Source organism: Silurus aristotelis (genome assembly GCF_946808225.1).
Source record: "Silurus aristotelis genome assembly, chromosome: 29".
Classification (NCBI taxonomy): domain Eukaryota; kingdom Metazoa; phylum Chordata; class Actinopteri; order Siluriformes; family Siluridae; genus Silurus; species Silurus aristotelis.
The window spans coordinates 2,378,968-2,430,674 of record NC_139602.1 but is presented as its reverse complement, the minus strand read 5'-3'; the positions used below and the strand labels follow the sequence as shown (position 1 = coordinate 2,430,674).

At 41.1% G+C, this 51,707-nt stretch overlaps 2 protein-coding genes across 2 annotated transcripts; both read left to right on the top strand.

The window, feature by feature from the left end:
- The first annotated feature begins 1,658 nt into the window (after window positions 1–1,658).
- Window positions 1,659–28,517, top strand: ube2j1 (ubiquitin-conjugating enzyme E2, J1). Its single transcript, XM_083535165.1, has 8 exons — window positions 1,659–1,770; window positions 9,939–10,012; window positions 11,052–11,183; window positions 12,226–12,310; window positions 20,039–20,144; window positions 23,457–23,586; window positions 23,856–23,975; window positions 26,545–28,517. The coding sequence occupies exons 1-8, from the start codon at window positions 1,740–1,742 to the stop codon at window positions 26,818–26,820; spliced, it is 954 nt and encodes a 317-aa protein (XP_083391291.1). The 5' UTR covers window positions 1,659–1,739; the 3' UTR covers window positions 26,821–28,517.
- On the top strand, window positions 27,362–49,480 carry gabrr2b (gamma-aminobutyric acid type A receptor subunit rho2b). Its single transcript, XM_083535124.1, has 10 exons — window positions 27,362–29,211; window positions 30,811–31,722; window positions 32,912–33,018; window positions 42,659–42,726; window positions 43,810–44,033; window positions 44,807–44,889; window positions 45,043–45,183; window positions 46,361–46,513; window positions 47,386–47,594; window positions 47,713–49,480. The coding sequence occupies exons 2-10, from the start codon at window positions 31,601–31,603 to the stop codon at window positions 48,019–48,021; spliced, it is 1,416 nt and encodes a 471-aa protein (XP_083391250.1). The 5' UTR covers window positions 27,362–29,211; window positions 30,811–31,600; the 3' UTR covers window positions 48,022–49,480.
- Window positions 49,481–51,707: the final 2,227 nt, after the last annotated feature.

Below are 51,707 nucleotides of genomic sequence, written 5' to 3'. Positions count from 1 at the left end.
TTGTCTTTATTTTTCCTGCTCTTTTCCTCTCCTACGTTGGAACATCTGGCTTTCTGAGATTCTCACCTCCAAAGTAATTTGAATGAAGCAAAGTGCTACTTTTGTGGGGTCTTGGAAGCAGTGATTTCATGTCGTGATTACACTCTTTTCCACCTCAGGACATATAATGTGCAAAATGGAGAAGAAAAAAAAAGAAAAACCATGGATGCCCCCTGTAAAGCTCATATAAAACTACTTGAACCACATTTTACAGACCTGGATGACTATTGGAGCTCCACTGTACTGAACACTGTATTTCAACATGTTTTACATCAACACAATATTTTGGACTGAAATTGCAGGACAACTAGAATAGATAGATAGATAGATAGATAGATAGATAGATAGATAGATAGATAGATAGATAGATAGATAGATAGATAGATAGATAGATAGATAGATAGATAGATAGATAGATAGGCAGGCAGGCAGGCAGGCAGGCAGGCAGGCAGGCAGGCAGGCAGACAGACAGACAGACAGACAGACAGATAGATAGATAGATAGATAGATAGATAGATAGATAGAAATAGAAAAAGCAATACATTGATAGATATGCAGACAATTAGATAGATAGATAGATAGATAGATAGATAGATAGATAGATAGATAGATAGATAGATAGATAGATAGACAGACAGACAGACAGACAGACAGACAGACAGACAGACAGACAGACAGACAGATAGATAGATAGATAGATAGATAGAAATAGAAATAGAAAAAGCAATACATTGATAGATATGCAGACAATTAGCACCTGCCTCTTCATCATGGCACCTGTTAGTGGGGTGGGAAATATTTAGCAGCAAGTGAACATTTTGTGCTTAAAGTTGATGTTAGAAACAGGAAAAATGGGCGTAAGGATTTGAGCGAGTTTGACAAATTGTAGACGGCTAGACGACTGGGTCGGAGCGTCCCCAAAACTGCAGCTCTTGTGAGATCTTGTGAGCTCTTGTGAGGTCTGCAGTGTTCCAAGGAAGGAAAAGCAGTGAACAGCATGTGGAGCGAAAGTCCGATCCGGTCAGGACCGTTTAAGCAACAGAAGGGGGTCCAACCCAATATTCACCGATACCATGCTTCTACTATATAGCAAAGTCTAAGTGGGCGGGACATACGCATCCTAGAAAGCGTTTCATTGGCTAAAAACAGGACGAGTACAGTATGAGCCATTAAAAGGACCCCAAAGCTATTTTCGCTATTATTATGATATTCCTGTTCCTTCATTACTTTAAGACAAATTGTAAAAACTTCAGCGATCTTCCACAAGCCCGGGTGTTTAAATAAAGTTTTGGCATTCAAACAAATGAGCTAATTTACTTCCTGGTTTCGCTTTTGCTCAGCGAATGTTAGGAGGAAGCAGGAGCAGTATTTCGGATATACCTCTGCCACGTCAGATTGTACACACCACCGGGGCAAATAACAAAAAAAAAACACCACAGCTGCTCCGCTTCCAGGGGTTTTAACTGACAGCGTGCGTGTGTGTGTGGAGCTCACAAGCTCTTCTCTACCGAGCTGTAGGTCGCAGGCACGCTAATGCTAGCTGGCTAACAGGAAGAAACAAGCTGAAGCCTTTTAGTTTGGATTTATCCGTAAAAATATATATAAAAAAAAATATATATATATATATATATATATCCGTAAAAATAAAATAATATATATATTTAGTATTTCATTTTATTTGGTCCTTCGTGCGGGTCAGGATGGAAGGGAAATACAACCTGAAGAGCCCGGGTAAGAAGTTTATATACGGAATATAGGTAAACATCGGTCAAGGTTAGCATGCTAGCTAACGGGGCAACGTATTCAGTTTGTTTGTTTGTTTATGTTTTATATATAAGTAAATAACATGGGATTGTTTGGGTTTTTTAGTTGTTTTACACCTTTGTTATCGGGTCATATTGTTGTCTGTGCGATAAGGAGCTCAGACTTGTTTATATAAAGAGGAAAACAACAATAAGTTAATAAACATGCAAAAAATATATAAACAAACACTTTCACCTGCTTTTTTTTTTTTTTTTTTACACCCTCTTAAGTTATTATTTGTCAGGATTTTGTCACGGGATAGAATCTGGCTCGGATTTGTTTTTGGTTTTTTTGCTAATATACTTCCTTTATGTTATATAAACAAAAAAAACAAAAAGTCGTGTGTCCCAATACTTTTGATGTTGGAGTGGTGTGTGTGTGAGAGAGAGATATACATATACATACACACACACACACACACACACACACACACACACACACACACAACACTCCAACGTCAAAAGTATTGAGACACACACCTTTTTGATTGTTTGTTTGTTTTGTTTTGTTTTTTTCCTTTCACGTGAGCTACAAACTGGTGCCAGCATGACAATGCTCCCGTGATGATGGAGATATGATTTCCACAGGGTTGGAGTGAAAGATCTCCATCTATAGAGCTCCAACCCTATTGAACCCCTTTTGGGATGAATTAGAACACACCCCAGGCCTTCTGATCTCATCTACATCACTTTACTAATACTTTTGTGTCTGAATAAACAGAAATCTCGACAAAATCTAGTAGAACATCTTTAGAAGAGTGGAGCTCATTGTAACAGCAAATTGGAGCTAATTATAGTATGGGAAGGTGAAAAAAAAAGCACATACTTATAGTTGAGTGTGCATTTATGCCTTTGTAAATAAGTTCTATACTATGGTTTTATTATTTATAGTTAATCAGTGTACATCGGCAAATCTCTGACACTGGAAAATCCTACCGTAAATATCAACAAGACTTTTCGGTGAAAATGCGGCTGTTTTTTTTTTTTTTTCTCAAAACAATATTTTTATACTAAAATGTTGTACATTCACAGAATTCAGCATTACTGTAGTGTGTAGGTCAATTTATAGTGTGTAAGTTAAAGAATTGTCTTTTTAGTTTAGATTGATTAAGCGTTTATAGAGGAGAAAACAAGGTCATGCAAACTACTCCGAAGAGAACTGCGCAGCTGTTGTAACACCTGGGTCGCTTCTCAGGCTAGAAACCATGAAACCCATCATGCATGTCTCAGCTCAAAGACATTTTCATACAGAGAAAATCTAATCTTCTCATAACCACTAATATTCAACTTATAGTAAAGAAATACTCTAACAGCAAGGTCTTTTATTGCATATATTTATATATTAAGATTATAAATACATGTTGTAGAGTTTGCAGTTAACCGACATGTTTAACATAAACTGGATCCTGTTGTAAGTTTAATTTCTATAGCGCTGTTAAAAAAAGGAACAAATAAAGAGATAAAGATTAACATTTTAACATAATTTCTTCCCTATAAGCGAGTTTGTTCCTACAATATAATCCCCATATATTACAATTTGTTAATATAGTCCCCATTAGTAACGATTCCCCTGTTGGTTGTCTCAATAAGTATTGTCCATATTAATAAGTTTGCTTCTGTAAGATTGTCCACATATTTGGGTTTGTTTTTTTAAGTCCTTATAAGTAAATGTTCCCATAAGTAAGAGTGTCCCCATAACTCAATTTGTCCCTATCTGACCTGTATGTGAGTTTGTCTGCATAAGTTTGTTTAGGTTGTCCCTATAAGTGAGTTTGTCCCCATAAGTTTGTGTTTTGTTGTCCCTATAAGTGAGTTTGTCCCCATAAGTTAGTTTTTTGTTGAACCCATACGTTTATTTGTTGAACCCATACGTTTGTTTTTGTTGTCCCCATAAGTGAGTTTGTCCCCATAAGTGAGTTTGTCCCTATAAGTGGGTTTGTCCCCATAAGTTTTTGTTGTCCCCATTAATTAGTTGTCTGCTCTCCCCATAAGTTTGTTTTTTGCTGTCCTTATAAGTAAGTCTCCATGAATCTGTCCCTATAAGTTTGTCCCTGCGTGTTAAAAAAAAAAAAAAGTCTGTCTGATGTAACAGCCATCTATTAAAGACTCAGGACACTGACCTGGATTTACATGTTTTAAATATTATGTTTAGTTCAGCAACTGAAGGAAGTATTTGTATTATTGTAAAAGATAATTGCTCTTAAACGAGCTTTCATTTAGTCCGAAGACACTTAATATCCTCCACTGACTGGTTATGCAGGATGAACACAGCAGGAATGTTTGAGGTCGGCCAGCCGTGCAAACGCAGCTCTCAAACAGGAAGTTCGGTGGTTTTCCGGAGAGCTCATTCGCTTGGGCGTGTTGCTTTTAACTACCAAACTCTTGCTATGCCGGACTTCAGGATTGTAGAAGGTTACAGAATATTTGTATTCCTCGTGCAGTTTCATTACGGCCAAATGGTATAACGATAAAGATATTGCGTTTCTGTTCAATCAGACAAATGCATAAGGACTAAACATGGACAAAATGTGTATTAAAACATTTTATAACAGTTATAATAGGTTTATAAATGTCCTATCTAAATAACTCTTCAATGTTCAGGAAGAAAAGGTGGTTGATTTCAATCATTTCAGGTTTCAGAGCACGTAACAATGTTGCCATCGTGAAAACTCACATCATCGACGCAGTTCTTCTCGTTGTCGCCTCTTAATATTCACTGGTGTGACGTCTTTTCCGAATCCTCTGACTTTCTCAGTCTGGACTGATGTTTAGGGAAGGAGTCAGAGAATCTTGGAGGTGACTGGAGAGGCCAGAACCAGAACAACAAGGTTGTTCGTATTCCAACACATTTTTAAGACGATGAAGAACCACATATATACGGCTGGAAAAGTCACGTCCCAATACTTTTGGCATCAAATCAGACAAGAAAGAGAGGGACGGAGGGATGGAGGCAGGCGGTCAGGCTTTAATAACACGCCAGGATTTGCCTGGACAGCATCACGTCTCAGTGGAACGGGTCGAGAGTTCACACACTTCTCCGTAACTCGCAGCGACTGCAGTTGTCTCTTCTCGTCATCTCACACGCACACATGGGCCGAACGACTCCTCGCCCGCATCTTCTCCTCCACCGCACGTGTTTACGAGCGATTAGACGCCAAGACGAGCCGGAAAAAAAATTCTGAGTGTCGGATTCGACTCACCTGGTGGCGTCGGAGCCCCTCCCCGGTGGAAGCGCTGAGTGAGTCACAGTGTGTGAGACGTGTTCCGCCTGACCACTGGGCCATCAGGAGACTGCTCCAGCTGCCTGCAGACCCCCAAACAGCTGGACACGTGTCACGGGCTGCTCTGAGCCCCATTATCCTATTGTGTATATTAGCATTATTAGCTTCTAGTCTTTCTTTCTTTTTAGCATTTCGTTAATTCTTTTTCTATACAATCTCTCGCTCACCACTGTTTTCTCCTTTCTTTTCTTACAATTTAAAAAATCCTCTTCTCTTCTCTTCTCTTCTCTTCTCTTCATCATCATCAAGATCATTTGGTTCAAATGAGCAATATGAGAGAAGAGCCACCGAACTTCTCTTCTCTTCTCTCATATTGCTCATTTGAACCAAATGCACAATGCCAAAGCTCTTGATGATGATGATGATGATGATGAAGACGGCGATGCTGTAAGGTGTAGGGCGTGTGCTACACTTCCCTTCTCCTTGTTACACCTGGGTTTTGGGTGTGTCGTCTCAGGGAGGGGGGGGGGATTTCAAATCCGTGCTGATGCTCGGAGCTCTTTATGGACACACTCATGTCAGTCCGTCTCCACTCATCCGCAGCTACGCCGGCATTTCCTTACCACTCCATCTTCCTTGATCCGTTTCTTTTCTCTCTCTCTCTCTTTTTCTCTCGCTTTCTTTTTTTAAGTTTCCGTTCTCTTTCTGTCTCACTTGTTGCCTGCTGATCAAAGCCTGTCAAACTTGTCTCTAGGCGCTCATTACCCAGCATGCCTCGCACATGTAGCGGCATCGGTAATGGGCTCCTGCTGCGCGAGAACCCGAGCAGGTTCGGTTTGCTGTCTCTCTGCATCTTCTCGTCCTTTTTCATCAGCACTGTAGAGATTGTATAAGATGTGTAGCTGGAGGAGTTTTTGGTCGAGACCACAGCGCTAAGTGACCCACAGTGCTGGTGCAGGGAGCGTTCCCTCTGTAATGATGCACTGGTTATGTTACACACACACACACACACACACACTCGCTCTCTCACACTCTCTTGCTGCCCAAAAGGTGCCTGATTTTTGTTTTTTTGCCACTCACTTTCTTTTTCTTTTTTCAAAACTTGATTTATTCTTCACTTTTTCTGTCTTCCCTCATTGTTCAATTTTTTTTTCTTTTTTGCTTTCTATTTTATTTCTGTCTGTCTGTCTGTCTGTTTGTTTGTTGGTTTCTTCCTTTTTTCTTGTGCTTTTCTCTCTCTCTCTCTCTCTCTCTCTCTCTCTCTCTCTCTCTCTCTCTCTCTCTCTCTCTCTCTCTCTCTCACACTCTTTCTCTCTCGTTCTCTCTCTTTCTTCTCATTTGTTGGATGAATGGAACAGAGTGAGTGTGTATGTGTGTATGTATGTATGTATGTATGTATGTGTGTATATATATATATATATATATATATATATATAATGTGTATATATGTATATATGTGTATGTATGTTTGTGTGTGTGTTTGCTTGCTCTCCAGTGAGTTGTGTATTATTGCAGTGTGCACTTGTCACATGCAGTGTTCTGTATTTCACCCTGACTCAGTAATGAGTCTCACTTATTCCACGAGCTTGAAGGACATTTGCCTTTTAAAACGCGAAAAACCAGTCCGTCCCCGGTCCCATCAGACTAATCAGACACAGAGTGCCTGTGCGTATCCGGAGCAGACCCGAACTGCACCAAGATACAATTTGTTTTTCCTCCATCGTGCGGCTTTCATTCCTGCTCACGTGACCCCCTGATAACGTCCTTCAGCTGCCGTGACTAAAGCTGCATAAATATGTTGACGCTGGAGAAGGGCAGTTAAAGTCGATGAGTTCCCCCAAACCACACCAAGCATATACACCTCCATCTCTATTCTGCTTCTCTCTCACAGCAGACTGATCTGGAGGAAGAGGGTTTTTTTTTCTCCTTTCATAGAGACATGATTTACATCATCATGGCAGGAAAAAGACATCTTACTTAATTAGTTGTGACTGAAGTTAAGAAGCAGCAAAGCAGCAGACGTCCCTTCTCTAAACCCTTCCCCAGTGTTTATACAGCTTCAAACGCCGCTTTATGGATTGCAAGGCTTAAAATACTCTTACGCTCTATAGTTTATAAGGCTTTAAACACTGTGCCGCTCTATAGTTTATGAGGCTTTAAACACTGTGCCGCTCTATAGTTTATGAGGCTTTAAACACTGTGCCGCTCTATAGTTTATAAGGCTTTAAACACTGTGCCGCTCTATAGTTTATAAGGCTTTAAACACTGTGCCGCTCTATAGTTTATAAGGCTTCAAACACTGTGCCGCTCTATAGTTTATAAGGCTTTAAACACCGTGCCGCTCTATAGTTTATAAGGTTTAAACACCGTGCCGTTCTATAGTTTATAAGGCTTTAAACACCGTGCCGCTCTATAGTTTATAAGGCTTTAAACACCGTGCCGCTCTATAGTTTATAAGGCTTTAAACACTGTGCCGCTCTATAGTTTATAAGGCTTTAAACGCTGTGCCGCTCTATAGTTTATAAGGCTTTAAACACTGTGCCGCTCTATAGTTTATAAGGTTCTATAGTTTATAAGGCTTTAAACACTGTGCCGCTCTATAGTTTATAAGGCTTTAAACACTGTGCCGCTCTATAGTTTATAAGGCTTTAAACACTGTGCCGCTTTATAGTTTATAAGGCTTTAAACACTGTGCCGCTCTATAGTTTATAAGGCTTTAAACACTGTGCCGCTCTATAGTTTATAAGGCTTTAAACACTGTGCCGCTCTATAGTTTATAAGGCTTTAAACACTGTGCCGCTCTATAGTTTATAAGGCTTTAAACACTGTGCCGCTCTATAGTTTATAAGGCTTTAAACACTGTGCCGCTCTATAGTTTATAAGGCTTTAAACACTGTGCTGCTCTATAGTTTATAAGGCTTTAAACGCCGATCTATCGTTTGTAAGGCTTCATTTAACGCTTTATAGTTTATAAGGCTTCAAATGACGCTCGCTCTATAGTTTATAAGGCTTTAAACACTGAGCTGTTCTATAGTTTATAAGGCTTCAATTGCAGCTTTATAGTTCACAAGGCTTCCAACGCTGCGCTATAGTTTAGAAGTCTTGAAACGTCGCTCTGCAGTTCATGTGGCTTCAAACGACACCAGTAGGGCAAATATCAACTTCAATTTACAATAACACCTTCACAAAAACAGTACAATTCTACATTTCTCATCACATGGAGAAACTTACACAAATGATCTTGCATCTCGAATTGTAAAACATTTGGTCCAATTTGTCTATGATGCGCAAACAAATTTGGGGTCAAAAGCCAAACAGGAGGTGAGGGCATTAAGGAAAAGCTTTGCATGTGAGTAATTTAGCTTGTTTTAAGGGATTTCAGGAATCTATCATACATAAGACCAAACTGGGAGAAACAAACTTTGAAGCCTCCAAATAGGAACTCTGACATGTTGAGTGAAAACTTCTCATATATTTATTTCCATTGCCAAGAAATAAGACTAGACTTCTTTGGCACGGACACTGAAAGCAGGAAGTGAGGCAATATGTCAGCAACAGCCTCGAACTGAAGTGCATCTCATGGTACCAATGACTTCAGGTCATCTTGGTGGATCGAATAGGTGGAGCCAGGACGTGCTTGGCCCCCTTAATTGCGGCTTGGAGCCATATTACATTCTTTTTCTCCCTTTGACACTTTTCTTTTGCCCCCAGCCCCCCCCCCCCCCCCCCCCTTTTCTCTCTGAAACCACGACTTTGCAGGAGTTTGAACAGCTGGGTATCGCCTTCTATTTTGAGTCGCCGTTCTTCATTTCTGTTCCGCATGAGCGCAAATTAGGGCGCAGTTTTCCTCCCTCATTAACACGTGCGTGCCTCGACTCGACTTTGGCAGAACAGTCGATCACGCTTCGCAGTTCCGTGATTCACACGCAGGAGGCACTAACGTGTAGCGCGGTCCCCGAAGGCCGCAGAGGCGCACGCGATCTTCCCTGTAATTAGCGAGAAAAGCTCACACTGCGAGAGCGATGGGAACCGATTTCACACCGCGGACTGAGAAACACCCGAGCAGCTGCGATTCATCCGAGTGTTTCAGCCGGACTTCCCCAAATCCGATCTCACATCACTGCTCAAACACTGTGAACATCTTCAACATCAGTGTCTGATCCTTTTCTGTCTGCATCCTCATATGTGACCTCTTTCTTTCTTTCTTTCTTTCTTTCTTTCTTTCTTTCTTTCTTTCTTTCTTTCTTTCTTTCTTTCTTTCTTTCTTTCTTTTAAAAAAATAAAATCTTTCTCTTTACAGGTGTATCTCTGTCTCTTTGTATCATTTGTCTTTTAATTCTTTCTCTTCTTTCTTTCTCTCTCTCTCTCTCCTTTCTTTTTTTTCTTTTATACCAATTTTACTTTCATCACACTCTTTCTTTCTTTTACTCTTCCATTTGTCATTCTTTCTTTCTCTTGTTTTTTTTTATTCTTTCTCTTTACAGTCTAAGTATCTCTCTCTCTTTCTCTTTTTTTCTTTCTTTTGCTCTTTCTTTTTTTTTGCTCTTACTTAGTTCTATCTTTCCTTTTTTCCCCCTCCTTTTTTCTTTTTTCCTTGCTCTGTACTTTGCTGAGTCAGGTGTTACTCCTCCTCTGGGATGGATGCAGCAGTATAAACAGTGTTACAGAATGAATGAAATGAACAGACAGGAAGTGGAAGTAGTTATTAACCCTGTTTTGGTATGGACGTGTTTGGGTTTATGCTGGTCAGCAGTGTGCTCTCGCTCAGGCGTAACCCACACATGTTTAAGGGCAGGTTTAGGGCTCTGAGTGAGCGTTCGGGTTCTGTGATTGAGGAGATGCTGTGAGATAATGATGGTTATTGTTCTTTTGGCAGCGGTGAAGAGACTGATGAAGGAAGCAGCCGAACTGCGAGATCCCACAGAGCACTACCATGCCCAGCCTCTAGAGGTGAGTGAGTACACAGCACTACTCCACACCACCCCACACTACACTACTCCACCACACCACACCACACCACCCCACACTACTACACTACTTCACCACACCGCACTAATCCACCCCACCCCACACCAACCCACAGCACACCACTCTACCCCACACTACTTCACACCACACCACCCCACACTACTCCACACCACCCCACACTACTCCACACCAACCCACAGCACACTACTTCACCCCACACTACTTCACATCACCCCACACCACACTACACCACACCACCCCACACCAACCCATAGCACACTACACCACCCCACACTACACTACTCCACCACGCTACTCCACCCCACCCCACACTACACTACTCCACCACACCACGCTACTCCACCCCACCCCACACTACACTACTCCACCACACTACTCCACACTACTCCACCCCACACTACACTACTCCACCACCCCACGCTACTCCACCCCACACTACACTACTCCACCACATTACTCCACACTACTCCACACCACCCCACACTACACTACTCCACCACACTACTCCACCCCACCCCACACTACTCCACACCACACTACTCCACACAACCCCACACTACACTACTCCACCACACTACTCCACACCACCCCACACTACACTACTCCCCCACACTCCTCCACACCACCCCACATTACAAAACTCCACCACACTACTCCACACCACCCCATCCCACACTACTCCACCCCATCCCACACTACTCCACCACACTACTCCACCCAACCCCACACCACACTACTCCACACCACCCCACACTACACTACTCCACCACACTACTCCACCCCACCCCACACTACACTACTCCACCCCACACTTCCCCACCCCACACTACTCCACCCCACCCCACATCACACTTCCCCACCCCACACTAGTCCACACCACCTCACCCTGGCTGGCATGCCCCCTTAAGCTTTGCTCTTCACTTATTGAGCACACCTACAATGTGTGTGTGTGTGTGTGTGTGTGTGTGTGTGTGTGTGTGTGTGTTTTGGTTCCTCTCAGGATAATCTGTTCGAGTGGCATTTCTCAGTGCGTGGGCCTCCAGACTCTGACTTCGATGGAGGGATCTACCACGGCCGCATCGTTCTTCCTCCCGAGTACCCAATGAAGCCCCCGAGCATCATCCTCCTCACTGTAAGCCCTTTCACACAGAAACCTCAACCGAGCAAGCGATACAGCAGGCTCACACTCTATCTTTCTTTCTTTACAATTTAAAAAATGTCTTTCTTTCTTTACAATATTTATTTCATCTTTCTTTCTATCACTCTTTTTTATTTTATTTTTCCATCACTTTATTTTTTTGCTTTCTTTTTACGAATTTTTGAATTTCTTTTTGGCTTTCTTAAAATTTTTTTTTTCTTTTGATCCATTCCATTCTTTCTTTTTGCCTCTTTCTCTCTGTTTTTTTCCCTTTCTTTCAGTTTTTGCAATTTCCCTCTGTTCCTTTTTATTCCTTCTCTCTCTTTCTTGAGCAGACAGTAGCCTCCTGCCAGTAAATGAAAAATCGTGTTCTGTATTAAACACCTGCACCGCGACCGGAGGCCTGCGAACACTCGTGTCTTCTTTTTATACCAAACACACACACACACACACACACCTTCGTAAAATCAATACCGGTCCCATCCAGTTAGATCATATTCAGGAAACCGCCAGTGCTGTTAGATAACGGCTTTAAATAACTTAAGGCAACTTTCTAAACCCTGCTCACACTTTTCCCCCCCTTTCTCTTAAAGAGCAACTTTCTCTTTGAGCTTTCTCTCATTTCTCGCCATCTCAGTTTTTATTCCTCTCTCCGGAGCGATAGACGGAGTTCGTGGCAAAAAAAAAAAAAAAAGAAAGAAAGAAGAAGGGACGCGATCAAAGGCTCATGTTTGACAGCCCGATACAATGGCAGCTGTAAAGCTGCTCTTTTGCATCGCTACCCCGAGCCTGCTGAAATGTTCAGTGGTTTGTTTATGAGAGTGGGGGAAAAAAAATGTTGATTTATTATTCTCCTACGGGAAATGTCACCGGATGTGTTCGTCATCCTGTTTCTCTCCTACTCCGTTTCTCCTCTGCCTCTTGATCTTCGGAGATCAATACGTCTCATTTGTTCATCCCTCTGATTTTGTGTCAGTCGTGTTTTTCGTTCTTTCATTATTCGGAATAATTAGACTCGGAAATCCTCTTTCCGCAGCCTAACGGGAGGTTTGAAGTCGGGAAGAAGATCTGCCTAAGCATATCTGGCCACCATCCTGAGACCTGGCAACCTTCCTGGAGCAGTGGGTACCACACATCATGAACCACATACACCCCTAATAAAAATATATATTATTATTATTATTATACACACACACACACACACACACACACACAATTCACACTTCGCTTCGTACCTCGGGTTTTAAGCTCGGTTCGACACGTGCAAAATGAAGTGCAAAACAATGTACAACAAATCGTATTTCCAGTCATATATTTATATATACTGTATATTATACTAAAAATTAAAGGGCAAAAATGTATGGACACCTGGAGATTAGATGAGTATGTGCTTCTTTTTGAACATTTCACACAGAGTCTCCATTTGCTGTTATAACAACCTTCACTCTTCTGGGAAAGTCTTCCACTAGATTCTGTCTAGATTGGTGCTTATGTAGGCCTGGGAAGCTTCTCCAATTCATTCTAAATAAGGTTTCAGGAGCGCTCCAGCACTCTCCTAGTTCAAGCGGAGCAGTAATTTCATGCTACCACACAGTCCCACACAGTCATTCGTTTTCTAGCTTCGTGGTACCAGTTTGAGGAAGAACCACGTACGGCTGGAGAAGCCGCGCATCCTAATACTTTCGGCTACACATCACATGCACACTTCACTAAACATAGCACCGGTGCTCCGTGCCCACCGGGGATCGAGAGCAAATGAGGGAATAAAGGGTTCATTAGAATTGAAATGAAGTCGTTACGCTAATGTCCTCATGCCACCGGTGTCTGGTGTCTTCCAGATTGTTCTATCAGCATGCTTCCAGTTCACTCCTAATTGAATTTTTTCTTTTTTTTTTTTTTTTGCCGTGAAATGAAGAATCGGACCGATTTGTAAAAGCGATCCGAATGTAAAAAAATTATTTTGTGAACGGTTTTCCTGAAACAGACACCATAATCCGATAAAGCGTTTAAGTTTATCAGGAAGGTAAAATCCGGATGATGTCACAGGAGTCGTATCCGAGGAAGCGGAATCGGGTGCTGTCGGTGGACCAATGAAGGCATTCGGCAGTTCAGAGAAGATCCACATTTAGTCCCAGTTTGCTTCTTTTAGGAAGATCGAGGAGGTTTGGGGTGGCGTTCCGATTCATCCCAAAGGTTTTCAATAGGGTTCGAAGTCTGTAGCAGACCACTCAAGATCTTCCATTTCAATGTTCATAGAGCTGCACAGGACAGGGGTCTCCTAGTTTAAGTGAATGGAAAAATTCATCCTACCGCATACGAAGAAAAATTCATCCTACCGCATAGAGTCGTGTGCCTCCAATTTTTTGGAGCAGAAGCACATATCATTCGAAAAGGTGTCAAAATACTTTCTTCCATACAGTGTATCTGTTGTGAGGAACCTGTCCTTGAAATGGAGGAAAGAAAATGGAGAAATAAACTGCACAAGATGTGGAATTTCATATTTTACAAAAGCCATGGTGGATCAGTTCAGAGACACTGAAGCCTTAAAATGGGAAGTAGCTTTTAAGGTTTTTTTTTGCGTGTTTTTCTTGTATTCTTGGTAATAAAATCATTTACCTAAACCGATTTAAAAAAAAAAAATTCGATTGCGCTGAGCCTAAAGGACATTCAGAGAACATCAGATTCAGATTTTCATCCATATTGTTATTACAAACAACTTACAACTTGAAACCTCTACCATATAGTGTATCATATTGCAAAATACATGGAAATCTTTGCATCCCAGGGCACTTCCTAAATTAGAATCAGAAGTGTGGATTTCTACATGATTGCATCTGATAAAAAGCAGTACCCTCCCACCCCAACCACACTGAGATGATGTTAGTGTTCTCCCCCTTATCTAACAGCCATCAGCTCATTACCCAGCCTTTTATGGGTTCAATAATTTGCATTAACGCAGGGAAGAAGCTGTGCACTTGAGTTTCTAGCTTGGCTTAAGCAACCAGAGCAGCTCCACTTTCACCACTGAAAGGTGTTGCTTAGTGATACATAAAGATTTTATAGCCCTAAAACTGTAAAATAAATTCTGCAGACCTCAGAACAGATTTCTCTCACAAGTACCGTTCACATTTATATAATGGTCTGCCTGAACAGTGCATTCTGATTGGCTAGAATGAAGGCGTTGCCTTTTTTTTGTTTTATTTTTATTTATTTATTTTTTTACATAAAAGTAATGCAGTCAGTTTAGCCACCTTTCCCCCCCCCCCCCACCTTTTTGCATTATAAACAAAAGTAACCATGACAACATACAGTTACAGTCACACACTGATTAAGACAGCTATTTCCTAAGCTGAGCTAAATGGAGGATTTTGAGAAATGGTTCAACACGCAAGATGAATTTGATTAGATAAATAAATAAATAAATAAATAAATAAATAAATAAATAAATAAATAAATAAATAAATAAATAAATAAATAAAAGCAGAACGAAAAACGGCACCAAGTGTTAACCAAGACAGCTTCATTATCAGAGTGTAATCTTGTGGCACTACTTTAACTCAGTGTAACGAAACCGAAGCGTGATTTGTTTTGCACTGCAGACATCAATGCTGGAAAATGACCAGCAGGATATAGACATGGGATAGGTGGCACTGCATTTAAAACGGTCCTTAATTTGTAATGGAAATCACTGCATTGGCTCGTTAAAACCTCCAGAAATCATTGACAGTGAATACAGTTTGCCATGGCGTCCTCTACCATGCAAAGAAGTAGTCATGCGCTAACATGATCCAGAAACGCCGTCATCCTCTCTGGGCTTAAAGCTCATTTAAAATGTACCTTGTCCATTAACACCACGTCCTCCGGACTAAAGAGGAGAGGGATCATCTGGCTTCTTACCTGTGCTCAGTTCAAAAAGCCGCATCTCCGATGCCATGCGAGTGCATTAGTGCCTGTGGAATAGGCAGCCTGCACATTTGGAAAGGATTCATCAATACTGAATGGTATATACAGGTTTTAGAGGTTTTACAGGTTTTAACAAATGCTTCCATTCAGAAACTTTTTCAGCGCAAGACAATGCACATCTATTACAATAGCAAGACTTCGTAGTTGGGGAGTTCAGGTGCTAAACTGGCCTGACCGCAGTCTAGACCTTTCTTCTTCTTCTTCTTCTTCTTTCGGCTGCTCCCATTAGGGGTCGCCACAGCGGATCATCAGTCTCCATACCACCCTGTCCTCTACATCTGCCTCTTTCACACCAACTACCTGCATGTCTTCCCTCACCACATCCATGAACCTCCTCCTTGGCCTTCCTCTTTTCCTCCTACCTGGTGGCTCCATCTTCAGCATTTTTCTACCAATATAATTCGTGTCCCTTCTCTGCACATGTCCAAACCATCTCAATCTCGCCTCCCTCACCTTGTCACCAAAACATCCTACATGTGCTGTCCCTCTAATAAACTCATTTCTAATCTTGTCCATCCTCGTCACTCCCAACGAAAACCTTAACATCTTCAGCTCTGCTACCTCCAGCTCCATCTCCTGTCTTTTACTCAATGCCACTGTCTCTAATCCATACAACATCGCAGGTCTCACCACAGTCCTATAAACTTTCCCTTTCATTCTTGCAGATACCCTACTATCACAAATCACTCCTGTCACTCTTCTCCACCCACTCCACCCTGCCTGCACTCTTTTCTTTACTTCTCTAACACACTCTCCATTACTTTGCACTGTTGACCCCAGGTACCTGAACTCCTCCACCTTCTCCACCTCTTCTCCCTGCAACCGCATCACTCCACTGCCCTCCCTCTCATTCACACACATGTACTCTGTCTTACTCCTACTGACTTTCATTCCCCTTCTCTCAAGCGCATATCTCCACCTCTCCAGGCTCTTCTCAACCTGCTCTCTACTCTCACCACAAATCACAATATCATCTGCAAACATCATAGTCCAGGGAGACTCCTGTCTGACCTCGTCCGTCAACCTGTCCATCACCACTGCAAACAGGAAAGGGCTCAGGGCCGATCCTTGATGCAGTCCAACCTTCACCCTGAACCAGTCTGTCGTACCTACTGCACACTTCACTGCCGTCACACTGTCCTCATACATGTTCTGCACCACCCTCACATACTTCTCTGACACACCTGACTTCCTCATACAATACCACAACTCCTCTCTCGGCACCCTGTCGTACGCTTTCTCTAAATCCACAAATACACAATGCAGCTCCTTCTGTCCTTCTCTATACTTCTCCATCAACATCCTCAAAGCAAATAAGGCATCTGTGGTGCTCTTCCTCGGCATGAAACCATACTGTTGCTCACAGATGGTCACCTCTTCTCTCAGCCTGGCTTCCACTACTCTTTCCCATAACTTCATGGTGTGACTGATCAACTTAATTCCCCTGTAGTTACTGCAGGTCTGCACATCTCCCTTATGTTTAAAGATCGGTACCAGCACACTCCTTCTCCATTCCTCAGGCATTCTCTCCCCTTCCAGAATCCTGTTAAACAATCTGGTTAAAAACTCCACTGCCATCTCTCCTAAACATCTCCACGCTTCTACCGGTATGTCATCTGGTCCAACCGACTTTCCATTCTTCATCCTCTTAATTGCTGCTCCCACTTCCTCCTTACTAATCCTATCTACATCCTGCTTCACCAACTCCACATCCTCCAACCTTCTCTCTCTCTGATTTTCCTCATTCATCAGCTGCTCAAAATACTCCCTCCATCTTCTCAACACACTCTCCTCATTAGTCAACACATTTCCCTCTCCATCCTTTATTGCTCTAACTTGCAGTACATCCTTCCCAGCTCGGTCCCTCTGCCTGGCCAATCGGTACAAATCCTTTTCTCCTTCCTTAGTGTCCAACCTCTTATACAGCTCCTCATATGCCTTTTCCTTGGCTTTCGCCACATCCCTTTTTACCTGCTGCCGCATCTCCTTGTACTCCTGCCTACTTTTCTCATCACTCTGTCGATCCCACTTCTGTTTTGCCAACCTCTTTCCCCTAATGCTCTCCTGCACTTCCTCATTCCACCACCACGTCTCCTTGTCTTGCTTTCTATTTCCAGATGTCACACCAAGTACTTTTCTAGCTGCCTCCCTCATCGCTCCTGCAGTAGTTGCCCAATCATCCGGCACCTCTTCACCACCACCAAGCCCCTGTCTGACCTCTTCCCTGAACCTCACACTACACTCTTCCTCCTTCAGTTTCCACCATCTTATTCTTCTTTCAATCCTTACTTTCCTCCTCTTCTTCTTCGCCTCCAAAACCATCCTACAGACCACCATCCGATGCTGTCTAGCTACACTGTCCCCCGCCAACACCTTACAGTCTCCAATCTCCTTCAGGTGGCATCTCCTACACAGAACATAATCCACCTGTGTGCACCTTCCTCCACTCATATACGTCACCCTATGATCCTCCTTCTTCTTAAAATACGTGTTCACCACTGCCATTTCCATCCTTTTAGCAAAATCTACCACCATCTGCCCTTCCACATTCCTCTCCTTGAAACCATACCTACCCATCACCTCCTCATCACCTCTGTTCCCTTCACCTACATGCCCATTAAAGTCTGCCCCAATCACCAATCGTTCTTTCCTAGGTACACCATCTACCACTTCATCTAATTCACTCCAGAATCTTTCCTTCTCCTCCATCTCACAGCCAACTTGTGGAGCATAGGCACTGATGACATTTATCATCATCCCTTCAACCTCCACCTTCACGATCATCACCCTATCAGAAACTCTCTTCACCTCCACTACACTCTTACTGTACTCTTCCTTCAGAATCACCCCTACACCATTTCTCTTTCCATCCACACCATGATAAAACAGTTTAAACCCACCTCCAATGTTCCTGGCCTTACTCCCTTTCCACTTGGTCTCCTGAACACACAGCATATCTACCTTTCTCCTCTCCATCATATCAGCTACCTCTCTCCCTTTACCCGTCATAGTACCAACATTTAAAGTACCAACCCGAACCTCTACTCTCCTACACTGCTCCTTTTCCCGCCGTCTCTGTAGACATCTTGCTCCTCTCCTTCTCCTCCTTCGGCCAACAGTAGCCCAATTTCCACCGGTACCCTGTCGGCTAACGATACCTGTGGCGGTCGTTGTTAACCCGGGCCTCGACCGATCCGGTATGAAATTCTCATTTGTGATCCGCATATTTGATTTGGCACATGTTTTACGCTGGATGCCCTTCCTAACGCAACCCTCCCCATTTACCCGGGCTTGGGACCGGCACTAAGAGTGCACTGGCTTGTGCCCCCCTAATGGCTGGGTTCAGTCTAGACCTTTCAACATTCGAAAATATTTGGCGCATCATGAACCTAAAAACACAACATTGGACACCCAGAACTGTTGAGCAGCTAGAATCTTCTTATCAGATACACACGAGACAACTTTCCACTCCCAAAACTTCAGCAACTGGTCTCCTCAGTTCAGAAGATGTGATCCTAAATGTTTCATATCTATTCTATTGCGAATAATATATGGGTTTATGAGATTTGCAAGATTTACATTTTACTCAGCATTCCCAATTTTTTGGAATTGTGGTTGTAAATCTATTTGAGATATAAGGGTTTTTTTGTGACAGAACCCAGCGGCCCAGAGGTTTGAATGGAGCCCATTTACGAGTATTGCGAGGCCGTAGTCTGATTGACTCTTAGACTTTATGGGAACGTTTTTATGGGATCTTACTGCAGTGTCGAACCGTTCAGTCATTTCATGCAATCTGGGGTTCGGGGGACCACGGGTGAAATTGTCCGTAGAGGCGGCGGTGATAAAATTGCACAGACATACGCCTTTAGCACATCGAGTATATTTTGATTTCACAACAACAAAGATTACCAGTCTGTGCACGACTGGGGTATAATCAGGTTCCTACACATTTTGGAAAAATATGAAATTTGATTTGAGTGATTTTTAGGTCTGGATTAGGATGGAAAAAAAGAACACTGAATATTGAAAAATATTTTTGATTCCATACTTTTGTCCCATGCGTTTGTAATTTGTAAACAATATATTTTATTCTAAAACAAAAGCTACTTCTTCACCAATCCGAATGTGTTAGAAAATTAAGTTTTCGTCTGAAAAACCCGCCGCATCCACACTTTCGTTTTCGAATCGTTTCCTAAAAGTCGCTCATCCACACGTCTGTAAACGTTCACGTCCCTGTAAATGACGTAAGACGCACGACAGGCGTTTTATTGACTTTTTATTGTCTTTTAAACGTCGCGGCACTGGCTAAAAACCCGCCGTCATTTTCAATAGCCTCCGTTTTCACAGTCAAATGTATCCACTATGGAGAGTGTTTTCAAAAAGCCATAACAAGCTCCACTTTTCTGGGGAGACGTTCCCCTCGATTTTGTGGAGATTTGTACGATTCATTCAGCCACAAAAGTGTTGTGATGTAGGTGAGATGAGGTGTGGTTATAATTCATCCCTAAGGTCTTCAATAGGGTTGGCGCTCTTTAGCCGTAGATCTTCCCCTCCAACCCATGTACAGCATATCTTCATGGAGCTGTGCACATTGTGATGCTGGAGCAGGTTTGGATGTCAGATTTCCTTGACTGAGCCTCAGACCACTTTGAGAAGCCGTGTTCTAACTCCTCCAGACACGAGGCTGTCTTCAGAATCCTGTTTGAGACCGAAAGCGCAGCATTATGAGACGTTATGTAACACCACATGCAGCGCTGCGTGTTGTCCTCTGGGGAGCCCGTTCTGTCCTCGGCTAATACAGTGTGACACATTTTCAGTCTTTGTGTCAGGATGTGTCGTGACTTTTGCTTTGTGTGTGTGTGTGTGTGTGTGTGTGTGTGTTGCAGTCCGGACAGCTTTAATAGCGATTATTGGGTTCATGCCGACTAAAGGAGAGGGGGCCATAGGATCACTGGATTACACTCCAGAAGAAAGGAAAGCCCTGGCCAAAAAGTAAGAATTCATCTCTCTCTTTAACTCTAACTCTAACTCTCTCTCTCTCTCTCTCTCTCTCTCTCTCTCTCTCTCTCTCTCTCTCTCTCTCTCTCTCTCTCTCGCTCTCTCTCTCTTCTCTCTCTCTCTCTCTCTCTCTCTCTCTCTCTCTCTCTCTCTCTCTCTCTCTCTCTGGTTGTGTTTTCAGCATTGTCAAAGCATCAACTCACAAAAAGAACAAATACACTACATATAAATAAATGAACAAATAAACAACAGTCTTATAAATATAAACGGGAAGGGATTATGTGTTTATCCTCTCTTTCTATCTCTTTCTCTCTCTCTCTCTCTCTCTCTCTCACACACACTTATGGTTTTTCTGTATCTCTCTCTCGCTCTCGTTGCTTTATTGTTTCTCAGTGTCTCTCACTTTCTCGCACTTTCTGTCTCTGTCTATCTATCTCTCTGTGTCTTATTGTTTCTCAGTAAGTCTCTTTTTCTCTCTCCCTCTCATTGTTTCTTTGTATGTCTCTCTTTTATTCTCTCTCTCTCTCTCTCTCTCTCTCTCTCTCTCTCTCTCTCTCTCTCTCTCTCTCTCTGTGTGTGTGTGTGTGTGCCTGTCATTGTTTTCTGTCTCTCTTGCTCTCTTTGTCTGTCTTTTTCTCTCTGTTTTTTTTCTGTCCATCATTCTTTCTCTTTCTCTGTTTCTCTGCATTTCTCTTCTGTCTCTCACACTCTCTGCACTCTCTCTCTGTGTCTCTCTCACGACTGTGGTACAGTGTTGTCAAAACATATTTGTTCACATAAAGTGATCATGTAAATCAACAACAAACTCCTACATTTTGGGGAAAATATATTTATTTCTCTCTCTCTCTCTCTCTTTCTCTCTCTTTCTCTCTCTCTCTCTCTCTCTCTCTCTCTCTCTCTCTCTCTCTCTCAGTTGCCATTCTGCATACAGTTTTTAATAGTCATAACGCTCAGCACTGTTGGAAATCTAAGGCCTGTTTGTTTAACATAAGCAAAATAAAAAAGCCAGACGTTTTTATTTGAGTAGCTGTGAGCGAGTTGCAGTAGATGTGAGGTAGTGAATGAGGTGATGAGGGTTACACCAGATTACTGGAGGTTTAAAGGCATCTGATTGCAGGCTGGTAATGAGACGGTAATGAGGCGGATCATTATCGTGTTTCTGTTTCGGGTCTGAGACGGTACTGTCTCGTCCCTGCGTAAAGGTACAAATCTTGTATTAATTCGCACTCAGAATGAATCGTCCTGATATTCAGTTCTTCTTTTTTTTTATGCGTAAAAACATTCTCTTTATGTCAGTTTTAGGGCAAAGCAGATCAAAGTTTCTTTCAATCACAGCCACAAAGCATACGGGGGCATTGTACAAACATCTTCCATTATTAAAGCAATAGTTCATGTTGTGTGAAGCAGCTTCAACTGGAGGTCTTTGGAAGCTTTGTAGCTGACGTGCGAAACGAACTTTGGACCCCGATTTTGAAGAGCGAATGCTAGTCAAGTACGTCTGTGTTTTTTCTTTTAAGAATTAAGGAAATAGAGTGAAAGAAGCAAGAAGATCGAATGAAACACTGTAAGAATTGAATTAAAGAACAAACAAAAGAATGAGCAAATGAATGAATGAATAGACAAAAGAAAGAATAACTGGATGAAAGCGGATATAGACGCGAGAGCGAACAACGGAACAATGAACAGGCAAAAGGGTGAAACAACCAACAAAAGATATGAAGAAATAGACAAAAGAATGGATAAAAGAACGAACTAACAGACAAAAGAACCAATGAAAGGAAGAACGAACGTGCAAGCGAAGGGAGGAAGGAATGAGCGAAAAGAAACGAAGAACAATTGAGTGTAAGGAGGAAAGAATGAGCGAGCAAGAGAAAGGAAGATCGAACAAGCGAAAGGCAGGAAGACCGAACGTGTGAGCGGAAGGACGAAAGAACGTGCGAGCTAAAGAACAAAAGAACGTGCGCGGGAAAGGAAGAACGCGCGAGCGAAAGGAAGAACGCACGCACGCGCGAGCGAAAGAAAGAACGCACGTGCGAGCGAAAGGAAGAATTTTTGCATGAAGGTTCGTTGGTATTTAGTCTCAATGGCGCAACAAACGAGTGTGTCTATTCTTAAAGCCGTTTCAAGATTTTCCTTCCTTACCATATGTTAGGGATGTGTACCGAACGCCCCCGAGAGATTCAAAGTCATTATCAGAAAGCTTCGAAAATCTGGCATGTGTGGGCATGCAGCATTTATATAGGAGCTACAGTTCAATCCCAAGTCTGAACCGGAGAATGTAGACGAAGACCAATCAGCTATTAACACCGAGCGAACAAACAAAGCCGTCTAATTAACACCTGGAGATTGGCTGATGAGAAAACCCCTGACTGTTTGGGCAAACGTTTGTGGACACCTGACCATTAGATTTGTATTCTAACTTTAGTATTCACTTGTTCTTCTGGGAAGATTTTCCACTAGATTTTGTGGAGATTCGCTACAAGGATGTTAGTTAAGTCAGGTACTGATTGTGTTTCATCCCAAAGGTGTTCAATAGGGTTTGAAAAAGGCCTCTGAAAATTAGGGTTGGAAAAGGGGCGGAAAATCTCGGGAATTTATTGGAATTCGTTTGAAATTTGGTAAAATGTATATAAACCGTATCATATAAAAACACATCGAAACATTTGGGCTTTTGATTGAATTGTTAGTATGATTTTGTTTGTAGGAAGGTTTAAACGTATATCGGCAAGACGGGCATTTTTTTGACGCGCAGGATTCAAGAACTGATGTGCGTTACGTTATGGAGGAATGTGCATTGCATGTAGGGGGCGTGGCCTCAGCAACCAGGAAGAAATTCTGAAATAGCTACATTTTCATCAACTACTTTTTTCATCAACTACAATTTCCCCTGCTATAGGCTCAACTGTTATTTTGTAAATTCCCAGTTTATTCCCGTTAATTTTCATGGAAAGTTTCCATTTTGAAAAATTCCTGAAATCAAACCTGTGGAAAGCGTATCTTCGAGGAGCTCGCTTTGTGCACATGGACACAGCGATACAATTGTGCACCTCCAGGTTTGTGGTAACAGTTTGAGGAAGAACCACACATGGTTGGAAAAGTCTGGTGTCCCAATACTGTGGACAGTGCAGTCTCGGTATGAGCTTTATACCGAACCGAAGATCTACTTGTAGAAGACGTCATGATCTTGAGGACCAACATCCCTCATTGTTATTTTTTACATTTTATTGTAATCTTGTCATCCAAAGAATTTAAATGTATTTTGAATTCTCTCGTAGATCTTTCATGTTCATGTGATTGTGCTTTCAGGTCTCAGGACTTCTGCTGCGAGATGTGCGGTTGCTCCATGCGTACAGCTCTGCTGGCGCTGACTCCAGAGAGCGAACGCCAACCCGTGGACCCTCAGGCTCAGCAACTAGCACAGCAGATCAGTTTTAAGGTACGTTCACCTGTATGAAAAAGTTGGACGCTCACAATTGTGTGGGACGCGTGAAATGTTCCGTTCGGACTAAGAGACCAGAACCTGTGCACAAAGCAAGCTACATGAAGATGTAAATTATATGGAATGGATCGAAATATCTCCAGCTATAAAGCACTGAACCAGACCACCTCAACTACTGTACATCATTACCTGACTTTACTACAACGCTTATGGATGAGTGAGCAGAAATGTCTTCAATGTTTTTTTTTTTTGTTTTTTTTGCACAGGCCGAGTCCAGTAGGTCGTCCGCCACCAGCGAGAGTGAAGAGCCGGCGAGCGCTAACCAGCAGGACCCGGGCGCCACGTCAGAGATCCAGGACAGCGACGCTACAGCTCAGGCTGAACAGGTGGATGAAAACGTTTTGTTCCCACTCGCCCCCTGGAGGCCACACGCTTCAAAACAGGCTGTATTTATAAGTGAATAACACTGATATATTAGGGAGCAAATGAACATTTTGTCTGCAATGTTGACATGTTAGAAGCAGGAAAAATGGGCAAGCGTACAGATTTAAATTGTGACATCTAGACGACTTGGTCAGAGCATTTTCAAAACTGCAGGTCTTGTGGCTGTTCCTGGTCTGCAGTGGTCAGTATCTATCAAAAGTGACCTGAGTAAGGAACAGTGGTGAACCGGCGACAGGGTTATGGGCGTATCTGGGTATATCGGAGTTCAAACAAAAATCATACACTTATTCTGACTGGGTAATAAAACAGACCCGACCCCTACTTTCTTCATCCGCGCATGAAATTGCCTGAAAGCACTGCTCCGTATAGTTGCTCCCTGTTGCTACCGATTACAGCAGCCGTATTGTGCGTGATGTCTTTTCCCATGGCAGACGTTCAGAACTTTTCTGACATCCTCTCTTCACTCTATTTTCTTGTTTTGTTTATTTTTTTTCTTCTTCTCGTGAACCAGATCGGATCCCGTTAAAACCCGTCCTCCCTCCCAGTTCTCAGTCCCTAAACATGTTGAAGTCAATTAAAGGCATCTAAGCGGGAGGCCTCTGAAACGCTCAGCATGCCTTAAAAAGCATGACAGAGATCAATGCTAATTGCTTCGGAAAGCTGTTTACACTCCAGTTCACGATTAAACACGTAATCCAGCTACAGGCGTTTTATTAGGAACGTCTCAGTAGGGCACCCGATCAGCCTTTTGTGGCGATTATTAGTGTTCCGTATTAGAATGAACGTTTTAGAAGGTCTATTACGGTGGCTGGAAATCAACCTACCGGTTTGTAAGGGCTACTAGGGTTACTAATCAGAAGGTCCCATGTTTGAGTCCCAGCACCTCCAAGCTGACACGGTTGGGCCCTCGAGCAAGGCCCTTAAACCTATTTGCTTTAACTTCTTACAAATGCTTAGATGGAAAGAATTTCACTGTGCTGTAATGGATATATGCCAAATGAGCACTGTTTGTTTAATTGGTTACCATGGAAACACCAGTCTGTAGGTGGTAATGTCACTTCGAGGCATGGTTCCAAAAGTAGGCTTTAGACGTCCACGTTTGATTGTGTTACTACTCACATTATAGATTTCCGATTGGTCAGGTCTAAGCGGCATGCCGATGAGAGAGATCGGATTCCGCAAATTCGAATAGCCACTCTTTACACCCGTGATTAGCAGAAAAGCATGTCAAAAAGCGCAACACATCAAATCGTGAAGCAGATCAGGCTTCCAAGGCAGAAGAACCTATCGGGTTTGATTCCTGTTGGACAGCAACTGGTAACTGAGACTACAGGAACACAGATTAGATTAGATTAGATTCAACTTCAGCAGCGATCCGAGATTTATTAACACTCTTGTGGATGAATCTCCACAAAATCTAGTGGAACATCTGACCATAATTTAAGGTTCTTACAACAGCAAATGTGGACTAAACATGAATTTCCAAATTCTTATAGGTTCTCTCTGTGGAGCTGCTCGGTGATATGTGTTGTTAAATTAGATGATGGATTAGTCATCATCATCCCCTCTAAAGCTTTCGAGTTCTACCATTTTTCTCTTTCAAGAGAGAAAAATCTTTTCTATAGATCACATTCAGGTGTGCTGCACTCCAGACATTTTCCAAACCTTCTCCCAAATAGAAAACCATTCTCTATGAGCGAGTGGGTTTATTTATAGAGGGCAGCAATATGCTCCAGGCCTCGTTTCTATTTTTCTTTTCAAGCTCGAGCTAGCGTGACCCCCTTTTTTTTTTTCAGAGAAATCCATTCATCACCCCGAAGCGAGTTTTGTGCTTCACAGGTAAATGAAACCCGAAGGTGTCCGTGTTAACGGGGTGTTTATTACACTCCACTCGCTTGCCTACATGAGGTCAGCGAGACAAAGCGACGGTTTAAACAGAACCGCTTTGTGATTACATTTGCCATGAATTTATAAACGTACATATTTCCTGCGTATTTTACTTTTAATTTTTTTAAGTAAATAGCTGTCGATTATGTTAACACGTGACCCGCAATCATGTGCATGACACGTCCTGGATTATTCTGCAATGATAATATGGTCATTTTCTTTTGGTTTTTGGACGTCTCGTGTCCGTCTGCTTAATGAGAGAAGCGAAAGAGGACGTGTTTTCAAGTGATACTGCAAATTAGGAGCTCAAATCCTCCTAGACTGATTCCTAGAACGAGCCTTTATTACACTGTACATTACCATATGATAATACAATTGAAACGGAGGCATGAGTCTACATGATGGTTCTGATCATTTTTCTGGGACGCCTTTCAGCGTGACCACGTCCACACGAATTCGTTTGAAAAGACGTATTTGTCTCCCCGTTGGCGTTGCGTCTCAAGCTCGAGTCGAACACTTAATGAGATATTTAATGAGATTCAGTGAGACTTGTAGATCAGTGCCAAGGCACTTTGAATATTTTTTGTCGCTCCATAAGACATAACTGTGTTTCTTTCCCTTTAGGCCGAGCCGTCGTCCGAATCCGTCTCCGCTCCCGCTCCCGTTCCCGCTGCGCCCAGCTCCCGGCCCCTCAGCCCTCGACAGCGGCGCACTCAGAACCGGAACCAGAACCAGCCCCAGCGTCGGCCCGCGTTCCCAACATTCCCCGCAGCAGCCCAGCAAGACGCCAGCCACACAGGCTCGGCCGTCCTCATCGTCCTGCTCACGCTGGCTCTCGCCGCCCTCGTCTTCCGCAGGATCTACCTGGCCCAGGACTACAAGTTCGACTTCGAGCTCTGACCGGCATAAAACAAAAAACAACACTTGCGCTACGACTAAAACTGCCGCTAACCTCTACCACCTCCCAGCTGCCACTTATGTCCTCAGCAATGCCACTCATACCAAAGCAGAAGGGCAGCAAAAACTTTTAGAAAAGCGAAACGAGTATCTGCTATATTTAGACAAACGACTAAAACGTGTTGGAAATGCATGAAAGACTGGAACTTCCTGTTCAGGCGTTACGGTTTTCCCGGGGCACATTGCGCTACACCTAATCGGTCCAATCCAATTTTATTTCAAGTTCTATTTTTATTTATTAGATTTACTCAAAGAGAGACTCGACCCGAATCCCGATCAATTTTAACCGGCGTTAACGAAATGCTTCAATTTTTGAGGTCGGTTTGGCGAGAAACATTTACGCTGACTTAATTTATGATGGATGAACAAGGCCCATTATATTGTCGTTCACACAATCTGGCCCCCTGTTTTGTTTTTGTTTTTATTCAGAATTCTGTTTGCATTGCTTATGGCTCGATTGTTTCACTGCAGTTGTATGTAGTAAATGATTTGGAAAATTATCAATTATTTTTTAAATATTAAATCAGCAAGTTAGGCAACTATAACTTCGAAGCAGGTTTTTCTGATACCTCGAATAATCGTCCTCGAAGTTGTGAGGTCAGGAACTGCTTGATGGCAGCGGCAGAGTCGGTTGCTGGATTTTTCTCTACAACACAATGTCCGATTTTATCATTTATGTTGGGTAAAAAAAAAAATTTGTTTTTACCTATAAATTTGCCTAAAGGTCAGACATACATATTTTAATTCACATTCATACTCATGCGTCGATAGGTGAGGGGGCGGGGCTTCTCATATCAGAGAGTTTAATTTGCGAGTCATTCCAAATTGATCCACCGAACAACTCATGTCCTGTTTTACTGCTTTTACGGGGTGCTTTTGTTTGGATTGGCAACCCTAACGACGCACTTTGTTTTTATGAGATCGCCGGACAAATTGGGAAAAACGTGCGGAAAACTGGCGAACTAATATAATCCAGCAGAGCATTGCAGCGTGGGTGGGGTTTTATCAGGGCTGTGGTGGGGGCGGAGTTTTCAAATGCAAGTCAGCCACTAACGAATAGAATTATTGTTGGAAGAGACGTAGCTTCTGTTACAGTACACACACACACAATAGATACAAAAAAAAACACTGGTTTCTAGCAATATTGCATTCCTGTACATAATGATTATAATTTTTTTTTTTTATGTCCAGTTTGAAAAAGATAATATATGTTATGATCTGTAAACACGATAAAGGACTTCAGCTGCATGTGCTTTTGATTGGGTAAAAAAAACCAAAAAAAAAACGAAAGTAAAAAATACACTTTTATTGAGTTGCACCCCATTTTAGCGTTCATCAGGAAGTACATTAAAGTGTGTTAGATTTAGAGAAGTTTGCGCGAAACTGTATGCGCTTGATTAATGATAACACACACACACACACACACACACACACACACACACGGTTACTGAAGTGTCCTATAGTAAGGGTTCAGACAGACTGTCAGTTTACGTATAGTCTTTTTAATTGTGACCAAGTTTTATGTTATTGACTGAAATTTATATATATAATCTCGAGACAGAAAGAGAGCTTGGATCTAATCTGAGGTATGTGCTGTAAAAGCTATTATATGACTTAACAAATTAAAATGGAGAATAGAATTATCGGTCTCTGTTTTTGTTTTTTTGTTGTTGTTGTTGTTGTTTTTTTTTTTTTAAGTGAAACATTGTAATGTAAAGTTGCTCCAAGGAGCAGCTCTCAGTTTGGCTTCACTGATTTTTTGTTTTTTTGATGAATGAATCAATTTTCTGTGTGGAATTCAAAAGTCTTCTGGGTTTGTAAGCACTCAAGAATGTAGGTGCGCCTTTTTCATAAGACCTGATTACATCGTGGTTGCAGTGTTTGGAGAAAAAAAAATATATCGCTCGAGAGCAGGGGGCGAGATGCTAATCAGCACTTTCTGACACGGTTTTTGTTTCGCAAACACAAAAAAATTATTGGGACGTTTGACTTTTCCAGACGTTTGTGGTTCTTCTTTAGACTGTTGAACAAAGTATAGGATGTGTTTTAATGTGGAAGCTTGAAATGTTCTCATTTGAACTAGGAAACTCTTTAAAACCTTAGATCATGAACGTCCAAACCCTATTAAAGAACCCTATTGAATAACAGCAAATAGGGATGGAAAAACAAAATTATGGTCAGGTGTCCACAAACTTTTGGCCTTATAGTATTTCCGCCACGGCACTATTTGAAATAACTTTTCTAATTTTCCTCCACAGGAACAACAGACCTCTTTTATGATCATGTTGGATGCTGAAGGATGCACCTCTTTGACGTCTGTGATATAAATATACAGTGAGGAAAATAAGTATTTGAACACTCTGCTATTTTGCAAGTTCTCCCACTTAGAAATCATGGAGGGGTCTGAAATTGTCATCGTAGGTGCATGTCCACTGTGAGAGACATAATCTAAAAAAAAAAATCCAGAAATCACAATGTATGATTTTTAAACTATTTATTTGTATGATACAGCTGCAAATAAGTATTTGAACACCTGAGAAAGTCAATGTTAATATTTGGTACAGTAGCCTTTGTTTGCAATTAAAAAGGTCAAACGTTTCCTGTAGTTTTTCACCAGGTTTGCACACACTGCAGGAGGGATTTTGGCCCACTCTAGATCTTCTCTAGATCAGTCAGGTTTCTGGCCTGTCGCTGGGAAACACGGAGTTTGAGCTCCCTCCGAAGATTCTCTATTGGTTTAGGTCTGGAGACTGGCTAGGCCACGCCAGAACCTTGATATGCTTCTTACAGAGCCACTCCTTGGTTATCCTGGCTGTGTGCTTCGGGTCATTGTCATGTTGGAGGACCCAGCCTCGACCCATCTTCAATGCTCTAACTGAGGGAAGGAGGTTGTTCCCCAAAATCTCGCAATACATGGCCTCGGTCATCCTCTCCTTAATACAGTGCAGTTGCCCTGTCCCATGTGCAGAAAAACACCCCCAAAGCATGATGCTACCACCCCCATGCTTCACAGTAGGGATGGTGTTCTTGGGATGGTACTCATCATTCTTCTTCCTCCAAACACGTTTAGTGGAATTATGACCCAAAAGTTCTATTTTGGTCTCATCTGACCACATGACTTTCTCCCATGACTCCTCTGGATCATCCAAATGGTCATTGGCAAACTTAAGATGTGCCTGGACATGTGCTGGTTTAAGCAGGGGAACCTTCCGTGCCATGCATGATTTCAAACCATGACGTCTTAGTGTATTACCAACAGTAACCTTGGAAACGGTGCTCCCAGCTCTTTTCAGGTCATTGACCAGCTCCTCCCGTGTAGTTCTGGGCTGATTTCTCACCTTCCTCAGGATCATTGAGACCCTACGAGGTGAGATCTTGCATGGAGCCCCAGTCCGAGGGAGATTGACAGTCATGTTTAGCTTCTTCCATTTTCTAATGATTGCTCCAACAGTGGACCTTTTTTCACCAAGCTGCTTGGCAATTTCCCCGTAGCCCTTTCCAGCCTTGTGGAGGTGTACAATTTTGTCTTTAGTGTCTTTGGACAGCTCTTTGGTCTTGGCCATGTTAGTAGTTGGAGTCTTACTGATTGTATGGGGTGGACAGGTGTCTTTATGCAGCTAACGACCTCAAACAGGTGCATCTAATTTAGGATAATAAATGTAGTGGAGGTGGACATTTTAAAGGCAGACTAACAGGTCTTTGAGGGTCAGAATTCTAGCTGATAGACAGGTGTTCAAATACTTATTTGCAGCTGTATCATACAAATAAATAGTTTAAAAATCATATATTGTGATTTCTGGATTTTTTTTTTTAGATTATGTCTCTCACAGTGGACATGCACCTACGATGACAATTTCAGACCCCTCCATGATTTCTAAGTGGAAGAACTTGCAAAATAGCAGGGTGTTCAAATACTTATTTTCCTCACTGTAGTTGTTAAATTTAATGTTGTGGGAAAAAAACTGCTTGAATTACAAAACGCTCATAAGGTGTTAAAAAAACAGTAGGAACAAACATACGGTTGATATTATGGTCAGATTGTTGTTGTTGTTTTTGTTTTTTTTATAGAATATGGACAAATTCTGAGCAACTGGATTGGAGAATTCTGTAGTGCTTTGATGTTTATTCTCATTTTCAACCAAAAGATTCTTCAAGATCCCAAAAAGATTCTGTTGAGTGATAAAATGACACAAAAATGTAACACAATCGACAACCTACACTTCAAGAAATACAGAATTTGTATTCAATATCCAAATCATCCATTATAACTTGAATTTTTCTTAAGTCTCCCTCTCTTTCTCCCTCTCTTTCTCTTCATCTTTCTCCATAACTCTCTCTCTTTCTCTCACCCTCCCTCACACTACCCCTCTCTTTTTCTCTCCATTTGTCTCTCTCTACCTCTTTCTCAACACTCCCCCCTCTTTTTCTCTCTATCCCTCCCCATCTTTCTCTTTCTCTCTTTCTATAGCTCTCTCTCTCACACACACACATTCTGTGTCCACTGTTCAGCAGCACAGAGAGCCAATCGGAGAGCAGGGACCAGGAACAGCGGGAAGCAACACACACACACACACACACACACACACACACACAGCCTCTTATGGACAGACAGATGAGAGAGAGATGAGAGATGCGTGTGAGTAGCGAGTGCGGAATGGGAATATTACCATGCTGAGGGTGGAGAGTTCACACACCGAGGCAGATTCCTCATCAAACCCGCATCATGCCTTATATTAACTACCTGCTGGTCCTCATCCTCTGCCTGGTTCTGGTCGCCGAATGCGGGAAGCAGAAGAGCAGGAAACGCAGGTGGTCCGCAAACCTGGAAACTCCGAAACACGGACCGTATGTATTGCTTTTATTTATATATTTATTTTTATTGTTGTTTCATTTCACTGAACAGTGTTTGACCTGTTTGCGAAACTTTTGTTGATCTTTATGCATTCCTGCAAAAAAACAAAAAAACAACAACATTATATATTTATTACATATTTACATATTCATTACATATATTTTGCATATTTATTTGCCTTTCTTGATTAGTATGATGGTATGTTCTTGATAGTATGATAAAATACACCCTTCATAACAGCTTATTGGATTATTCTTCTAAATTATAAATATGTAGTACAGACCCAGTGGTGGTCATAAAGCTTATTATTATTATTATTATTCATAATTATAATTATTATTATTCATAATTATTCATTATTCATATCATTATTGCCTAATAATGTTACATCCCACTCTTTCGTGCTCTCCTGAATTGAGTCGATGTTGATTCATTGAGCACAACAGCATCTTATAGGCTTCTATTCCTCTGATGTTTATTTCTATACCAGCAGCTGTTACTTGTAATCTGAGGCTAATAATAAACAGATCGATACCCGTATTACTGTTGATACAGGGAACATTTGCAATATGGGAGATGCTTGCTTATGGTTGAGGTGTTCTGAAGGTTGTGAGTTCAAATCCCAGCCTCCCAAATTGCAATTTCTCTGCCATTAAAAAAAAGGGTCTTGACCCAATTGCTGCTTAGGTGCATGAATGAGATGAATGTAAGTCGCTGTGGATATAGGCGTCATGCAAAATGTCGTTTGGTATTTGTGGAAGAAGTCTCCAGGGTCAGCCGACTCATCGGTGAGTTGGAGTTGCAGGATACGATTGTTTAAAGCTGATAAAACGTAAGCGATGACGTTTCCATGATGTTCATTGCAACCAGCCAGAACATTAAAGCCACCTGCCTAATATTGTTGAGGTCCCTCTGGTACCACCAAAACATCTGGTCAGGTCCTCAACACCCCTAGACCTTTTTTTCCTGCTTTAAACACTTACCTGCCTGTTCCCTCATGGTTGACCAGTTTATTTAAAAAAAAATTTGTGAACCTGCAGAGAAGCAGATCATGTTCATACTTTCCATATGATCTGATCTATTTACACCTTTTATATTCTAATCCAGCAGCTTTAAAGGTTCTTTGTGGAACACTGCAGTTGTGGGTTTAACCCTCTAAACCTTCCTAATATTGTCTTACAGCCCGCTGTCCAAAAAGGTGGTGGATGGAACTAAGACAAAGAAAGTGAAAACGAACCATTTGCTTCGTGTGGAAGATCACGATTTCACCATGAGGCCAGCGTTTGCAGGTAGGGAAGAAACTTGAACAGTTTACTATCCGGGGAAAATCCTGGATACTGTATATAGTCAATAGACTTAGTTGTTATATATATAAGAAATATATAAGCTATCGTAAATTAACTGTGTATATATATATATTGCTATATTGCTGCATTGGAATAACGTAAAACGTTCTGGCTGTTCTTGAATAAGACTATTATATCTAAAATAACGGAATGGAAGTGTTCCTGATTTACGTTCCTTGGCTACGCCTGTTATGTGCATGCAATTAGAAATTAGTTAGAAATTAGTTAGAAATGCTTTGATGAGGCAGAATCACATTTCTGAGGTAAAAATGCTTTGATCAGGTAGAAAAGCTTTGATGAGGTAGAAACACATTTCTGAGGTAAAAATGCTTTGATCAGGTGGAGATGCTTTGATAAGGTTAAAAACCCTTTAATGAGGTAGAAATGCTTTGATGTAGAAATGCTTTGATGAGGTAGAAACACATTTGTGAGGTGAAAAAAAGCTTTGATGGGGTAGAAATGCTTTGATGAGGTATAAACACATTTCTGAGGTAAAAAAAAAAAAAAAAAAGAAGCTTTGAGGTAGAAACACATTTCTGAGGTAGCTACAGTGATGAATGGGAAGCTTTGATGAGTTAGAAAAGCTTAGAGATAGGAACACTGATGAAGTTGAAAGTCTTTGATGGAGTAGAAACACTGATGAGGTAGAAACACGTTTCTAAGTCAGAAATGCTTTGATGAGGTAGATACACTGATGGATATAAAAACCTTCGATGGAGAAGAAAAACTTTGATAAAATCTTGAAGGTAGAAACGAATTGAGTTAGAAAAGAGTTGATAAGGTAGACATAATTGGTTGAACGAGGTAGGATGAGACTTTTCCACCCAATCAAAGCATTCCTACCTCAACAAAGTTTTTATCTCATCAAACCAAGATGCACTGATGAATGGAAAGCTTTGATGAAATGCATTGATGAGGTAGAAATTCTTCGATTAGGGTAGACCAGCATTTTCCTGATTTAGAAAAGCTTTGCGGTTGAAACTCTCCTTCAACTCTCCTTTAAACCACATTCACTAGAGAAACACTTTGATGAAGGTAGACAAACCAGAAATGTTTTGGTGAGCTAGAATTATTTGAATTAGGTAGAAAAACATCAAACCTGAGGTAAAAACATCTTCCAGAGCTTTACTTTTTGATAGGGGGGATTGTTTTGCTCAGTTTTATTAATTTAATCACTACTCCATGTGCGCTAGTAGAGTTTGTGTTGCAGTGTGTAATTCTGAGCAGTTGAGTAGTCATAAGATATTTGGAATAAATTCTGGAAAGAACATCACCCGGGCACCATCCACAAACCCACATTCACACTAAATGTCATGGTTTTGGAAGCTAGAAGAGGCAACAATGCGACCTATGTGCTGTTTGAAGGTCCATTTCCTGAACGTTCTTTTGGCTGAATGTTTCTCTCCTGGTCGAAATGGTCTCTTCAAGGATGGCCCCACCTTTATTCACATGGTCATGAGGTTTTCTTCTGGATACAGTCCATTATGCATCTTCGTAGAAGAAGAAGACGTAGAAGTTTTTGCACCTTATTATAATTGTTTATGTGCAAACAAATGATAAGTCGATAGTCCCGTGAGGGTGCGATTACTTTTGAAAAAGGGTTCAGATTTCCTTATCCACTTTTCAAACTTTAATGCAAATCAGAAATGAGGAAAGTGTGGATCGTGGTAGCAAAAGGTTTTAAAACTAGTGTTGTTACACACCAACAGGTGGCAGCACAAGGCTGCATGCACACTCACAGGGAGCACCGACTTTTAAAACTCAATGTGCCAAAAGACATCGTTCTCTGTACACCAGGAGCTGGTGCTATTCTTACCATGTCTACCAGATTTGGCTCCTGGGGACTTCACGCTCTTCCTGAAGATGATCAGAACAGCTGTTTTGACCATGGAGCTCCATTGAGGAGATCCAGGAAGAATCGCAGAAGGTGCTTGACACGATTCGAAAAGAAGACTTTCAAGACACGTTCCAGAAGTGGCAGAAAGGCCCGGGAACGATACAGCGCTCCCGGCCTTCCCGCCACTTCTGGAACGTATCTTGGAAGCTTCTTCTTAGAGCTTTACCAATAAGTTCTCCTGAGCAGGGCCTGCATGGCCTTTGAAACGTGATCTAATCTGTATTTGAATGACTCCAGACTGTTTAAAGTTACCATAGAGTGTATTAAAGGACTATGCATGTGAAGGGAGATAGGTGGGTCAATATGGTGTAGAGCGAAGTAGCATTGTGTACACGTTGCATCTTTGCATGCGTTTAGTGCCCAATTGAGTGTGACTAGCGAAGTGACTAGCGAAGGCTCATTTGTATGGAGCTGTGCATACGCCGAATAAATGTACGTCTTCTGAGTAGACAGGCAAATGTTTAACATCAGTGATGGAGAAACTCGGGGAAAAACGAACAATCCAGCGCTCGCTCCCGCTCTTTCTTCCTCTCGTCCTGCCAACATTTGACATCCCATACGCTGATAGCGGAAGTGTGTGACTCGAGTGCCTCTTTTTTGTTTCAACATTATGGGGAGGGGAAAAAAAATGACAGAATGACATTTGAAAGTGTGTGTGCTTTATTTAGCTTTCACACTCGCTTCATTTCCCGTTTTTTTTTTAAGGCGTTCAAAGATGCTCAGAGCTAGCAGAAGAAGCTGATCTTCCCAAGTGGAAACAATAGACGTCTTCTAAACTCCTTATGGAAGCGAAAGCACGGTCGTCCCTAAAGCAAGTTGGCACGTGCTTGTCACGAAGAGCACGTTGGCTTGCAAATTGCAAAATTACTGATGATTCGTGTACGGGGTGTTGGGTTTCCATATATTAGCGAGGAGTTAGCATGAATGGAGGCAGACTTTGTGGATGAGAGCCAGCCAGTGTTTTTTTAGTCTTGTAATAAATAAATAAATCCGATCCAATAAGGCCAAAACATAAAGTTCAGGTAGGAAACTGCTCAATCCTTTTCCACTTGGGGGAAAAACAAGAGATATATATCTGCTTAAAAAAAAATCTTTCAGCAGTTCAGCTGCTTCTCAGGCCCTAAGCAGCCGCATTCTTATACAATAGCCGAGAAAAACTCGGATATTCTCTTTTCTTACTTGCTTTTCCACACTTTAACCTTCAGCTTATTATCATGCTTCAGGTATGGTTTTGACATACTTCAGGGATACTCCAGGGTCAGAGCTGGGAATCACTAAGAACACTAACCTTAATCTGAGCCCAGATTAAATGTGAACGCTCGGCAGGGAAGAATCGCTCTGGCAGTTTTTGCATGTAATAGATACCCACAGCATTTTTTAAATAGACTACAGCGGAGTAGGAGTCTCACAAGCACAGCATTTAAACAGTCCTTAGACGCTGCCCACAAACACCGTGGGGTATTTTGAATCCCCCCGCTGGCATTAGGTTCTGCAAATTTAGAATGCAGCGAGGGGATATTCAGACTTTTTTTTTTTTTTTTTCGTATTATTAAAAGGATGGTGCATGTAGGACGTTTTGGAGACAAGGTGAGGGAGGTGAGATTGAGATGGTGCAGAGGAGGGACATGGGGTATATCGGTAGGAGAATGCTGAGGATAGAGCCATCGGAAAGAAGGAAACGAGAAAGACCCAAGGAGGAGGTTCATGGATGTGTTCCACTAGATTTTGTGCTTATTCAGGCACAAGGGTATTAGTAAAGGAAGTCAGGTACAGATGTGGAGTGAAGTGAGGAGGTCTGAGGTAATGTTCTTATTTATTCCAAAGGTGTTCAATAGGGTTAAGGTTCAAAACACTATAGCAGGAGATTTTCCCCTCCAACCCACGGATTCCACATCTTCATTTTGCTAGCTTTTTGTCATGCTGGAACATGTTTGGGTCTTCAGGTATAGACAATTCTGTGCATTTAAATTCGATGAAAGAAGAACACAAGGCTGGGGGAAAGACGGGTGTCCAAATACTTTTTGCCGTATCGTTTTTTTACATCTAGAAATGTTACAGATAAATTCTGGATATAAGGCTGCATTTATATGTGGAGGCATATAATAATAAAAAAAAAAAGCGGAAAAAAAAGAAACTGCCGGTCCGTGCCGTTTATCTGGTCGCAGACCATCGTAAAACCGCGTACAAGCGATGTATCACTTGGACAAGTCTGAATCTCATGGATCGCTTCGAGCAAAGTGACCAGGTAAAAAGTCTGACCAGTTTTCTGGGATCTAGTGAGATACTAAAACATCTACACAACTCGTATAACAGCTTATGTAAACAGAAATGATAGCTCATGGCTCGAATGCTGTAGGGGGGGCATTTACTTATTCTTTCAAAGCGGAGGCGTTTTTCAGGACTTTGTTGATTGTTTTCCTCCTTCCATTGGAGATTCAGAGACGTGTAGAATCGATGCTTTGAAGAAGTTCTGCCAGATTATAGTGTCCAAGACACTTAAATGCGTTGTATGATTATTTTAAAACCGCTACAATTCGGCAAAAGTATTGGGACACCCGGCGTATGTGGTTGTTTGGAGGCACACGATTGTGTAAGACGTCTTTGGAAGTGGTAGCATGGATTTTTGTTTTCCTTCACTTGAACTAGGAGACCCAAACCTGTTCCAGCATGACAATACCCCTGTGCACAAAGCCAGGAAGATCTGCTTTACATGGGTTGGAGTGAAGGATCTCCTGCTATAGAGTGCTAATCTCAACCCTATTAAATTCCAACCCATATATATATATATATATATATATATATATATATATATATATATATATATATACTGTATATATTTGCCTGTCAGAAGCTGATTGCTTTAGTTTGGTTTTATCTTATTGTAACAGCAGGATGGCAATTTCTCTGTGTTTATTGTCTTTAGTACACCTCTGGCTGTATGTTGACCATCCTGTCAGTCAGCGTATAAATAACGAAGGTCGTTCTCTCATTGTCCGTTTTAATCGCACTGTTTCTACAACACCGGTTCTCTCGTACGTGGTTTCTGGTGACCGTCGGGCAATGACAATCGCTTGACCGGGAGAAATGACTGGAAATGCTTCTTGCACTCGTGCATGGTAGGGATTTTTTGTGATTTCTGTGGCGTAATGGTGATCTGATGATTTACACCGTATAATTTAAAACACCATAATTACTTTCGAACATTTACGAGTGTGGGTCCACTAATAATGAGCATAAGCAGAAATGGTCCATATTTGTCATTGGATATGTTGATTGGAGTATTAGAAACTTGAAAAGTATTCATTTAAGGTACATTTAGTACAGATAGAAATGTGCGATTAAGTTGCGATTAGTCTGTCTGTCTGTCTGTCTGTCTGTCTGTCTGTCTGTCTGTCTGTCTGTCTGTCTGTCTAAAATAAAACATATCTCCACACACTACATTCGAAATTGTGGTGGTGTTGTTTTTTTAAACCCAATCCATACTTTACAATAAGTTCCAATCTCCTAGGAATGATGTTCCTCTACATTTTTGTGGAGATTTGTACACATTCAGGCACAAGTATGTTAGTAAAGGAACTCTGGTGCTGATGTAGGCGAGTTCAGGAGGCCTGGGATGCCGTTCCAATTCATCTCATGTTAACGTTCAATAGGGTAAAGGTCCAAACTTTAGCAGGAGATCCACTCCCCTCCAACCCAAAGATTCCACATCTTCATGGAGCCTAGCTTTGTGTCATGCTGGAATATGTTTGGGTCTTCAAGTATAGACATCCTCCACAATTGTGTGGTTGTAGCTTTGTAGAAGAGCCACACAGGGCTGGGGAAAGTCGGGTTTCCCAATACTTTTGTATTTATGCATATAAATGTTGCAGTATTTTTTTAATTTAACAGGCATGAACACCAGCCTGGTTTCAAGGAGCTATTTATAATTTTTAATCCTGGTGCGGCAGAGACAAAGGAATGGATTGTAGCTATGACACCACAGTAATGCACAACCTTAACCTGAAGCGTACAAATGCAAAGCTTTAACAGGATATCAAGTCTTATACTCATTATGTTTAATAATTGGACATTGTCAGACAAACTCAGAATTAAATAAACTGTGGAAATCCATGTTTACCTTCAATTTATGACAGTGCCAAAAAAAAAACTTTGTTGAGAAATAAACCTTAAAAAAAGCCTTTAAAGAGATAATTTAAGTGTATTTTTTTATCGTTAAGTGTGTACTGTACTACAGTGAAAACTAATTCGAAAACAAAATAACAAATTCGAAAACAAAATAACAAATTAGAAAATATTAACAAATCCGAAAACAAAATTACAAATCCGAAAAATAACATTTTTTAAAACAAAATAACAAATTTAAAAACACAACGACAAGTCAGACAAACCGGAAAAGGTAGGTATAGTTTGTGAATGGAAACTTACAGATCATTGGACGAGACACCTGTCATTCAAGATATACAGGTGAGTGACAGGTGTCTTGTCCAATGATCTGTAAGTTTCCATTCACAAACTACCTACCTTTTCCGGTTTGTCTGAATTGTCGTTGTGTTTTCGGATTTGTCAATTTGTTTTGGGATTTGTTCATTGTGTTTTGCATTTCTCGGCCACCGTACTATACAATCCAAAATGAGCAATTGGGTAACCAGGAATGTCATTTATAGTTTTTCATAAGGTTACGCTATATTTCCAAAAGTTTGTGGACACTTCACAGAAAGATGGCTGCTTTTTGGACATTCCATACCATGTTTCATTCCCATTTCTTCTTATAATAAGCTCCACTCTTTTGGGAAGATGATCCGTTAGATTTTGTGGAGATTTGTGCTCATTCTGGCACAAGGTTTTAGTAGAATCAATGCTCTCTATTCAGACTTCACGTAATTCAGCGAACAAGGACGACTATGAACGAGAAAAGGGAGAAGTAGTTTGGTTTGTGTTTGTTTAAAGGTTGTTTGTTTATATACACTGTATGGACAAAGATATTTGGACACCCAGTTTTTTCCGTATGTGCTACTTCTACTAGACCTAAATCTGTTCCAGCATGGTGATGCCCCTGTGCACAAAGCCAGCTCCATTAAGATCTGCTTTACATGGGTTGGAGTGGTTGAAGATCTTCAGAGAGCTCTAACCTCAACCGTATTGTTTCTGAAAGAGCACCAAACTCCAAAAAATCTAGTGGAACATCTTCCCAGAAGAGTGGAGCTCATCTAACGGCAAACGGGGACTAAATATGGAACGGGAAAATCAAGCGGACTGAATAATATAATGCATTGCTCCAACCCTAATATTTTCATTATCAAGCTTGTGATTAATATTTACAGCTTCTGCTTCTTAAAATGATCCCCCTTTTTTTTTCGTCTGAAACCAGCAGATGGATTTCTGGTGTAATTACTTTGGAGGGAAATAAATCTTCTCATGAATAACAAACCCTATCCACTGCCCTAATCCCGATTTGGCACTTCCAGCAGGAATTCAAGATCAAACCAGATGCAGTCGGTCCACGTCTCTTATCAGGTGTCGGATCTATCGCGACGTCTGTCTCGTGAACAAATTGCTGTTTTAAACCGATTCCTTTTAACAAATTGCACAATCGACTCAACAGTCTGAACCTGACGTCGAGGTCGGATATACAAAATGCTGACTCGAGGGAGAGGGAAACAAACCCCGATCTATAAAATCTCTCGTTCTGACCTGTTGAGTGAGTTGGTTTCTGGTTAGGCTCAAAGCTCCCAGTGAACCTCATCTGCTACCATTATCTTCAAAATATTCGCCAATTTACAGCGTGGTCCAGGCCGGCTAGACGTGATCTGTCCATGACCTTCAAACATGATGTCATTGCACCTGCACTAATAGAGACTTGACGTAATAATAAAAAGTAACCATAATAAAAATGAATAAAATATGAAAAAGTACAATGCTAGTTCAAGTCAAGAGAAAATGTCATGCTAGCACATCCAAAGACATCCAACAGTTTGGAGAAGAACCAAAAATGGCTGGAAAGGTCAGGTGCCCCAATACATTTGTATGTATAGAGTAGATCTTTGATATATGGCTTCAATGAAGAGATCTAGGAGGTGCATTAGATTGATTTGAGATCCATCCAGCTCTCAATCTTAACAGTTAGGTGAGAGAGCCAACACCTAATTACAGGTGGAAACTTTTTTTTTAATGGGAACTTCATCTGGGAATTTATGGGAATTTATGAGAATTAATTAGAAATTGGGTCAAATGTATACAAACTTTATTATATATAAAAACTCTGGTCATAAGCTGATCATTTACTTGAATACTTGCCAAGATGGACATTTTTTGACGTGCAGGATTCAAGAAATTATGTGTGTTATGTGATTGAGGTATGTGCATTGCATGTAGGGGGCGTGGCCTCTGTAGCCCTGCAGTAAGTGTGCTGTTGTTGATGAATCTGCAGGGTAAACCGAAATGGCATTTAATCTGGCTGTTTTAAGCAAATCAGCCCGATCTTATGCTATAAGATTAATTTATAACCACATTTAAGTCCCCTGTTATAGACTAACCTGTAATTTTTTTCTAATTCCCCATTTATTCAAATTAATTCCTATAGAAAAGTTTCTAGTCTTTTTGCAAACCTGTACCTGCATTTACTAACACACTTGTGAAACCCTAAAAATCTCAACAAAATCTAGTGGGACGTCTTCCCAGAAGAGTGGAAGCTACGGGATTTTCGCGTCCACCAACTGGTCCATGTAGTGTCAATTTAAAGACATACGGATGCAAGTGCAGGTAGACAGTTTTCATTAAATGCAAAAACGGGAATCAAGAGAGGTTTTTTAAACAGGACAAACAAAAAATGAGACTAGAATTGCTAACATGGACATCGAGACAGAGATGGAAGACACAACAGCTTGGTGATATCAGGAATACAAATGCTAGGGCCAGTACTTTCGCAGTTTGATAGTGAGTTTGATAGTCTTTTTATAAAGTGTGTGTGTGTGTGTGTGTGTGTGTGTGAGACTCAATGTAATTAAGCACGCTTCAGTAAATAAGAGCGCTGCATTGCGCCTGACGTGTGGTCCGTGGCGGCCATGTTTGTTAACCACAATGTTTTTCTGTTCTGTTGTGACCTGAGAGCAGAGAGTTGATGGTATTGCTTAAAAAAAAAAAAAAAAGAGAGACGGACGATAGGATTTGCAATGCATTTTAGAATCGCAAGCACCATATGCATGAGGGATGAGTGATCAATAGAGCATGAACTACGACAGTGTGGGTGAAGGAAGGATCGATTTCAACCTGAATTAGGAAAAGAATTACAAAAAATCTATAGGATTAAATACGTTTATAAGATTTATCGAGCCGCAACAATACGTGGTCTGTTTCCATCCATATTTTGGAAGCCTTATAGTGCTTTTGACTTGAAACTTTAAGCCCTTATACCCTGTCCATCGTGTGCCACACTTGAATTTAGGTCAAATTTACTACATCTTTCCCAGAACTCGATGCATTTAACTTGAAGATTGTGTGTAGGACAGGTTCCCCTCGAGGCCGTCTCGAGTGAACGCCAGTCTTGTTCAGTCTTGTTTATGATTACAGACATCTTAACACTTATAAATGGCTCTTTTGAATAAAAATTCACCATCAGGACTAAAGAAACTATTAGGAGGACATGTAGAACCTAATTGTCGTGTCTCGGTTGCTTCTTTTGGTCTCTAGGTCCAGCGATTCCTGTGGGCGTGGATGTGCAGGTCGAGAGCTTGGACAGCATCTCCGAAGTCGACATGGTGAGATGATGATTTGCACCAAAAAGGACAACTAAAGTGCAATAATGAATAAAACTATGAGTTACGCACTTTTGGAGCCACAAAAAAAAAAATCTCGTTATAACGTTATTTATGATAATGAGTGAAATCCCAAATGCAGATTTCCGAATTCGATGCACTAGCTATTTTTTTTTAAATGCGGCGTTGCTACTTGCTCCTTGGAGACTTTTCAAATCTATCAGTTGCTTTTGCTAGACAGTTGATAAATTCTCTGTGTCCTTTTTACTTTGGCAGGTCTCCACATTTGTATTTGTTCCTGGTGGGTTCTTTTCATGGTGGAGGGGGAAAATGAATCCAGAATGCACTTTGGATCGTCTTTAGCCAATGTTTGAGCGGTCACAGGGATTTGGCGTTATGTAATATAGTAAGGAGGAAGGAAAGATGAGTGAGTCATCCAAGCAGAACGCATAAATATGGTTTGCCCAGTGACGGAGGAAGGAATTATACAGAATCCCCCATCTGCCCATGGCCAGAGAGTCTCTAATCTCTAGATATACTACGCTGATGCCGACAGGAATGCGGTAGTTTTTGTGTTATTGTGCCAGAAAAGAAAACGATCTGTTCCATATTCCCATTAATTGGCCCGGTGTCACTTTCGTGCATCAACGAAAAGAAAAAATATTGCAGTAGAGGGTTCTTTGTTAAACTAAAGTGTCGAATCCCTGTTTGTTTTAATGGTATGTCCCGGTTCAACCCCGGGTTTCAGTCAAGGGGACGAACAGGACTAACAGGAATCATGTCTGAAACAGAAATACAGTGTGAACAGTTTTTCGGCTGCACGTCCTCTGGAATGGAGTAATGGATTACTCTGGGATTTTTTGAGATTTTTCTTCCTTCCGAGCGCTCTCATTCAGTGACTTTCGCTTCCAAGACTGAATTTTCATTCCTCAGCCATGCCTTGACCCGAGATATTTCATCGTACATAATAAATATTTACCAGAAAAACTTGAACTCCATAGGCTTAAAGAAATTAAAATAACCCCAGTTGTAGATCTACCATGTTTACTATGGTGTATCAGTAATCTCTAATTCTTCTGTCCCCAGGACTTCACCATGACCTTATACCTGAGGCATTACTGGAAAGACGAGCGTCTGTCCTTCCCCAGCACTACCAATAAGAGTATGACTTTTGACGGTCGCCTGGTGAAGAAGATTTGGGTCCCTGATGTTTTTTTCGTCCACTCTAAACGCTCCTTCATCCATGACACCACTACGGATAACATCATGCTCAGGGTGTATCCCGATGGACATGTTTTGTACAGCCTCAGGTGTGGGAGTTGTTTAGCAGAGATGTTTTTTCTCTAAATGTGGTTACATCTACATGGTCAGTGTTTGTGTGTTTAAATCCTAGTCAGCAAGTGGCATATTTGTACTCTATATTTTTCCATTTTTATTTTTATTATCAGACAGACAGACAGACAGACAGACAGACAGACAGACAGACAGACAGACAGACAGACAGACAGACAGACAGACAGACAGACAGACAGACAGACAGACAGTTGGCTGGCTGGATGGGCAGACAGACTGACGGATGGACAGATGGTTGACTGGTTGGATCAATGGCTAGACAGACGGACGGACGGACGGGCAGATAGATAGATAGATAGATAGATAGATAGATAGATAGATAGATAGATAGATAGATAGATAGATAGATAGATAGATAGATAGATAGATAGATAGATAGACAGATAGACAGACAGACAGACAGACAGACAGACAGACAGACAGACAGACAGTTGACTGGTTGGATCGATGGCCAGACAGATAGTTGACTGGTTGAATCAATGGCTAGATGGACGGACGGACGGACGGACGGACGGACGGACGGACGGACAGACAGACAGACAGACAGATGTTTGACTAGTTGGATCAATGGCTAGATGGATAGACAGACAGACAGATAGATAGGTGGTTGACTGGTTGGATCAATAAACAGACAGACAGACAGACAGACAGACAGACAGACAGACAGACTGTATAAAATCAGTTGAGTGAGTTGTGACTTTATGTGAGTTTGTTGTTTTGTGTTCTGCAGAGTGACAGTAACTGCAGCGTGTAACATGGACTTCAGTCGTTTTCCTCTCGACACACAAACCTGCACCTTGGAGCTGGAAAGTTGTATGTTACAAAAATCTACATTTATTTTTTCCATCTTCAAATACTGACAATCAACTGTTTTTCCTCACAGCAACCTGAATAATCCTAAAGTAAATATGAGTGTTCTGAGCGTACGCATGGAAAAATAACAGACTAAACAATTTCTGTATGCAGATGCCTACACAGATGAGGATCTCATGCTTTACTGGAAGAGTGGAGACGAATCCCTCAGCATAGACGACAAGATTTCGCTTTCTCAGTTCCTCATTCAGAAGTTCCACACCACCTCCAGACTGGCCTTCTACAGCAGTACAGGTAGTGTTTATTGTTTGGGTGACAGAGAATAATCACTGCATTATCGGGCCTGTTTGAATGTATTGATGTCATTTGCACTGTTTAGATCATATCCAAACACCAGCAACCTGATACTGATGGGCCCTTGAGCAAGGCCCTCAATCACTCACTTGAATAAATGACATAATTATAATTCACTCTGTATAAGAGGCGCCTTTTAAATTCCGTAAATGTAAATGATTAGAAAGTGGCCCCACCCCCTGTTTCAATAACCAATTAGTTAAGTACCCTGAACGTTTGTATTGTACCCTCACTCACGTTAAAATCAGCTTGACTAGACAGACAGACAGATTCATAGACAGACAGACAGACAGACAGACAGACAGACAGACAGACAGACAGACAGATTTATATGTTCACACACTGAACACTTGCGATTACCCTGTGAACAGTGTTTTTATGGATGTGGAACGGATGGATGGAGGGATGAAGAGAGAAACAGATAGATTGCTAGACATCTATCCATCAGTCAATCAATCATAAATATCAGCTTGTCAAGGTTTTCTACTTGAGACAGGTAAATGAATACATGGACAGATAGACAGATGGACAGATAGGTAGATAAATAGATAAAAAGAATTATCCTGCTGTAGCAGATTTTGGGTTTCCTAGTTCAAGTGAAGAGAAATGTTCATGCTGCCACATCTAAAGGAGAACCTTTTGGGGAAGAAGCACATACGGCTGAAATAGTCTCCATTCGTTGGTCCACTTCAACACTGCAAACACCAGTGATCGCTTTATCTCATCAATCATGGAAAATGAACGTGATATATGTGAGATAATCCAGGAGTAGTTGCTCATGATACGAATTGAACTGGGGAGGTTTTTGCTATTCCGTGTCGTGAATTGGAATCGTGGGTTGTCTTTGAGGTATACGTTAAAAATGCTGAGTGATCGATTCTTGGTCAAATTACTTTCAGCGAACGTCGCAGTGAGGATGAAGTTCGATTAAACTTTGATTTGCTTGACGCTAAGCTGAGCTCCTGTTACGGCCATGGAGGTCAACCCAATGTCATATTGTTCACAGGGATAAAGGGATGTAACAACAGCGATGTTCTTAAAGCTATACGGGACCGATTTTGGTTTCGGTTATGAACTGTGATCAAGGTGAAATGACTGATATTGTTAATTCCTGCAGGTTGGTACAACCGGCTGTACATCAACTTCACCCTGAGACGTCACATTTTCTTCTTCCTGCTGCAGACCTACTTCCCCGCCACCCTGATGGTCATGCTGTCCTGGGTGTCCTTCTGGATCGACCGGCGTGCCGTCCCCGCCCGAGTGTCTTTAGGTGCAGTAGTTCTTTTCGTTTCTATAAGAGCTTTTTTTCATATTCATGCATTTGCAAAAGCAATTCCTTACTTCAGTCATCATTTATTCATCTTCAACCTTGGCCTATTCAGATGTTTTCCCTTTGATATTCTAAATAATGTACTCATGTTACACACACTCAGGTGGTAGATCAGTGGGTAAAACATTGGACTTTGGATTGGAAGGTCACAAGTTCAAATCCCACCAACAAACTGCCATTACTGAGCCCTTTAGTAAGGCCCTTAACCCTTTCCTGCCCAGTTCAAGTCCCCAAATGCCATAAATTTAACTCTCCACCGAAACATAGACCAGTCTGGATCAAGGAGACAAAAAATCATCAGCGTTCCAATCAATCCCAAAGGTGCACCATCAGTCTTGAAACTTTTATAATACCACCTCGTATTTCATTTTACCACATCCAGAGACGTCCCATACAGTCGTGTGCCTCCATCTCTGTGACTTTGTGGGTCTTTCGACACTTTTCTCAGTTTCAGGAACTTGGGAATTGTTTTTTTTCCTGCACTCCAGCAAATTGATTACCTAAGGCTGACCTAATCTTTTAAAGTCTCGCCTTATGAATTGCCGTGCCTCGGCCTCACCAGCAACAAATAAGCCCACAGAACATCTGTTACAAAATGACAAATGCAGCTCTGAACCATGGGGGAAAGGAAATGCCAGGGGTGGTTTTGAACACCTGGATCTTCTATTGTGTGCATGCACATTTTCCATAAAATATTGGGACGGAGACAAAGTGGCCAGGATGAGTATGTAGGTGTAATTTCACTGCCCGGATTCAATCCAAACCCGTAGCTGAATTTCTTTTCAGAACCTGTTTGTTTTTTATCTCCTCAGGCATCACCACGGTGCTCACCATGTCCACCATCATCACAGGCGTTAACGCCTCCATGCCCCGAGTGTCCTACATCAAAGCGGTGGACATCTACCTGTGGGTCAGCTTCGTCTTTGTCTTCCTGTCGGTCCTTGAGTATGCCGCTGTCAACTACCTGACTACTGTGAAAGATGGGAAAGACCGCAAATTCCGAGAAAAAGCCCGACACCAGGTCTGGACACCATTTCAAGCTAATATTTACGGATAATTGGGCAAATGAACTCTTTCTGTTGTTCTTGTGTCTAAACGATTTGAAGAGCTCCCTAACCGACCGCTTGTTGTTTACGCAGTCTTTGCCGTGTACGTGCGGCCTGCCTCGTGGCAAGAGCATGATGGTGGACGGGACGTACAGCGAGGCGCACAGCAACAGCCTGGCCGGTTACAGCCGCGCCCCCAACGGGCCCGAGGACCCGAACGACAAGCACGAACGCATGGTGGTGCACCTCGCTGTCGACAACGAGTCCACGGGCGCCAAGAAGAAAGGCCTCCGCGGCTTCCGCATTATCCAGAACACGCACGCCATCGACACGTACTCGCGCATGATCTTTCCTGGAGCCTACATCTTTTTCAACCTCATCTACTGGTCCGTCTACTGGTGAATCCTTCGAGATAGAATATGGATAGAAAAACGTTACCGCGGAGCTTCGAGACAACGGATTTTTGGTGTAAACGAACGACATGAAAACGGTAAGACGCCTAAAGCACAGCGGATATTCTTTCGTACTTTAATCGAGGAGAAGCCTGAAATCTTTTTCAAACTCTCGGCGTGCTGATAGGACGTCCGTCTCAATTTCCAAAAGCTCAGATTTTTCCTCTCAAGTTTCAAAGCGGTTTCCTTCGTGTCGCTCAGACTCAGGACTTTTCACACAACTATCCATTAACCTGTAATCTAAATGGGAAAAAACCAGCATCAAATGAAGAAGGTTTGTAGATCCTTATGGAGCAGGAGGTTACTGATTAGAGCTACGAATTTGAAATATAATTACATAAGGTCTAAAATACACCAGGAGACGTGGCATTATGGGAAAAATAGCCAACCACTGGGTGTCTTTGAACATCCTGGAGTGTTTTATTCCCCCGAAATCAATTCTTGCAATGATCCAATCAACTAGTCATGTACCAGAGCTGCACTGCAGAGTCCTGAAGAGACGGAGATCCTTCTCAGTGACTGTAGCATGTAGGTTAAGGACATATAGGCTGAGGATTTTTAAAACTGTTCATCTCCTGAGATTTTTTTGTCAGGACACGACAAAAAATGTAGTCTAAATATAAGTGAATGCAGTCCAACTGAACTAGATTTTTATATTATGAGATTACAGTCTAAACAAATCTAAGATGATGGAAAAAAAATTCTGGATTTCTTCAACTTTGTCATGGCATGGAGGTAAAAAAAGTGCTAAAGAAATTGTAAAAATGTAGTTATTGTGGAAGCCTTTTCCCCAATTATATCAATATTGATTATATTTTATTATAAATTTTTTTAAACCCATTAGAATTAATTGATTGAATGGTTGTAATTTCAAACAAACAAACAAACAAAAAATGTGTTTTGATGAGCGAAATTTCCAGAATAAAAATGTGTGCATTATGGAACATGGTATATATCAGTAGATGGATTTGTGGTGACGTGGGTTTGGATTGTCGTTTCGTTAAATTCGTCCATTTCATTACAGGACAATAAAAATCTCAGTGTATCAACATACAAATGACGACGATTTCAGTTGATCCCAGTGCCTCGGTTGTTTTCATTCCGTTGGAATGTTGGACTTCCAGTTGGAAAGTTGTCACACCCGGGCCCCTGAGGGAGGCCCTCAATCCTCGACTGCTTCGTTTTTTATTCATTTATTCATCTGTTTACTAAATTGGTTCAGTGATTCTTTCTATAAGAAACATCAGTGATGATCATTTCATCTCAGGAACTCGAATCTTTTTGATTCTGTTCATAAGAAGAAGAAGATTTCAGGAGTTGGATGAAGTCCAGAGGTGAAGTTGGTGATGATGTTTGGATTTTTATTTTGTTTAATTATAAACAGTATTATTACTGAAAATCTCCAGGAGCAGAAGAGTTTATTTATTTACTGTCCAATCAATTTCCTTTATCATGTCAATACATCAGAATACAAATATTCAGTTCTTTCTTTCTTTATTTTTTGCTATCTCTCACTCCTTTCTTTTCTTCTTTTTTCTTTCTTTTTTCTTTTTTGCTCTCACTCACTCTTTTCTTTCTTTCTTTCTTTCTTTCTTTCTTTCTTTCTTTCTTTCTTTCTTTCTTTCTTTCTTTCTTTCTTTCTTTCTTTCTTTCTTTCTTTCTTTCTTTCTTTCGCTCTCAATCACTCCTTTCTTTATTTTGCTATCATCCACTCCTTTCTTTTCTTCTTTTTTCTTTCTTTTTTTCTTTCTTCTGCTCTCACTCACTCCTTTCTTTCTTTTTTCTTTCTTTCTTACTTTCTATTTTTTTTTATTTCTTTTGCTCTCAGTTACTTCTTTCTTTCTTTCTTTCTTTCTTTCTTTCTTTCTTTCTTTCTTTCTTTTGCTGTCAGTCACTTTTTTCTCGCTTTTTTCATTCTTTCTTACTTTCTATTTCTTTTGCTCTCAGTTACTTCTTTCTTTCTTTCTTTCTTTCTTTCTTTCTTTCTTTCTTTCTTCTGCTCTCACTCACTCCTTTCTTGCTTTTTTCTTTCTTTCTTACTTTCAATTTTTTTTATTTATTTTGCTCTCAGTTACTCCTTTCTTTCTTTCTTTCTTTCTTTCTTTCTTTCTTTCTTTCTTTCTTTCTTTCTTTCTTTCTTTCTTTCTTTCTTTCTTTCTTTCTTTCTTTTGCTGTCAGTCACTCCTTTCTTTCTTTCTTTCTTTCTTTCTTTCTTTCTTTCTTTCTTTCTTTCTTTCTTTCTTTCTTTCTTTCTTTCTTTCTTTCTTTCAGTTTTTTTTCTTTCTTTTGCTTCTAGTCCTTTCTTTCTTTCTTTCTTTCTTTCTTTCTTTCTTTCTTTCTTTCTTTCTTTCTTTCTTTCTTTCTTTCTTTCTTTCTTTCTTTCTTTCTTTCTTTCTTTCTTTTATTCTTTCATTCCTTCTTTCTTTCACCTCTGACTGTAAAAGATCTCTTCATGGACGTGGCTTTGTGCACAGGAGCATCATCCTGCTTTTCATCTTGTTCAGTAAGAGGCGTGTTTTTTCTATAGCTTCAGCTAATCGGATGGGAGGGGCTTATTGAAATAAAAAAACGAGTCTTCATGGAGGTGAAGAGCGATTTTGTTTATGAATTAAACAAATTCCTAGAATGCATCAGAGGGAAGAAGTCACACCGAAGACTCTGCTACAACCAGCGTGACTCTGCTACTGTATTTTCCAAACACTTAGTTTAGTCAGAACCTGGTGCTGGGTTTCTAGATGTCTGCTCGAATACTCATTAGATAATCGCCTTCAGTACTAACTAGCAACCTCGAACCTTCCGAGAAAGGAGGTGATGAGATTTCCGGAATCCTCTCAGGATCTTGGCTTTGCTCAAACAGAGATCTCCTGAATGTGTGTGAACCAGTAATCCATGTTTGAAACTGCTATTCTGAGGAGGCTTAATCCCTCATCCAAACAAATATCACAACCCACTCCAGGGACGTCTTCGAGTTTCTGTGTTTACAAAAAGAAAAAAAGGATGAGAAAAATAAATGGTGAATCTCTTGGCAGCCTGGATGTAGAGATGTGTGTAGCACGACTGAATGCTAAATCAGTAGGTGGGAGAGAAAAAAAAAAACGCTTGCAAGAATAAATAAAAATAAAAAAGATAAAGAAACAACGCACACTGGTTTTTATTATTATTATTTTTGTATTTATTTATTTTTTATTTTTTTATTATTATTATACAAAAATATTGGGACACCTGACCTTTCCAAGCCATATGTGATTCAAACTCAAATCATAATTTTGGAGGCACACAATTGTATTGTATTGTTTTTATTTTTTTAATTAATAATAAAAAAAATAAAATAAAAAAAAAATATTTAATTTTTTTTATAACAATGTCTACTTTGGAATACAAATATTGTATTCTGTATTATTTATTCATTTCTTTTAAAAAAATTTACCGTTCAAATTATTATTATTATTTTTTGCTTACTTGCATTCTTTTTTCTGGGCCCCTGAGCAAGGCCCTCAAGCCTCCCTTTTTTTTTTTTTTTATTCATTTAGATCTGTTTACTGAATTGGTTCAGTGATTCTTTCTATAAGAAACATCAGTGATGATCATTTCATCTCAGGAACTCGAATCTTTTTGATTCTGTTCATAAGAAGAAGA

Coding starts and splice junctions, on each gene's coding strand:
- ube2j1 (XM_083535165.1), top strand. CDS start 1,740: ATGGAAGGGAAATACAACCTGAAGAGCCCGG. Junction 20,145..23,456: donor AGGAAAGCCCTGGCCAAAAA/GTAAGAATTCAT, acceptor TTGTGCTTTCAG/GTCTCAGGACTTCTGCTGCG. Junction 23,976..26,544: donor CTACAGCTCAGGCTGAACAG/GTGGATGAAAAC, acceptor CTTTCCCTTTAG/GCCGAGCCGTCGTCCGAATC.
- gabrr2b (XM_083535124.1), top strand. CDS start 31,601: ATGCCTTATATTAACTACCTGCTGGTCCTCATCCTCTGCCTGGTTCTG. Junction 45,184..46,360: donor GGCCTTCTACAGCAGTACAG/GTAGTGTTTATT, acceptor TAATTCCTGCAG/GTTGGTACAACCGGCTGTAC. Junction 46,514..47,385: donor CCCCGCCCGAGTGTCTTTAG/GTGCAGTAGTTC, acceptor TTATCTCCTCAG/GCATCACCACGGTGCTCACC.